General features: G+C 49.3%; 1 protein-coding gene across 2 annotated transcripts; it reads right to left on the bottom strand.

The window, feature by feature from the left end:
- Nucleotides 1–22699: 22699 nt before the first annotated feature.
- PTP4A3 (protein tyrosine phosphatase 4A3) lies at nt 22700–64606 on the bottom strand. Of its 2 annotated transcripts, none has more exons than XM_040071585.2 (6): nt 64530–64606; nt 32713–33517; nt 31335–31427; nt 28195–28325; nt 27799–27873; nt 22700–27346 (listed from the first exon to the last, which is right to left on the bottom strand). In XM_040071585.2, exons 2-6 carry the CDS (start codon nt 32815–32817, stop codon nt 27229–27231), a joined length of 522 nt encoding a protein of 173 aa, XP_039927519.1. In that variant the 5' UTR covers nt 32818–33517; nt 64530–64606; the 3' UTR covers nt 22700–27228. The 2 variants fall into 2 exon arrangements, with proteins under 2 accessions (XP_039927519.1, XP_058278325.1); XM_058422342.1 differs by lacking the exon at nt 64530–64606 and adding an exon at nt 60643–60662.
- Between the last annotated feature and the right edge of the window lie 6470 nt (nt 64607–71076).

Here is a 71076-nt window from a genome sequence, read left to right as displayed (position 1 = left end):
TACCATGGGACAGTGGTTGAACCCACAGGGATGATAGCATGCCATGGGGTGAAAGAATGGGCATGGAGCCCCCCAGGGTCACAGGCAGAGCCAGCAAACCTCTCTGCTGCTCTCTGTCTGCTACAAAGGGTCTTTCCTCTGATGATGAGCAAGATTGCTGCAGGGATTTGGGACTGGGGAGATGGTCTGGGCTGCAGAGAGGGGAGCAAACTGTGTTGCAGGGTCAGCAAAAGCAAATCAGGAAGAAAAAGCTGAGTTAGTTAAATGGGTAAAACAAGTGTATTGTTAATCTGGCCCAGGATTTTAGGGTTACTCTGAGCCTTTTGCAGGGTGTAAGGCTCAGGAGAAGCTGCTATTTTCTCCAGTTCTGCTTGGGGACAAGGAAGGGATCGAGAGCTGGGAGCAGAAGGAGAAGAAGAGATACCAGCCCAAAGGGAAGTGCTTTTTCACATACATCGAAGAGTGAACTGGGTGGCATTAGACAATAACCTCCTGGTGAGGTTTCTCTTGGTGCAATTCCTGGGAAATTGATGCTGGAAACAAAACTGAGTGTGAAGACATCTGAGATCTCTCTCTAGGCTTGACCCAGTGCCCTACTCTTCTATTTCAGAGGTGGGAGGGGGCTCCAAAGCACGCCTAGGAAAGAAGGTGCTCTCAGAGTGAACAGTGGTGCTGTCTTGAGATGTCAAAATGGGAGTGAGATCTTTCATAACCACACAGCACTGGACATTAGAGCTGGCACTGGGGGAAATGATAGTGATTCCTGGTATTAAGCATGGGATTTTGACTTGTGCTCCTGGCCTGTGCTGGATTGGAGATGCACCCATCCAGTGGGGACAGGGGAGAGAAGACTAATGAACACCAGAGAAGACCTTGAGGTGTATCTAGCCAGAAAAATGTAAAGAAAGGAAGGAAGCTAATTTTTTTTTTTTTTTTTTTTTCCCCTTTGGCAGCCCCTTCTGAACTGCAGGATGTTTAACTCTGAAATATGTCTCTGTTACATTCATATGGAGTAGCCTTGGCTGGGTGATGAGAGCATATGGGGGACAGGAGCTGTCTATGGCATTTTTGTCAGCATTTGGGCTCTGCAGGCTGGTGCAAGTGGCCAGGGGGGTGGGATTCGCTAGTCTGGAGGCAGAAAGAAAGCTGAAATGCAGCACAGTAAGGATCATGCCTCTGAGGCTGATGTTTCCTACTTTGCCTCATGTAGCTGCGGTGCTTTAGGGCCCCCTCCTGCAGCCATTACCCTGTAGTGTGGATGGGCCAGCTCAGGCTTAACCTTCCCCACGCACCCAGAGTGATGCCCACCATCACCTCCAGGCAGGCAAGACACCCAGAAGACGTCCTAGACATCAGAATCCTGACAAAAACAGATGTGATGAGTTCTGGGCATGCAGCAGGCCTTGATGCACCTCTGAGCCTGCCCCTGGGCCACAGCTCTGCTCTCTGTGTGAGCCTGGTCCATGCCCTGAACCCCACTGACTCACACAGGGAAGGCCACTGGCTCAGAGGTGGATGTTGCCTCTCATCCCAAAGAGTTTGGCATGTGATGTCTGTTCTGAGGGGATCTATGCTAATCAAACCAGCAGGGAAAGGTCTGAAATCTCCCGTTTTCCACAGGCTGCCACTACCCCAGACCGGGTCTGTATCAACCAGCAGGAGCCACAAAACTTGCCAGACAAATTGTTCTTGTCTGGAGGCAACCTTTCTCCCTAGTTGCCTCCAGAAACTGAGTCAGCTGGCATAAATCCTTCAGAGAAGGAGCAGATCTCCTCTCTATGTGGCATTTTCAGCTGCTAGGGTATCACAAGGGATGGGAAGTGAGGAAGGCAAAGTTCTGGAGTGTTACATCAGTATCTGATAATGATCTGTGACGGAGCCATCTGTCTTTGGAGAACCTGGGATCAGTTCATATTATGGATATTAGAAAAGTTTATTTAGGGAATGACAGGGAAAGAAACCTCAAGATGTTTTGAGATGGTGGCAAGTCCTGTAAGAAGAGATAAACCTGTCCTGTGGGAGGGGTTGGTTTTCTGCCTCTATTTCTGAGCACTGGCTTTTCTTACCATGGTTTGTTTACAGGAGTTTATTTATACTTTTCTCCAGCCTCTCAAAGTCCAAGTGGCTGGTGGATCCCAAGAGATGCATACTGCTTATTGTCAGGTGAAGTCCACACGGTATCAAAACCCTCCCAAAACAGCTCTTAGCTGCTCTTGGGGCACTTGTCCTTAAGAAATCCTCCCCTCCTTGCTGAAGTTCTGAAGGGAGAAAAAAAGGCTTAAGATCAAGGGAGAAGAGAGAAAGAGGCATGGCTTGGCACTGGAGAAAAGCTCCTTGGCTTTCTTCCCTGCATTTGGATGGTGCTGAGGTGCCTGAACTCCATCAGACACCTGCATGGGCTGTGTGGGCACAGAAATTCAGTCAGGGGTCTGTGAATGCCCAAAGATTGAAGGGACATGAGGAAAACTTCAGCAAGTTTCCAGAGCTTTTCCAGGAACCTTTGCAATGCTCTGGACATGCTGGAAATTGATGTCCTCTCAGTCAGGAAGAGACAAAAAGAACCAGATCCCTGGGAAAGGAAAATCTCCAGAGAGTCGTGGAAAACCAGACACACAAACGGATTTACAGCAGCTGAAAACCTGTTCTCCATATCCTATTAAATATAGAATTATGTCCTTAATCCCCAGTCTTTCCTCGTCACCCTGGTCAATAAAGAACTGCTAAACTCTGCCAGTGCATTCTGTCATCTGCCCCTTCAGTGGATCTGAAACACAGATGCCCAGACAAAGGCAGACCTTGCCTTTGTTTTTCAGCATTTTCGGGATTTCCTGACATAGAAGTTGCAGCCAGATCACTGTGTTAAATTATCCTGACAAAATCCTCCACAATTTTAAATATATCCTTTGTAATCTCATGCATAAAATTGGCCTTCATGACCTCCTTTGGTGATGAGTCCCACAAATTAATTACATGCGTTGTGTAGAAGGAAAGCCCTTTCCATTTGCTGGTGTCAAACCCTTTGCCTGCCTGACTCTGGATACTGGTTGGGTTCTAGCACGATCAGCAGTCAGAAAACTTTTTTTTTTTTGGTCCATATTTAGCCCTAATTGGTTCTCAGTTTAAGGAATTCCACTTCAAAAAGCACAAAGCACACAGGGCTTTACTTCCAAAAATCTGTAACCTTCATTCATGATAATGACTGGCTTCGTCTGCCATCTTGAGATGATTTAGGCTGGATGGCAGGAGCTGAGAAATAGTGTCCTAGAAATCAAGACATTTATTGGAGCATTCACAGGAGAATGATGTTTTAATCACTGAAGTTTTTAAGTCTACGAGTAATTTGTGTTTATTTTAGCTTATCTTTATCCAATGAATAAATAACACTGGGAGGAAGGAAGTCTTTATTAAGGATTCAGCCTCCTTTCCCTGTTCAGTGGAAGAATTTAGAAATTGCAATAAATATGCCCTTGAATCCAGAAAAGGCTTTTCAGCAGAACAAAGGCAGGCCAAAACTAACACTCGCAATCAAGGAAAGACGGACATATTAAAGTCATCAATCCAAAGCCTTTCATGCCTTGTTTCGACATCAGAAAGATTTCTGGGTATAACCTGAAAGCCCAAACATCTTGATAATGAGACACAAGTCTGCCATGAGTGTCTTTTTTGGGTAAATATTAGCAAATTTGTCTAGATCTAGATTGAAATATTTTCTGATTTTTTTTCCCTATAAGAAGTGCTGATATAATTGAAAATGAAACTTTCCATGGGAACATACCCATTTCAATGAAACCTCAGTCAAGAAAAATTTCTCAGTTTCCAGTCTGAATTCAGGACCAAAACCAGAGAGGCAGGGAGTTTGTGTGGCATTTTATCTGGGCCTGGAGGATGTGGAAATCCCACAGCACAGGGATCTCAGTGGTTGAAATCCCTGCTGCTGTGGTTGTCAACTTTTAGAAAGTGGAGTGACACAGACCTGACAGTAGAGAGTCTCTGCAGTGATGATTAACCATGGACTGGGTTCTGTTATCTTCACTGGACAAGGCTCTGAGTCCAGCTTTGGGAAAGGCTGGTAGCCTTCCAGACAATGGGGTTCTGGAATAACAGGGGTAAATATGGTTTCCCTTGTGGCAGTGGTTGGAAGTTGGGTAGCTGTGTTGGATGAGGGTGGAACAGAGATGTGAACTCTGGTAAGCGACCCGTCTGTGGGCTGGGCAAACCAAAGTAACCACATCTGTCCCATTCCCTCTGATTTTCTGGGGATAAAAATGATGATTTAACTTTTTTTTCTCAGTCAGAAATTCTGGGAATAAGGAAATCATGGTATTACCCGCTCTGTGGAACAGAGAGGAGTGACAACTCTGTGCAGTATCTACCTCCCAGCTGCCTTCATCCTGCTCTCTGTTCATCTCCCTTCTCTGAGCTCTTCCTGTGTTCAGATGTTGCTTATCCTGTCATGCAGGGGATTGACACCACCTGCAAACACATCTTCCTGACTGAAGAGATCAGCTGGGTCATGGCTGAATTCCTTGAGAACTTCCAGAAGAGAAAGGTGGATGAATTCCCAGCAAGCTCTGTCACCGATTTATGTAGCTTGGATCCACAGCTGCTAAACAATGGCTGATCAGGGTTTGTTTGACAGCTGTGGTCTAAACCTTTGCACATGTTAATGTTAGGACATATTTTGGTTCTGATGCAGAATTCTCCTGGGATCAGGCTCTGCTTGCAGGGGCAAATGGGGGATGGAAATTTTTACTAGCTGTGACCTGAGCTTTTAAACCATGGCAGTGTAGAGCAGGTAGTTATTATTGTAGTAGCAATGGCAAATATCATGTCCCACTGAAGCCAGATTGGTTTCCTCAACCCCTTCACCTCCTCCCTGTTTCCCCACAGAGCCTTCCTTCACCTCTGCACAGCAGGGAGACCAGGCTCCCATCTGAACAGGTAGATCACATTCATAGTGCTGTTCAAGTAGAAATAATCTGTAAAAAATGCTGGACAGAGATGGGCCAGGCTGGGAAGTTGCATCTTTCAACCAACTTTCAGCTTGTGCATCCCCAGTGTGATAATGAGGCCAGTTGCCTCTTGCTGGCTGTTGCTTTTCAGACCAGCATGTCAGAGGTCTGTGCAGAAACAGCTCAGTTTTACCAGAGAATGTCTTGACAGGTCTGGTTTGCGTCCAGCTCGGCTCACAACGCTGTTTTGTGTCTATGCAGGTGTTTTTCTGTACAGCCCACAGCCCTGCTCGTTCTGCATCCCAAACCAAGCCAAAGTATTGGCAGGAGATGAGTTACAGAGCTCGTGGCAGGAGTTTTTCCTCCCACCCTTTGTGTTGCAGGGCTGTGATCCCACCTGGACAGAGATAAGATGGCACGGGCAGGATCTGTCTTGTCACCCTGCCAGCACTTCCCATCCAAGAACAAGCTTTGTAAATCCAATTTCTCTTTACTGAGCAGATCCCTGACAGATTCTGGGAGCACTGGCACCGTGCATCAAGGTGGTGAAAGTGCTCATGGCCAGGCAGACTGGCATGGCTGCAATCTGCCTCTGAGGGTGAGCCCATGGGAGCTGCTGGAGGGGAGCCCCAAAAAACTCAAAGACTACAAAATCTGCTTAACATCACTGCAAAGTCAGTGCAGCATGATCAGCAGTCAGAGATGTGCATTTATCAGGGCTCCGTGCAAGTTGCTTTTGACCCACATATCTATCTGAGGTCAGGGTGGTCATGGCCTGACAAGAACTCAAGGAGCATTTGGACAACACTCTCAGGCACATGGTGGGATTCTTGGAGCTGTCCCCTGCAGGGCCAGGAGCTGGACTTGATGATCCTTGTGTGTTCCTTCCAGCTCAGGACATTCTATGATTCTGAGTCTACTGGGCCACTGGACAGGACACTTTCTTGATGGCTTGTGCTGCTCAGCCCTGACCTTGCTCTTGACAGCATCCATCCCCCTCTGCTGTGACCCCTTACATCCAGACATGCTTTAATCCCTGTAAATATTTCCTTGTCCTGAACACGGTGAAGGCTGTTTTCCCTCCTGCCTGTCTGTCCCTCACAGGATGATGGCAAGATACAGCAGCGAATTCCTATGGGAGCACATCTTAGCAGGAAACGCTGCAGTGGGACACCGCCTGGCTCAGGGATTTCAGCAGGCTGAAATGGGCTGTCATCGCCATCTGGTGCAAGTTCTCAGAATTAACCGAGCAGCTCCAGCATGGAGACACCTGCCTGGGATTGAAAAATTGACCAGAACAACAGTGGAGTTGCTGGTCCCAGACCAGCACTGCTGGACTGAATGGCTCGAGGAGAGATGACCTTCATCTTCAATATTTTCATCCTGATTCTCCCCTCAGAAATATTTCGGGCATCAAAGAGCAAGTTGATAAGTGCTGGGATAGCGGAAAAGAAAGAAAAGTAATGGGCAGTGGAAGCTGGACCCCGGTTTTTCATAAGGAACATCTGAGTCTATGGGCTTACTAAACATGTTCTAATTTATCGTTAAGATAGATGATTTTTCTATTTAAGATGGAGAGCTGAGATCACACCAGAAAAAAACAGTTTTATTTTCTAGTCATGGGGGCAAATAACTACAGAAGTTGCTATATAATATAACTCAGTAGCCAAATAGCCAAATTTTTATTTTCCTCAGCCTCAGTGTTTTCCTCTGCTCCTTTTCTCTCTAAGGAGAAAACAAAACTGTGTTCACAGGCACCACTAACACAGCTCAGCTGAAATAAGGATCTGGAGCTCTGTGTGTGTCGTGGCACAAAGTTAAAAGCAAATGTTTGTCATTAACCTTATTCAAAGGAAGATATTTTGAGTTCTCCGGGAAGAAAAACAAACAAACAAAAAAGGAATTATTTGAGCAAAACCACAGCTTTTTCTCACAGCAAAATTTGATTTTGCAAAACTTGCCATTCCTGCTGAGCAATTGTTCCTGCATAGAATTCCTAAGCCCTTTCAGAAAGGCAGGGGATCACCAGCTGGCATCTTCTGGACTGTATGCAATCAATTAGTTCAAACCAATTAGGCAATTATTGGGTGTTACTAAATCAGAGTTAATTTCAACAAACTGGAAACAGCTGAGGAATTCGGGGAAGAAAAGAAAAAAAAAGAAAAAAAAAAAAAAAAAAAAAAGAAGTTTCCCAGACCAGGTACTTCCTCTCTGCATTCCCTTCCAGAAAACTTACATGTGATGCCAGCCTTGGGTTGTGACAGTGAAAGAACATCATCACCTTCCTAGGCAGGGGATCACAGAGATGTCTGACTTCATGACAGAATGAGTCAGAAAAGCCTGCCCTGAATCCTCTCTGGAAGGGTGGATCAGCTGTCCAGATTGCTCCAGCACGGGTGCAAAACCAGCCAGATTATTTGGGGAGTAGATTGAGATCCTAATCATGGGCATCTGAATGTTGCTTTAAGAATATTTTCACTTTAAAAAGTTCCCTTCCCTCATGTGGCATTCTTTCCAAACAGGAGCTGGAGCAATAAAAACCAGAAATGAGACGTGGAAATGGGGCTATCCCTAGTTTTACGGTGCAAAGCACTAAATGGTGTAAGTTTTCTTCAAGTTTCTGGGGGTTTACAGAGAATTATGAAGTCATCTAAACATCTGGTACTGTTCAAAATACTCCAGGATACCCTACAGATACTTATGGAAGGCCACTAAACCCTTAAGATACCCATATCCTCATGTGGCAGCTTGAGGTTGATGGGAACGCCCCATCTGGTCTGAAAACCTGTGTTAGGGCAATAAATTGTACCCTGAGCATAAAGTAAAGGACATGTAGGCAATTCCACAGCCAGTCCTAGTATATCCTGAGTTGGAAGGGACCCACAAGGATTCTCGAGTCCAGCTCCTGGCCCTTCACAGGACAGTCCCAACAATCACACTGTGAATCCCCAGCCAAACCCTCTGTGTAGTCCTGGACATCTCATGTTGTGCTGGACTTGGTCTGGACTCCGGGAAGGTGCAGAGTTGTTCTGGTGGGACTGGAGAGGAAAGCACCCAAAAAGAAGCTTGTGTCCGATCACTGTAAGGAGTCCGATCTGAAATACAGGGAGGTTGAGCTGAAGCAGCACATTGGCTGTTTCCCAGCACTGGCTTTGCCCAGGGTCTTCAAATGACCAAATCCTAGGAGATCCCAAAGATCCTCATCTTCCTTCTGATCAGCTGAGAAGTAATTGCTGAGATTTATTTGAAGTTCTCAGTGGCAATGTTGGTGACTCTCTGTACTGAATATCCTGTTTCAGGAAAAAACCCCAATCCTGTTGGATCCAATAACCTGGTCTTGAGCAGGGTCCTTCACCATTCTATAATACACTGGGTGGCAAAATGTCTGTTTAATGCAGTGGCATGGATTTGAATGGGTTGTGAAGAGGGATTTTTGACAAGAGCATACAGAGAGAGTACAATGAGAGTGGCTTTAAGCTAAAGGAGGGTAGATTTAGAGAGGTATGAGGGAGAAATTCTTCCGTGTCAGGGTGATGAGGCACTGGAATTGGCTGTCCAGAGAAAGTGTGGGTACCTTATCCCTGGAAGTGTTCAAGGCCAGGTTGGATGGGGCTTGGAGCAACCTGGGATAGTGGAACGTGTCCCTGCCCATGGCAGAGGGGTTTGAACAAGATGATCTTTCACATATTTCCCAACCCAAAATATTCCATGAATCCATGAAGGATTTGATCAAGTCGATATGTGATTGAAGACAGAAACCTGTGTCTGGTCCCAATGTATTAATTTTCAAGGGGGAGTCACTAGGGAACAAACCATGAACTTTCATAGTGAAACAGGCCACTAAATATATTCCAGCACAAAGCTGACAACAGCTAGGGCCACATGTGATATGCCTCTGGAATCCTAGCAGGGTTGATTTATCTTGGTGTTAGGCCTAATACACTTAGAAGCCCTTTATAAATAACCCAGGACCTTTTGCACTTGCTGTTTTACAGACTTGCTTTGTTTATTTGACTGGTTGAGCTGGGCCTGTAATTTTTAATGAAAATAAACTCCTTGTCAAGGACCTTTTCCTTTTGGGACCTTCCAAAGGACACATAGAGCAATTCTGTGCTTCTTCCCTGCTTCCCAGCAGTCCCATTAATTTTTATCTCTTTTCATAAGGAAAGGCAAGGCCTGGGGAAAGGTTAACTGAGCCCTCGTGGGGTGTGTTTCTTCAGGCCCTCAAAGCGGAATCATAAAAATCACGGAATCACAGAAAGGTTTGGGTTGGAAGGGACCTTAAAGACCACCTTGTTCCCTGCCATGGGCAGAGACACCTTCCACTATCCCAGGCTGCTCCAAGTCACATCCAATCTGGCCTTGAATGCTTCCAGGGATGGGACAGCCACAGCTTTTCTGAGCAAGGAGTCTTCTAATTCTGGGTTTGTTTTTTCTGAGGGGTAGGCACTCCACTCTCAAGTTCACCTGAGAGGATGAGGAGGAATTTACAGAGGAGGGTGGGTGAGAGGCAGACAGGTGACCTGGGCCATGGTTTGGAAAGGGGGTGGGAGGGTAAATCCCATCTGCTCCTTTTCCTAGTATCCAGCCTAAACCTCTCCTGACACAGCTCCAGCCATTCCCTTGGGTCCTGTCACTGGTCACCAGAAGGAAGAAATCAGCTGGTCGGAGGAATTTTATTTGCTACTTCTTCGTTTATCATTCTGTTTTTTGTCTCTTCTGCCCTCTGAACTTCAGGTATTCTCCATCTGGGATGAGTTGGTTCATTTTTTTGCCGTGCAGCTGTTTTCCCCCTGTACTTTGCTTATCTCTGGCACCAGCGTTTTTCTTCCAGCAGATCCCTGGGATCAGCAGAGGGAGTGCAAGAGCAAGGAAAAGAGAAATGCACACACTGAATGTGAGCGGGTTTGATCTGAGGTGCTCCATGAGTCTGGCTCAGGGATGAATGAGTCCTCCGGAGAAGAAACCTGCCTGGCCACATGATGGGTGAGTCCTTCTGCATTTTCACACAAAAAAGGGACATCAGGCATTCTCAGTAACCTTTCTTCTCTTGGTGGATATGAGAAAATCTCCTGATTACATTACAGCAGCAGCACACGAAAGCAAATCAAGTAAGTGTGAACTTAGGATCCAGGTTAAAAGATTTTCATACAAGTAATTCAGAAATCAACAACATTCACACACAAACACACATAGGAAAAAAAAGTAGAAACTTGTGAAAATCACCTAGTCAGCTACTATTTCACCATTTCAGAGAGAACAAAGGAGATGAGGGGCTTTGTGCTAGGCAGCAATGTGACTTGGTGACCTTTGGTTTGGCAATGACAAATGTCATCTTTGTTATCCAAAAAATCCAAGGTCCTCACATCTAGCACGTTGCACAAGGTTGCATTTAAGCGCCACTGAGGCCAAGGAGATTTGAGCACACAGCTGAGAGTGCTCTGCCGAACCACAGCCCCAGCCTGTAAATATTTGTTAACTTAGCCCAAGAACACAGGGAACACAAATCTTATGGATCCAATGAGTAGCTGGTGTAGCAGTCAAGGCACTCAACCCTTTCCCTCATTTAACAAAACCAGAAAAAAAAAAAAAAAAAAAAAGTACTTAACTATTCAAATATCTGCCCTGCATTAATCTTTTCCAAGCAATTATTAGCCAAATAAGGAAGCACATCATATGGCTGCCTATAAGCACATCATTGCCCATTCCTTTTGCTTCGGAAAAAAAAGCAGAGAAAATCCCCCAGAAGCATTTAAACTGTGTAATTAAGATAAATCCCTCAAAAAATCAAAGGCCTTCTCTCACATCTATCTGCCTCACCATGTGATGGGACCATTTTTTCAGTGTCTGCTTCCAGAATAATGGCACAATAGTGATGAGCGCAAATGACCTAAAGGAGCAAAAAGGCCTGAGGCAACATTCACAAGGTATCACAGGGGTTTCAGCTCCCCTTGCCCAGTTCGATGGAGGCACCATGAACATCCAGCCCCACCTGTCAGCTGAAAGGGTGCTTAGATATTTTGCTGAATTTGGGGTGCACACAGCCTATGCTGTGTCTGATCCTGGGCTGGGGAAGCTGTTTTCTGTACATTACTACTGAGAAACACCCACCAGGAGACAGCTCCTAATTCCCCAGCCTCTGCACTCCTGAGGAATACTTAAACTGGGTACACCGAGTGTCCAAGGTGAGGTGTGTGGCTTTAGTTAAAGTAAGGTGTTCTCAAGTTGCTGTGGTTCTCCTCTTGGAAAGCTTCTGGAAGAGCACTCTCCCTGGTGCACCCACCTAGGACTGCTCTGGAGCCAGCTGGGCTTCTTAAAAGCCAGGATCCAGGAGCAATTCCTTGGGCTGGCCCTGACAGAATTCATTCAAGAAGAATTGGGTCCAGCTGCTCCAAGCAGTGAAGTTATTTCATGAACAATTTCCTGTAACAATTGTGACAGAAACATCCCTTGCTATGCACAGGGTCTGCCCACCAGCCCTAGGAAATCTGCTCCCCTCCAGGCTGCAAAAGACCTTTCTGCAGAGCAGAGCCCAGAGAACAGCAGACCTATGCCCACAGAAGCTTTCTACCCTCGTGCATGGCACCGTCTGGAACAGTGACATCCTGGGGCTGTTTTTCTGACACCAGTGGGTTTTCCTGCACCCTCACTCACAACTTGCTGTGAGTGGCTGCAATTCTCCCAGAGCCTGGAGCAGCAGGGGAGAAACACTAAAGAAAATTCATTTACAAACCTGCTGTGGGTGCTACAGCAGAAAGCTGAGAGCTCTGGAGTGTGAGGGGTTGGAAAAGGCCATGGCCATCCAGATGGGAGCCTGTGGAGGGCTCTTGGCTTCATTTTTATGGTTTTATATTTTTCTTCTCTTGTGTCCCAGAGCTGTGGTGCCAGGAGATTTGGTTAACCACTGGGGGCATCCATATGAGCCGGGAAGGCAGGAGATGTGGAGGAGCCTTGTGACATTCCAGTACCCAGGTGACCAACCATGGCCCATCCCTGGCATCCTCAAGCCACGAGAGTTGTTACTCCCACTCTGAGGTCCAGACCTGTTTTACTACTCTCAGATTTCCTGGCAGCACAAGGTGGTGGAGGTTATCAACAATGATTGTTTGATGTGTTTAACTGGCCTGCAGTTAATTATATAATATTTCTTTATAAAGAAACTCATGAAAGAGAGCTGCCTCCATGGCTGATGCACTTGTCATTCACATGGCCTGCCTGGAGGATGGCCAGGTTGGCCTTGTTCAAGTGTTTTAAGCTTGGCTCAGGAACAGTCCACTCCAGCTGGAGTTACAAAGACCTGCTCCTAGGTGTTCTATTTTGTTCTAGTTAATCTGTTTTATTCTATCTAGCCTTTTTTTTTTTTTCTTTTTCTTTTTCTTTTTTTTTTTTTTTTTATTTTTTCCCTGCATTTTTCTCCAGGGAGGTTAGTGGGAAGGAAGTAAGGAAAAGTGAGTTTGCCTTGTCCTGAATTACATCCCTTCTTCCTCCTTCTCTCCTCTAAGACCACGGATTTTGCCTTTGGACACTTCCCTGGTTGTTCCATGTGAAGAAGCTCACGGTGTGATGGTGCTGCAGGGTTCCTGGAGAGGTCATTGATACCCCACATGTGGTTGGGTGTGGGTTTTTTCTTCTTTTCTTCTGTTAAAGCCGGGATTAAATAATCAAGAGACGGATTTTCGTGTTCAGACTCAGACGTTTATTAATTCTTATCTATAGTACGGTCTCACAAGTTGTGAATTCTAGCTAACAAGGTGAAAAATGGCTCTATCTCTTTCCAAGGTCTTTTAAGCACAAATTGTACAATTAAGAAAGGACACCTGAATTATTTTTACTTTTAGCCCAATAACCAAACACCGTCGTCTGCAATGTGGATTATTCTATCCAATTACAGTACACCACCCAAACCCATGAAGAAGAAGGTGAAAGAAGAACTTAGCTTACGCCCTAAAACCTCCATCTTTCTTTATATATATTACCATATACTAAAACCTTAAAATCTAAGTTTTTCCATCCTGTGATATTACACACTTCTATTCAACTACACACCCATAATCCCAGTGCTATCAGTCAATTTTGGAAGACTGTTCCACAGCCTCAGGTCAAATGTAGTGTTCTCTTGGGGGTCATTGCCTGTTAGCAGAGAAAGCCTAAAATTCTCAGCTTCCAGGGTTCCAACAGCTGGGCCAATGCTGGGCTGGGCTGAGAGCATCTGGGACTGCAGCTCTCCCACCCCAGCCACATGTCCCAGCCAACCCCACTGTTCCACCACTCCCCACAGCCAAGTGAAACTGTGCTCCAAAAAGGAGTCAGGCTTCTCCAAAAGAGGAGAATTGATTTACCAGCAGATCAGTGGCTGTTTGTGGCTGCACTTCAAGCCTCCTGACCTCTCTGTCTCTGCATCCATGCCCTTATCTGCTGCCTCGTCCTCCAAACTACAGCAGTGTTTTCCTCCCCAGCCTGGTTGGCAGGGTCTGAGATGCCTCCAGAAGGAACTAGATGATCCCAGATGTAACTGACCATCCTCATGAAGCCACATGCTACAGCTCCTCCTTCCCAATACAGCATGTATCCCACCCTGACTTAACCCCAGATCTGAGGCTTCCATCTTCCTACATCCTCTCTCACTTTTTTTACAAACTGTCTGGTTCAATGGGAAATGCACCATAAACCAAAGCACAGCTCTACAACTCCAGAAGAAAGTCCACAGAAACTCCACAGTGAGGTGCCCCCTTTCTTTTCAGGGGTCAGAGCTGAGAAATGGTAATGAACCCTTTTCTTCCTCAGAAGGGGATGAATCCACAGCTTGTCCATCACAGCAGGGCTGGGCTCAGAGCAGTTTGTGTAGGTCTGCAGAGAGGACATTGTTCTCCATCACCCCTGGGGCTGGCAGTCCCCAAAACCATGACAGGCCAGTGATGGTTTATGGTCTCCCCAAAGTGCCAGTGACAAAGAGGGGTTGCAAGACCCGAGGGAAGGCTTTGCAAACCCAGCAGGGATACTCTTGGCACAGCAAAGTGCTTTGACACCACAGCCCAGCTTTTTTCCCTTGTTTTCCTAAAGAAGCAAGATTTATATGAGTAATCCAGTCAGTTTCAACCCAAATGATGGTGAGTAAAAGAGCCCTCAAGATTCTTTTCCCTCCAGATTTGCAGGGAAAAAGCAGCCCCTGCCCTTGGGATGGTGGCACTGAGGGCCCCTCCCTGTGCTTGGATGGAGGACAGAGAATCACTGGTGCAAAAATGGGCTGAGCTGTGCCTCTCCAGCCTGAAGGATGTGCCTGAGGGACATGGAGCCATCCTGAGGGACCTGGACAAGCTTGGGAAGTTGGCCATGGGAATCTCATGAGGTTCAACAAAGCCAGGTGCTGGTGCTGCACCTGGGTTGGGGCAATGCCTTTTATCAATGCAGGTACAAGACAGACATGGACCTGTTGAAGTGGGTCTGGAGGAGGCCATGAAAAAGAGCAGAGGGCTGATCCTCTGCTCTGGAGGCAGCCTAGGACAGCTAGGGCTGTTCAGCCTGCAGATGTTCAGCCTTCTCAGGCTCCAGGAAGACCTTTCAGTGCCTAAAAGGGGCATATATGAAAGATGAGAACAGACTTTTTAACAGGGTCTGTAGTGATTGTTCAAGGGGCAATGGCTTTAAACTGAAAGATGGTCAATTTAGATTGGGAATTAGAAAGAAGTTTTTTTACAGTGAGGGTGGTAAAACACCAGCACAGGTTACCCAGAGAGTTGGTGGATGCTCCATTCTTGTAAATATTCAAGACCAGGTTGGATGGGCCTCTGATCAACCTGGTTTAGTGGGGTCTGGACTAGATGACCTTTTAAGGTCCCTTTCAACCCAAACCATTTTGGGATTCAGTGATCTATGGAAGCCCCTCTACCACCTGCCTCAACCCACCCTCTGTGCAGGCATCCTCATCCTCGGGCACACTGGCTTTTAAAGCGCCTCCCAGTCTCCTGTGCCGAGCTGGATCAAGGCTTGTGGAGGGGTGAATGCTGGGCACCACCTCTCTTGGTTGTTCACAGCAAAACAGACTTCCATGAATTCTGTTTGCACAAAGCCTATTTTTCAAGAGGGGACAGTGACATTGGAGTAAACCATGAGACAAGGTGTTTTTTCCCCCAAGCTGTCTCTCAAATCAAATTGGTGTTCCAGGCCAGCGGGAACTGCAGGTCTGTGCTGGACAGTGTGGCTGAGCCTCTCCGTGGTCTAACAGGGGAGACTTCATGGCATCTTCTTTCACCTTCAGCAGGACAGGGAGGCCGGGACAACCTCTGCTTCCCAACAGGAGAGCACAAAGGAAAAGCTCCCTTCATTAGGGTTCATTCCCCATCTGGGGACAATGGCTCACAGCCATCAGTAGATGATGGGACCAGGCAAGCCCGGCCATGTGTGAAGGGAGGAGGAGAACTGAAATGGTAGGACGCTTGGATTCATCCCGCTGGGCTGTCATCTCCCCCCTGGATTTATCACCCAGCGCTAATGAGAGGCAGCCGGCGCTGTGTGATGTGGACAAGCCCCGGCTCCGCGCTCGCAGGCAGGGAGGGCAGGGTTTGCCACGTCCTGACGAGGGGCTCTCGGCTGCTCCAGCTCAGCTCGTGTCCTCAGGAGATCTCGGGCTGAGCCGGGGGTGGTGGGGAAATGTGAAGGGCAGCAAAAGCGAGATAGGCTCTGCTGGGGCAAGCACAGCTCTGAGCCAAGCTTTTCCTCTGGCAGCCGGTACCAGGCATTCACAGGGGGATTATCTTTTTTTTTTTTCTTTTTTTTTTTTTTTCCGTAGTGAAGTGTCTTCCCTAGGCCCTGTAGGCGAGAAGACTGTTTAAACCTGACGTGTCCCCTCCGGTCCTTCTAATGTTGCCAACCCCGCAAGGCTGCGGATGCTTTCCCACCTTCACTCAGGGTTCCATCTGCCAGGAGCTGCGGATCCCACCCTCCACTGAGCCAACCCCCAGGCCTTCCTCGGATGGAGAAAGAGGAAGCCGCCCACACCACCCCGAGAATTCCCCCATTGTCTTCCTCACTCCTGGAAAGTCCCACTGACACAGCCAGGGCTGCGACTGAGCCTCAGCAGGGAGGGAAGGAATCTCGGACAGGATGCAAGGAGCGGGAAGGACCCGCAGCGCGGGTTTGGTTTGGCAGCCCCGTTCAGACAATAAAAGGTCAGGCTGCAGAGAAGCTTTTTTTTATTATTATTATTTTTAATTTCCCTGGCTTTTGTTCAAGGCTGTGTCCTTAAGGACGGGGATTCTCTACGCCGGTGGCAGGCTGAGAGCACGGGTGGGCGGCTGGGGCTTTGTCTGGCGGGGTTTTTAGTGTGCAAATGATTTTGCTGGAGCACAGGCTGCGAGAGGAGGAGGCTGGGCTGCGTGTGAGCTCAGGGCGAGGAGGTGAAACTCCGCACCAGGATTTGGTTTGGTGCAGTATCTGAAGTATTTTCTTTTTCACACTGAAGTTTTAGAGGTTTCCAGAGGACCCGGAAGATCAGGAATTGAAGCATATGCTATGGAGGAAACTGCATATGTGGAATAAAATGAGACCAAACAGCCCTAAGCAGAGCCTGAGATGAGGAAACAGGAGGATCTGCATGGAAATGATCATGCGGGATTTGACAGTATGCTTCAGTGGTCTCAGCAGATCAGCTGCTTCACCTTTGATTTTGGGTAGGATTTGAAATACCCAAAAACTTTGGGTAGTCTTTGAAATGGTGCTGCTGCTTCCTAATCTTTTTGGGGCCGGGAGAGTTTCCTAAAGCTGTGCACCCTCCACTGAATCACCATCCCTGGAAGTGTTCAAAAGACATTTAGATGTGGCCCATGGGTGCATGGTTTAGTGATGAGCACAGTGGTGCTGGGTTAAGGGTTGGACTCAGTGATCTTACAGGTTTTTTCCAACCATAATAATTCTATGATTCTATAATCACACCCAGCCTGATCCCTGCTGTCCCACAGCCTGAGGGTCAAAGACCACAGCACTGTGCTGTCATACACAAGGAGGTTTGCAGGGTCACGGCGGCTGTGCCCTCCTCCAGCTCGGGGAGGTGAGTTCAGGTCTCACCTGGTGTATCCTGCCAGGCTCCCCAAAAACATCTCCTCTCCTTGGCTAGTGTGCAAAGAGACACAACAAACCCTCATGAGCTTAGAGGCTGCCATAATATGTCTTCTATTTGACTTTCATACAAACTTCAGGACAAAGTAAGGAAACTGGTTTTTGGATATAGAACTGCTGCCTCAGGCTCAACCCAAGCAAGCCTGGAGCTCAGATCCTTGTAAGATGCAAAGGCCTTGATGCATGGGCCAACATCTTCTCCTGGTCTCTGCTACCAGTGCTAACGTGGTGCTAAGCCTCAGGAGCCTGCTGAGCAGCAAAACTGCCCATTTGGGCCAGACGTATCTAGGGGTGATGTCAGGCTAGTAATAACAACAGGCTGATTGTTAATAAAAACAGTCTGATCTAGAATATGATTCACGAAAGCATAAACAACAGAAATATAAAAAGCGCCCATCAACGTGTTTTTTTGGAATAGGGGTCTTGTTGTGCCAGCTTGATGTAATTATTTTAGATCATAAGGCTGGCCCATAAACATAACTGGGTATGCAACATGCTTGTAAAATATTAGACTTGTACAGTGTGGTGTTCCAGGGGGGGAAAAAGCACCACACATCAGTAGAGCACGTATTGAATGAGCTAAGATTTGGCCATCTGACAGATCTCAAAAAGTAGTGATCAGTGGACAATCACAGAGCCTGAATCTCTTTCTTCAGTGGAAAATCCTTGGCCCAAAGCTGTGCAACCATTTCCTCCAGTGAGCTGGAAATAAATGTGAAATTGCTCCTGAAGAAGCTGTGAGGGGAGAAAAATGGAGTGGAAAAGGACAAAGGACAAACATTCAAGAGGAGTGGTCAGTCCTTCTTAGTATGAAACCATTTCACAGAATCATAGAATCGATAAGCTTGGAAAAGTCCTCTAAGTGCACCAAGTCCAACTATTAACCCAGAACCACCATGTTCACCACTAAACTGTGTACCCAAGTGCCACCTCTACACGCCTTTTAAATACCTCCATGTGACTCCTCAGCTTCCCTGGCTAGCCTGTTCCATTGCTTGATCACCCTTTCTGCAAAGAAAATTTTCCTGATATCCAATCAAAACATCCCCAGGTACAACTTGAGGCCATTTCCTCTTGTCCTACCATTTATGACTTGGGAGAAGAGACCAACCCCCACCTGGCTCCGACTTCCTCCTTTCCTCCAGGCCTCTTCTCCCTCAGCTATTTCTCATCAGAGTTGTTCTCCAGACACTCCCTCAGCTCCGCTGCCCTTCTCTGGACACATTTTGGCACCTTCATTTCCATGCAGACTGCAGTCCATCCAGCTGGAAAGGACCCCAATAGTGGATTGAGGGATGAGAATGTGAGGGGCCCCAGCTCAGCCTCTTCAGGACATGATGGATCATGTAGCGACAGCTGATGGAGCCAGAGACATCTCTTTGCAGGGCTTTGAGCTTGGTAAATCTGTATCTCATGATAGAAACACTCTCAAAACAGAAGGCAGGTTGAGTTATGGATGCATGGGGGAAAGTGATTTAACTGCTTTAGATGAGTCTGAAATCCACATCTGATGAGTTGTGGATGTTGAAATCCTCCGACAAACTGTGGATGCCCCATCCCTGGGAGTGTTCAAGGTCAGGTTGGAGCAACCTGGGATAGTGGAAGGTGTCCTTGTCCATGGCGGGGAGTTGGAATTGGATGATCTTTGAGACCCCTTCCAACTCAAATCATTCTCTGATCCCAGGATTCGATGAAACTGGGTACAGTCACACTTCAGAGAGGATACTGAGCTGTCTGTGGGGGGAACAGGCAGCCTGGACATAATGCCCTCTGTAGCCATGGACATTTTAACCATAATAGACGGAGCTGGAGGAGACAGGTGCGGTGTCAGGAGAAGTTACGCGCCCCAAGGGGAGTATCTCTCTGGAATCTCCTTCAGTGACCCAGTTTTGAACTCTGTGAGCTATAAGATACACTTTCCTTCTCTGGGATCTTCATAGGACTACAGGATGATTCAGGCTGGAAGGAGGTCTCCTGCTCAAAGCAGGGCAGTTATGGGGGTCAGCCCAGTTCCTTACAGCTTTACCCCAAATTATTCCCAGAATGGAGACTGGATAGAACAAATTGAGACGCTGCCAACAGAAGGAGTAGGCTTCTCTTCCCAGATGTGTCACTTGGCTGCAGCTGGGGTATTCACAGCCCTGCCTCTCTGTGTTACCCAGCTGCGTTGTCTCACTCAGCCTGGCAGATTTGCAATGCAGACAGACACAAGATTGTATTCGGCAGCTCCAGGTGAGTTTTCGTGATAAGCCCTTTATCACAGCCCTTGTTTTGAGTGCTGAGAACCCATCCATGAAAACCGAGTACCTTGAACTGGGCCCCCTGAAACCAGCCTGGCCGTCCTTGCCTGTCACCCACGGCTGCCTTGAGTGCTGCAAAACAAGGCGGCGTTGTTTGCTTTAAAGATCAAAGCTCATTTAAATGCGTTGCTTCTCCCTGTCTCCACCTGATATCCAGACAAGATGCCCTGGCTTAGGTGAGTCAGCCCCCGGCTGAAGTCAGCCGCAGTTATCTCTGCGAGGCGGAGGCAGCTCTTGCGTCGTCCCTCTGCCAGCGCCAGGTCTCTCTAATCACCTCCGCCCCCGGTCCTTGGACCGAGCCCCGGCTTGGCCGTGACACATCCCTGGAGGCTGCCCGGGTGCTGTGGGAGAGCAGCGCTGCCTCCTCTGCTCTGCGAGCCCCAAGGGAGATGTTGCAACAGAAACCAGCACCTGCAGCCAGGGAAGGGCATTTTTCACAGCCACTGCTTCTGCACCGAACTCCGGCTGCGTGCGGCACATTCAGCTCTCCAGTGGGATGCGGGTGAGGCTGTCAGTTGAGGTGTGGTTTTTTTTTTTTTTTTTTTTTTTTTTTTTTTTTTTTTTTTTTTTTTTTTTGACGATGAGCTGACAAAGCTCCAGGTGGCTGTTTGGCAGTCACGCTTTTCTCCTTAGTTGCTGACGCCGACAGCGAGTGACTCAGCCCCTTCCAAGCTCCCTGCAAGCCTCCTCTCCTGCCGCCACTCAAGTGTTCTTTCTCTCCGATGGTTGAAACAAATTCTGCCTCGAGGTCCTGCCCAGCGAGCGGCTCAGACAGGGCAGCACGGCTCCTTCCTGTGATCATGGCATGGAGCAGGGATTTGCAGGATTCCCTTTCCGAACCGTGGGGGCTGTTGTGTGAGCCTGGGCAAAGAGTTTCTTCTTGCCCTCCTTGTTCTCTTTCCCAGGGAAAGCTCCCAGGGCAAAACCCACCCCTGGTGATCCGCATTCCTGTACCTTTGCCAAGCAGTGCCTAATTCCCCACTTGACTTTTCAGCTATATTTGTTGCAAACATTATAATTTCCTTTCCAACCCAAGAGCTGCCCTACATTTTCATCCCTACGAGCATGGGAGTTTCCAGATGCTGCTGTGCAAGCAGGGCAGCACCTCCCACCTTCCAGTACCATGTGCCCAGACCCACAGGGTCTGCCAGGTCCTGGGGGAATGTGAGACCTTTACCCCCGCACAACTGATGGTTCAAGACTCCCTGGGCACAGAGGGAAGTGGGGAGACCCTTTCAGGCAGCAGGATGTCCTCAGGTGGAGGTGTTGCAAAAGGGCTGATCCCAAGCAGGTAGATGGGATCAGTGATGAGAGTTGTGCCTGGGAAGAGCCAGTGCTGGCCATGGCAGCCAGCAGCAGTCAAAAATAATCAAAGGAAGGTTTCATTATGCTTCAGAATGTACCAAGGCAGCCCTCAGAAAACCTTTTTTAATCCAGTCTTGTGAGGCTGGTCTGTGGCTGGCCTAGACTTTACTGAAGACCCTGCAACCTTTGCCTCCTTGCTCTGTGGAGACCTGGCTTGCTGAGGTGGGTTAGGAACAAGGACAGGGAAAGCTGTGAGCCATGGATCATGTCCCAAGGCTTTGGGATCTCCAGTATGAATGTGTCTGTGTGAGCTGAGAGTTCTGGGGATCTCTCTGTGGTGGTGGAGCTCTGAAAGGAATTTCCATGACAGTCTGAGATCAGTCCCTCCTGAATCAACAGTGTTGTCCCTTGATCTGATGACTGGAAGGGGAGTCAGGGATGGACCCAAGAAGTGATGTCCACCTTGAGGTGGAGGGTCACTGGTCTTTGTTGTTGGCAGAGCACTGCAACATGGGGCTGTGATGGGCCTAGCAGGTACCAACATCTGCTGAGGACGGTTTAAGGCACTGCGAACCATGGCGCCAGTTGAGAATCATAGAACAAGAATAGTTTGAGTTGGGAGGGATCTTACAGATCATTCAGTTCTATCCTTGCCTCCACCATGGGCAGGGACACCATCCACCAGACCAGGTTGCTCCAAACCCCTTCAAACCTGGCCTTGAGCACTTCCAGGGATGGGAACATCCCCGGCTTCTCTGGGCTGATCCCCGTGAGTGACCAAATGAGCCTTTTCCAGAACCCCCAAATTTAATAAACTTTCATATTAATCCTCTTAGGGAGGGCAAGGACTTGTGCATGGAGTGGCAGCAGCCTAACACACAGAGCTGGGATCTGGCCTGCAAAGGGGTGCACGTTTTTGGGTGACGGAGAGCAAGGAGGAATGCAGCAGGTAGGAGACAGCATGTACAGGCAGGAGCACGGGTGGGTGTTTCTCCAGCACACACGCCGTGTTCAGCAGTCCCCCTGGCCCTCCTGCTTCAGAGGAGAGGCAGCAATTAGGCTGATTGAAGGCCCAGTTGCTTCTTGCACAAGGAGGAGGCAGTGCCCCTTGCAGCTGCGGTTCAAAGCCTGAGGGAGATAAGGATCTGCCTGCTGAGCACTTGGGAGGTGCTGGGGGAATCCAAGGACAGCTCTGGCCACGCCACTCCACTCCGCTTCACCTCTATCTTCTTCTCAGCTGGCATCTGGCTTAAAAGCCTTCCTGAGCCTAGAGCAGCACAAGGGGAGTTTCCTCCTCACTCTTCCATGCAACTCCATGTAATTACTCAGGAGCTCACACAATTTTGTCAGCTTTCCTTGCTTACCAGCCTGTTTATGCAAGCTCCAATTCCTCAGCCTCCACGGAGACCCTTGTCTTTGCTTTCCTTTTAAGCAGAGTTAAAAACCCAACTGATTTCACCAACAGATTAGGTGGGGCATGTGCAGTGTCTCCTCAGGTGTATTTCAGGGTGTCCAATCAAGGTTAGGCCATGCTCTACTGGATGTAAAATCATTGAATGTTTGGGGCTGGAAGGGGCCCTCGAGATCAGAGTTCCAACTGCCCCACCATGGCCAGGGAAACCTTTCCCTAGATCAGGCTGTTCCAAACCCCATCCAACCTGGCCTTAAACACTTCCAGGGATGGGGCAGTCACAGCTTCTCTGGGCAAGCTGTGCCAGGGCCTCAGCACCCTCATGGGGAGGAATTTCCTCTTTGTACCTCATCTAAACCCACCCTTTGTCAGTTTGAATCCATTCCCTGTTGCCCTGTCCGAGCCCTTGCAAATTCTCTCTCCAGTTCTCTTGTAGCACTGGAAGGTGCTCTAAGGTTTTCCTGAAACCCTCTCTTCTCCAGCTGGAAAAAACTCCCCGTACACTTCCACCCTTGGCCAGAGTTCAGCTCTGCCTTTACCTCCCACATCCTGGTAATTCCCATTAGCAGCACCAGGCACACAGGGATGTACAAAACAGTGAACGCTTTTTATTTTGCTGCTGGAGTGTAACCACTGTAATTTCATAAAACTCAAAAACAAAAAAAAAGTGATTACCGAAGGCATACATTTTTTTTTGTCCTTTTTACACAAGACGTTAAGTAAACAGACAAGTTTCTTTTTAAAAAGGTTATAAAGTGTCAAGATCCTATACCTCATCTGCATATTCAAAGTGATGCCGTCTGATACAAAAAGCATTGGGTACAATAATTTAGCTATGGCTCAGACCAAAAAAAAAAAAAAAAAAACAACAAACCAACCAAACAAAACAAAACAAACCTCCCCCCCAACAAAAAAAAAAGTCATCTGGGCTTAATCTACACACTACTATTGTCACCCAGGGGGTTAAAAAGGAAAATATGCAGTTCTTTGTTGCACAGAAAGGAACAGCAGGGAAGTGGAGAGTTCATTGGGAGATCATCGTCTGAAGGGAAGTGGCGGAACGCCCCCTCCCTGGGAATGTCTGCAAGAGCCCGGCCCAGGGCCCCCCCTCTGTACCAAGAAACCAGCCACATTTGTCTCCCACCAGACAGAATCCCATCCAAACCCACCCGCCAAGCTGCACCTACCCAGCGTGCTGGCAGCAAATAAGATACAAGTCCTTGGAAACTGCATGGAAGTCACGAATCTCCCTGTGCGCTTTCCCACTGGGACTAATAAAAACCAAACAAACCCAATGAAAAAAACAAAAAAGGAAACGACTCCTTCTATTGTGGGTAGAGCCAGACTCTGCTTTCTCGGGAAATCTGTTCCTCATAAAACTCTGAAGCTCCCAGCCCAAGCACCACAGTGTCACCCTTACTGCAAGACTCATAATAGGAATTTACAAATGCTTAAGTCTTTAAATGTGTGTCACCAGAACTTTCTTAAATGAAGAGCTGGACATTTGTGATTGCCATATTTCCTGCCTTCCCAACATCCCACCTCCTTCACGTGCTCCATCTGACTGGAAAACAAACAACAGAAGGGATACTTGAGGGCATACGTGTGCCACGTGTTACGGGTGAGAGGACACAGCTACAAGTTCCTGCTCTGATTTATTCCCTCACTCGAGGCTCAGCCATGACTGACTCGTGGCTAAAGGCTACAGGCCCTTGGTTTGATGGCTGGGGCAGCTCTGCTTTGACATCTCTTGGGTATCCAAGGTTCTTGCACCGATTTGGAGCCTCGTCCCTGTGAATTGTGGTGGCTTTCCATGGAGGGTGAGGGGGTGGATAGGGGTGAGGAATTACAAAACCCAGTTTGAGCCTTTGCTTCTGGAGAAAAGGGCAGGATTAAGTGGCTGGTTTGTAGCCAAAGCCATGGGGGTGTCTGTTCCCTGTGACATCTTCTAGGACTCAAAGGAAACAATCAGAGCTGCGACAACATTGGCAAATATATCAGATTTTTAAGGCTCTCCTTTCAGCACCTTGGCATTTGAGGTGAAATGAGGACAAGAAGAGAGGCCAAGACCAGCCCAAACCATGAGCCCTTGGCTGCTCAGGCTTCAGTCTGGTGTTGTGTTACTGAGCTTCTACCTTCTCCTGTCTGTCTCAATACTTTTGAGCTCTTTGAGATTTCTAACCCAAATCCCCCTTGAAAGACCCCTCAGTTTCCCCAGCCTATTAATTCTGTAACCCTCTCTAGGCTGAAACATCAAGGAGCTGGTATCTCAGAGGAAGGAGCCCAAGTCTATATAAAAAAAAACCCCAAATATTTGGAAGTCCAACCCAGAGTAACTTTAATTCAGCCCTTCATGCAGAAGAGCAGCTCCTGGGCTGCCAAGGTGTCCTTTCCATGGAAGCAGCACATTTCAGGGTTAAGGGTGAGATATCAATGGGAAAAAAACCCCAAAAAACAAAAAACAAATCTAGGACAATTAAATCAGCATGATTTTTTTTTTTTTTTTTTTCCCCAGTGACTCATAAACTGAGGAGGATCAAGATGTCACTGCCAGCCAGATGCCCTCAGGATTTGGCCACATGGCTAGGTCAAGGACTGCTTTTATATCAGAAGCTCTCTAATTTTAAGGTGAGTGGTTTGATGCTACATAAAGCAAAGCCTGTCCCCCTCATGTTTCCCCCAAGACAGCCCCCCATGCTGAGGCCTGAGTGAAGTCTCATTCAAGTGTGACCAAAGGAGGCTGGATTCAAATCCCTCTGTCCCAGCCTGACTCCAACTCAAAGACATCATGGCTGAATCTCAGGACCTCTTGCCCTGGGCAACGTTCCAGGTGATGCTGCCATGAGCATGGGCGAGGAAAACTCATCTTGCCAGGACAGAAACATCTCCAAACCCATAAAAAAACAGTTCCCACAAGGAAGGGCATGGGATCGGGATGGGATGGGATCCCCTGGCTAGCAGGGACTGGGGCTCTCACCACAATACCAAACCACCTCCTATGTCCCTGGGGATGAAGCAGCACCTATTTTAGCAGCAGGAGGAAAGACCCAAGCAGGAAGGGGATGGTGACCCACCAAGCAGGGTGCTCTAACACAGGGTGAGGCCTTTTTATCAGCCCAATCCACACTATTCCCAATCAATACAGACCCTTTGACTATTGCTGCCTTCTCCACGAGTCATGGGAACCAACAGCCTGGGATAGAGCAGAAGAAACTCCAGGGACTGAGGGCTGTCCCACAATGTTGGACAGGCCCAAGGTGTGTGGTATGACAACTCTAGGGCCATGTGTGGAGGGTCCCCACCTCCCTCAGCACCACAGCTTATCCCAAAGGACAGCCTTCACTGCCCTGCAGTGGGGTCGGCCCCCATCAGGACAGGGGAAGTGGTGCTGGAAACAGCTCCAAACACCTCTACTGCCCACCCACGTGGTGGTAAAAAGCAGTCCCCAACCTTCTCCAGGTACTGAAGGTGCCTAACCAGCCTTCCTCACCAGCTGCTCCAAGGGATGAATGCCCTGAAGAGAATGTCTCTGGATATCTACGTTTTGGAAGGCACACAAACCTTTGGAGAGGCCCAGCACAGGATACTGAGGGCATCTCAAGGTGGTCAGCCTAAAACTCCAAGAGGTGGATGATCAGCCCTCCTTGTCCCACAACTGTGATCCTCTGCAGCTGAGGAGTGAGCAGCAGTGAGCCCAAAGGACACCTGGAACATCCCCCGGGTCACATGCATGTCCTGCTGATAGTGGATGGCAGCCAGCTGTGACACAGTGCTGGGGATCAGTCTGAGGGACCGTGGGTTGCCTCCCAGGCTCTACTGGGCAGTGATGGGAGAAAGAAAGGCCCAAGGATGTGCGGAAGACAAACAGGGTATTTTTTTTAAAGTTTTTTTTTTTCCTTTAATTAGCAAATTTCTTTTTATCATTAAAAGAAAAAAAAAACCTCCCCACACCCGCTACGTGCCCACTGCTCCAGCTGCTGCAAGCGTTCAAAGGCAGAAAGTTGAGAGATGTTTGATGTCCCAGCTCAGGGGCAGCTCTGAGCCCACCCCACCTGGGTGTGTGCCAGGGGTGCCAGGTGCCTCGGTGCAGATATGGGAAAGGCAGGTGCAAAATTAGGTGATGTGCTCTTGCCAGGAACACCCAAAATCCCCTAGGAAAGCTGCAGCCCAGCCCCTCAGCCAGCAAATGCAGTGGTGGTGGTGGACATGGATGTGCCTTGAGAGGCACACTGTGTCCTCAGAGCACTGCAGCCAGAACTGAGGTTTCTGCCACTGCTCAGGGATGGGGACATGGCAGCAGAGAGCCCAACACCCTGGGCACTGAATTTGGAAGCCATAAATAAGAGCACCCCACACTCTGAGGGACCTGGTGCTGATCCAGCATCCCAGCGAAGCTGAGTGCCTCAAAGCCCTGCTGTGATCCCCGAGGTTCCCAGTGGCTCTGCCTTCACTGGAGCAAGTCCCCAGTGAGCCCCATCTGCAGCATCCTGGCTGGCACTGAGGCAACAGGGAAGTGGTGAGGCGACAGAGGGGCCAGGAGAAAGGGAATGGTACTGGGGGTCTTAGCTCAGCCCTTCCCCTGGTCACAAGGGTCACTGAGCTAAGAGCCCCTGTGACCTCTCCCTGCTATCACCAGCTTCCCCTCCAAGGCCACTGTGCCATCCCCACCTCCAAACCTGCTGCTGCAGCCCTTATTTATGGAGAAGAGGTGGGGAAAGGTTTTTCTGGGGGTGCTCTGGCCCTTCTGCACCCCATCCCTCCTCAGCTGGCACAGCCCTGCCTGCATCACCCCAAACCAAGCACCCTTTGCCCACCCCTCTCAGTGCAACGGGGTGGGGAGAAAGGAGGGAGGAGGATGGTGATGAAGAACGGTCACAGGAGCTCATTGCCTGCTAACACCAAGAGTCAAAGGGCAGTGCTGCCTTCCCTCCTCGGGGCTGCAGCTGGAGACAGCAGCATTTTTTGGGGAACCAGCAATACAAGTGTGCTGTGAGTGCTGGAACACACTGGAGATGCTCCATGTCCCCAGCCCAGCCCTGGCAGAGGGGCGGCACGTGGGGAGCGCAGGGCTGGGCGAGGAGGTGAGGGGGTGGGATGTGTGCGAGTGCCCGGGGGTCTGTGCACTGATTTTGGCAAGAGGTCATTGAGGTTACATGATGCAGCATTTGTTCTTGTGGTTATGAGGGTCCTTAAATCGGAGTCTCTGCTTTGGTCGGTATTTTTCCAAGTACGTCAGCTGCTTGCTGTTGATGGCTCCTCTGCGCTTCCTGTGGGGACAGAGAAATGCCAGAACAGTCAGAGAAGTGGCATGAGACGCCCCCCACCCAAACCACCCCTGTTGGCGTGCTGAGTCCCCCAGCCTGGAGCAGAAGGGATTTTGGAGCCTGAAGCCAGGTGCATCCTCCAAGGATGGAGACAGGCACTGACCCCAGCAGCTTTCCTCACTCATCCACCCTTTGAGTCCCAGGACATGGAGAACTGGGGAGGAAATGTGGGGGCAGAGGTGGGGTGACTGCCAAAAGCCCCTCAGGGACACTGCCGGCTGCTGCCCCAGCCTCCTGCAAAGGGACTGGGTGCTCCATGCCAACACCTTGTTTTCCCACTCCCAAAGGAGAGAAAAGCAATCCTGGGAGAAAACCAAACCCTAGGACATGTCAGATCTCTCTATTCCCTGAGAGAGGGACTTTCTGCCCCAACACCACAACACTGCTCCACTTACTGTCGGATGAACTGGATGGCATCTTCATACTTCATCCCACTCTCGATCAAGGCCAGCGCGACAAGGACAGGAGCGCTGAAAGGCAAAAGCAGCAGCTGTCACTCCCCAGTCTGATATCCATCATTTAAAGTTCAAGGAGAAGCTCAGGTAGCAGATCTTCCCCATCAACTGACCTATTCCCACTACGTTTTCACAAAACCCTGCTCAAAGAGGGACTGGGAAAAGGGAGAAGGAGTACTGGCACGGTTGTCCCTCTCCTGCCTTCATTGGGAGGTGGCACCTGGGACAAAACCCTGCTCAAAGAGGGGCTGGAGAAGGGAGGGAGGAGAGCTGGCATGGTTTTCCCTTTCCTGCAGGCATGAAGGGTGGTAGTTGGGGTGCTGGGCTAGGACTCACCGCCCCAGGCCGGCCACACAGTGCACGGCCACGCAGCAGCCAGGGTCCTCGCAGAACTTGGTCTTCAACAAGTTGAGCCAATCTTCCACAATCTTGCTGGGAGGAGGTGCTCCATCATCAAATGGCCAATCCTACAAGGTTGGGAAGAGAAATGCTGTCAAGTCTCTGGGGAAAACCTTTCAGGGGTTGTTTTTCACTCAGGGTGATGGTATTTGGGGTCTCAGCTGCAGGGAGGTAAAGGAGTGCCAGAACTGGGCTCACAGCATAGCTCTGTGATACAAGTGGTTTTGTGGCATCATCTGGCATACAGGAATTCCCTGGCTGCTAATTCCATCACTTGGGAGCACATTGTAGGGGATTTGAGCAAAGGTGGCTTGAAGATGGTTGAAATTTCAGAAGTTGATGTGGTGCTGAAATTCAGCTTCCTGCAACACATGGAGGGGAAGACCAAAAGAATGGTCTGGGGACCCACTAACACAGACCTAGAGAGAGAGTCAAAGGGAAGGAGATCACTCCAATGGAGCCATTTAAATACCATCCTTCAGGAAAGGCTATTAAGGGACAAAGAAAAAAAAAAATCCTATCTTCTGAGCTTCACCCTCAAGTTGCAGGGGTTCAAAATTGGAGCATGGTGAGGAAGTTGGTAAAGGGGTTCTGCATTTGATACCCCTCACCCCTGGGCTCAGTTATGAGGGGTAAGTGTCACAAAATGGGGATTTCTTTCCCTAAACAGATTTGTCAGGAAGAGCGTGACCACTGGCTATGGAGCACAGAAAGGAAGAGACAGGAAGGGCAGCATCACTTGGTGAAGGTGTGGCTTGGTGAGCCCTGAAGGGTGGAGGGCACTGGGTCCTAATCCTAGATTTTGTGGAGTGAGTCACTAAGCTGCTGTGCTGGAGTCATCCTTGGTGTGAGAGGGCAAAATAAGCTGCTTCACTTCAGTGTTTGAACAGGTGGTGTGATTTCTGCTGGGATTTGATAGCAAAGGAACACACTGGACTTCGGGGTATTTGTAGTGCTTGAGCCAGCCCTGCCAGCCAGCCTATGCCTGTCCTGCAAGGCCATCTCCTCCTGCAAGGCCATCTCCTCCCGGCAGCCATGAGTGCAGGTCAGGGGCTCACACCAGGGGTGTGCACAACACAGAATCATCCTGTGACAGAATGGCTTGGGATGGAAGGTACCTTCAAATATCAACCCTCTGCCATGGCAGGGACATCTTCCACTATCCCAGGTTGCTGCCACCTGGCCATGAACACTTCCAGAGGTGGGGCAGCCATAGCTTCTCTGGGCAACCTGTGCCAGTGTCTCACCACTCTCATGATAAAAACCTTCCTCCTTATGGCTGATCTAAATCTGCCCTCTGTCAGTTTAAAGACACACCCCCTTGTTCTACTATATGGCTGTGAAAATAGTCCAGCTCTCCTGCAGCCCCTTTAGGGACTGAAAGGGGCTTTAAGGTCTCCCCAGAGCCTTCTGTTCTCCATATACAGACCTATATATGGTCTATATATAGAAGCATAGAATTGTTTAGGTTGGAAAAGCCCTCTATGATCGTCAAGTCCAACTGTTAACCCAGCACTGCCAAGGCCATCACTAAACCAAGTGCCACATCCACAGCTTTCAAACCCCTCCAGGGATGGTGACTCCACTACTTCCATGGGCAGACTGCTTCACAATGCTTGACAACCCTTTCAGTGAAGAATTTTTTCCTAATATCCAATCCAAACCTTCCCTGGAGCAACTGGAGGTCATTCCCTCCTGTCCTGTCACTTGTTACTGGTGAGAAGAGACCAACCTCTACCCGGCTTCAACCTCCTTTAATTGTAGAGAAGATAAGATCTTCCCCAAGCCTCTTCTTCTCCATGCTAAACACCCTCAGCTGCTCATCAGACTTGTGCACCAAGATATATTTATATGGCAAATACAGGTATCGGGATAGAGATAAAAATATACGAAACTGAGTATACTAAAGAAAAATATATACCATGATATATATATCTTAAAAATATATAGATATTTGATATAAATATAGAGATATTTCTGTATCTGCAGAGATACATCTATATAGAAAACCATGTTATTGATATAGCTTGATTTACCTTATATAGTTTCTATATGGTTACAGAAACTTTGATACAGAAGCTATTTAGTTTCTGTATAGTGTCTTGTATTGTTTCTCTAACTCTCTATATAAAACATAATCCTAGATATGTATCTCTCCACATAAGAGAGATGTAAGAGATGTAAAGAGATATGTATATCTTAGATACAGAAACTCAGACTGGAGGCTCATTAGAAATGGGGTAAAATGCAGAATTTGGTGGGTAAGTGAGCAGATATGATCTCCAACACACGGATTCTATGTAGGTTACACCAACTTTTGCAAGATACCTCCTGCAGAGACTCAGATTGCATCTATATCCAGAGACATCTGCATCTGGAGGATCTGTATCTAGAGAGCCACGAGATTATCCACCTACATCCCTGAGGATCTAAGAGCCTCCTCTCTCTCTAGGATATACATTACACAGACAGAGCTGTACAAAGAGGTCCTAAACACAGAGGACCACCCCGACAGACACGAGGCACTTCCAAACCCTTCCCTAAATAATGAGCAGAGCCTCACTTCCCAGCTGGAGCTGAACTCCCTGGCAGGGCTATCATGCCTGACATCATCTCCAATTACTTATCAGCCAAGATACAGCCCAGGCAGCTGCCTGCTTTGCCTTCCCCAGCTTGCTGCCTGCTCCCTTTCATCCCCCCCAGCTGCACCAGCCAGCTGCTGGAAGAGCAAAAAAACCCTCACACCACCCCCCAGGATAAGATAACACTGGGTGTAATGGGAACCACGCGCATCTTCCACGTGGGATCAGGCGCTCTCATCCCTGGATGTTTCAGAGCCTGAGCAACAGGCAGGGAAGGCAGCTGCCGACTCAGCCGGGTGAGTCACAGTTTCGGCTGCGTGGGCAGTGCTTCTCTTTTTAAAGCACCAGCCTCAGCTCAGCTCAGCTCAGCTGGGCTTCCAGCTCTGCTCCTGCCTCAGCGTGATGCTGTGCTGGGTTTAACAGCCCCAAGGGATGAGATATCTAAGGATGGTGTTGAGGCAGCCCCCCCCGGTGCCCATCCTGCTGCCCACCTACCATGACAGTGATGCCGTCCTTCTCCAGGGGGGTCTTGTCATAGGTCACTTCACACACTCGCACGACCGTGGTGGCACCGTATTTCTTCAGGTCCTGGGGAGGGAAGGAGAAAGAGGGGTCTGAACAGACCTTGCCAGATGCACCCCAGTTAACCCCAACGCATCCAAGCCCTGCTATGACCCTGTAGAGCAGTATGGACCCTGAAACAGTGCTGTGCCCCTTCTCTGAACCCTTGACCCGTAGTCCATCCAGCCTGGCAGGCATAAAGAAATATGAAATCCCAGGACACCAAAGCCACGTGGCCTTGTAGGATTTTTATCCAGCATCTTCATGACTCCTCAGAGTCATGAGTACCAAGGGGGCCATTTATATTCAAGCCGTGACAGCCACATCAGCAGGCATTTTATACCCCAGGCAAAGAAACATCCCTGACATGAGTGCAAGTCCTCTGAAGGAGAAATTGTTTGTGCCAGGTGAGGTCACACTCCTGACGCAGAAATGTATGGAGGCAGCTGGGGGAGAGTCCTAGCATGCCCCACCAGCCGAGCTCAGCATCTCACAGATGGCTCAGGGGCTCCTTCTCCACCTCGCTGCCGTATCCCATCATCACTCCAACACGTTGCAGGCTCAGGCGTGGGACTTGGGATGCTTCCAGCATGGCTCATTGCCCGGCGAGAGGATTGCCCCCAGACTACGTGCCCAGTGCGCTGGCCTCGCCGGGCACCATGAGATCATTCCTGCCAATGATCCACCTCCTTTGTTCCCCATGTGCGCTCACCAGACCGTGGTGAGCCCCACAGGCTCAGCAGCCTGTCTAAGAGACTGCAGGAAAGGGGAATTTTTCTCCATTCCCACTAGTGTGGTCCCCATCTCCTTGTGCGCAGCGTGCAGAGTTTGGGGCGGCTGTCCCCAAATCACACTTCCCGTCATCATGAGGCAGTGGCACTCACATAGCTGCTACCAGTGCTGGCTCTTCAACACCAAGCTCTTCAGCACTACCCAACACACTCTGGGCATTGGAAATACACCACTGGGATATCTGGGATGAAAAGCTGTTATTGAGGTGCTGGGAGGAACTGGGCAGCTTGTTTGCACCCATGTGCATCACTCCAAAACCCTGTGACATGAAGTGCTAGGGGAACTGGATGCAATGGGAATGGGGAGACTCTGCTCCATCTCTACTGTGTCCAAATATCACACCTGGGGTCCTGAAAAACATCTCATCCCAAAAAGCTGGCAATGATTGGACCCACTGCCCCAGGATGCCACCAGGGGCTGTGGTACCAAAGGGGATGTGCTGCCCTCCCATCAACATCAGCTTTTAGCCCCAAAAGATGGAACTGGACCCTGGTCTCCCCTTCCAGTCTCCCCTCCTTACCTCCAAGAAGGTGCTGAGTGTGGCATTGGTGGGGTTGTGGGTGATGAGGAACCTCATGTTTTTGTAGCAGACCTCCACGGGCGCAGGGCGGTTCATCCGGGCCATGGTGGGGACAGTGGGAAGGTGAGGAGGTGCTGACAGTGGCAGGGCAAAAACCCAAGAAAGCGGTGTGGAGGGACAAAAAAAAAAACCCAAACGAAAACCCAACAACCCCTCTGCACTTCAAAAATAAAAATAAAAATGGATCAAGAACTCAATATACAGACGTTGTGCAAATAATCCCAGCTCCTGGGAGTGTGCTGGCTTCCTTGACACACCACAAGCCCCCAGGGGGGAGAAAAAGCCAGAAGGGGGAAAAAAAAATAATATTAATGATAATAATAATAATAATTAAAAAAAAAAAATCCCTTTGCTGTAGTGTTGGCGTCCTCTGCGTGTGTGCGACGGCGAGCGGCTGCTGCCTCCGGTGCCGCGCGCTCCCGGGCGCTCTAGAAAGGCCTCTGCATATGGGGGGTGGTGGTGGCGGGAGGGTGACCCCCGTCACGTTACCCCATCGGGGTATGTGGAGTACTTGGGGGCGGCACGGGGGGCCGGGAGCCTACGGGGCGGCGTCGGCGGCGTCCGGCAGCGGTGCCTCGCTGGGCCGATCCATGCACGGGAGCCTTGAATGGTTGAGTCGGAGGGTCGGGATGCTGGGCGAGACGAGGAGAGGCGGCCGGGGGCTGCTTCACAGGGCGGGCTGCCGGGGGCTGCGGGGCTCACAGCTGCTCCTCAGCACCTCCATAAATCCCGGCGGAGAGCGAGGCTGCAGGGGAGAGAAAGGGAAATGCGGTGGTGAGAGTGTCCTCCTCCCCAAGGAAGCTCCTGCCTGGTGTGGGTGCCCCTGAAGGCACCATCACTTTCTACATCCCGTACGAGCATCCCCGACCGTCCTCATCTTCACAGGAGACCACAGATTAGAAAGCGAGGTGGTATTTAAAGCTAAAGCTGAAATGTCATCTGGAGAGCTGAAAAGACACTGGAAAGCCAGAGGGGGTAACTCACATTTCACCCGCAAAACAGACAAGCACATGGCAGGGAAAGCCTTGCTCCTATATGCCACCCAACACCTGCACCTGCTGGTGCTGGAGCACCCAATCCACACCAGCTGACCCCCCAACACCCATTCAGACCCCCAAAACCTCACCTTTGTGTCCCCAAAAATCACGCTGAATATCTCCACCCCAAATGCACGCTGCACCCGAAACCAGCTGCCGCTGCCGCTAATCGGCCACATGCTCCTGGCGCTGGGCTCATGTCCACCAAATGCACCTCTAATGCTCTTAGGAGAATTAAGCTGCCTGCAAATGAGCTATCTTGGGGGGGGGGTCGAGGAGGGGGTTGCGTGTGTGTGGTTTTGCCAGGGTTAGTGATGGATGTGTCTCCCTGCCTGCTCATCCACATTCCCACACCTCTGGCACATCGCTCCCAGTAACGGAGCCCAGCCCTGAACCCGTGGCATCTTTGCTCTCAAGGATGGCAGTGGGAAGAATTAAAAAGAAAATCAATCCCCACTGTGGAAATACCCAAATCCATGAGATGATGGGCCCAGCGGGGAGGCAAGGGCTCTGCCAGCTCCACTCAGAGCTGAAGGAAACTCAGCCCGAGCCTCCCCACATTGTTCCCAACTGGACTCTTGTTTTGAAGCTGGTCCTTCCCCCGGGTCAGTGGCTGCTTAGTGCCATGTGGCCAGAGCCTCAAAATAGACCATAAGCACATAAGTAACCCGAGCCAGACCAGCAGGCACCTCCTTGCCTCTCCTCACAGCAGCCAGAAAGTTCCCCCTCTGGATTGTTTCACCCTTATGCAATGAGACAAGGTGGGAGTAGGGAGATGAGCTGAGCCCTGACCAGCTCATCACAGCACCTGGGTTCGTCCAGGCCTGAGCATCATTTACATGTTTAACAGCTCCTCCAGTGGTACCCAGGAATGGAAAAGTTAAACAACAGGAAAAAAGGCAGGTGAGGTGCCAGGGGAAGCAGAGCTGCTCTGCTGAATGTGCCCAGTTTGGCTGCTAAAATCATGGACTCTTCCCAACAACCATGTCCCATCACACCTGAATAATTTTTTTTTTGCCCATTAAAAAGGGGATAATGCTATCCCAGAGCCCTGCAAGGATGTTCTGCAAAGTTCAAACCCTGTCTGGGCTGCAGGGGATGAGTGGGACATTTGGGGGGAAGACTTTCCAGTCCCCATTGAGAAATCAGATTTTAGCAGCTACTGGAGGTTGGGAGCTTGGCTGAGGCATGGGCATGAGGTGGGAGCTGGCTTCCCGCAGCATTTTAGGTGTGATTCAGAGCAGCTCAGCCCACAGATGATGCTGAATCCCTCAGGATAGATGAACCTCCCCACCTGGACCACAGCAGCTGGAATTTTTGCTCAAAGTTTGCAATGATCCTGCAAGATAGGCTGGGAAACCTGCTCTCCCCACAGCGTTCACCATGCTTTTTCAGTGATGATCCCACCCATCACTTTGTTTGTGGGGTCTGATTCTCCTCAAGACGACCTCACCATGGCTGGGTAAGAACCAATTTGGTATTTCTGGAGAGTAATTTTGGGCTGGTTTTGGCTGTGTGGCTCCTACATGTCCAGCTGCCAATCTGCTGGCCAGCACAACCACAATAAGAGCCAGCGACCCAGTGAGTGAATGTTTCCCAGGAGAAATGATTCCCTGCTGGCAACCCCCTCAGCAAGGTTCATCTTCTTCATTTTAAGGAAAAGAGAGCTTAAAACCCTACAAAGGGACGGGAGGTGGGAGAGATGGGCAGCCACAGTTGCCTGATCAAAGAGAAGAGCTGATGCAAAGTAGGAATTGCCCCAAACCATCACCCTGAAAGCTCAGTTTCTCGGAAACAAACGAGGATCTTTTGCTTTTACATTTTATACCTTTGCTCTTCAGGCTTCCAGTATGTTTAATGCCATTTGATCCCAATGATCGATCTGATTTGATGCACCAGCACCAGAGGTGCACAAGGGAAAGCATCAAAACCCAACTTTTCTCCCTCCAAACAACCTCATACCTCATTTTAACCGGCTGCCAGGGACATGGATACAAACTGTGCCCATGTTTACCCATGTCCTGGGTTAAATTCCACCCACTGAGTAACCCCGTGGGACTGGGAGCTGCTGCCAGCACCAATGCCTGCGCTGCCCCCTGTCATCATCCGAGTTCATGCTCCATCGGCACTCCGGATCCCGGACAATTTTTTATTGGCTTGGGTGTGCTGGCTGCCAGCAACGGAGGCTCAGTGGGAACCGCCTGCCTATGAGAACAGCAAGTGCTCCTTTCCCACAAGGTCTCCTCTCCAGTGGAAGCGTTTCAAGTATTTTGGCAATCGCACGTCCCAGCAATTCAGCCCCGAAGCCCATAAATCCCTAATGGATATTCAATCACAAAGCATCCCTGGCGTTTCAGGCCGCGATGCTGATCTCCATATTAAGCATGGCAGAACAATGTGGAAAAGGGAATTTCAGCTAATACTAATAACCTGCCAAGTGGAATATAAATCCTTCTGATTTGAGCACTCCGGGGGACCTAGAGGAAGCACGTGAGGACACAGTGAACAAGCCCTGGATGAGGATGTTCAGAATCCAGTGCTGGCCTGTCAGGCTCAAACCCGTCTTGGGGAAGCCCGATGCAAGGAGATGTAGCCAGGTGGGGGTCGGTCTCTTTTTCCACGTAACAAAGTGACAGGACAAGATGAAACAGCCTCCCCAGGGCAGGTTTAGATTTGGCATAAAGCAAAGTTTCTTCACTAAAAGGGTGCTCAGACATTGGAGCAGGCTGCCCAGGGATGGATGTGGCACATGGTTTAGTGGTGGACCTGGCAGTGCTAGGTTAACAGTTGATCTCAGAGATCTTTTCCAACTTTAATGATTCTATGATTTTCTTTTCACCATGACTGTGGAAATTTCTGCTTCTTACACAAGAATTTCGCAGCCAAGAGGCCATTGAGGATCCAATACGAACACACACCAGTGTGGCAAGAGAGCAGTGAAGGAAGCTGCTCTGGGGGATGGGGACCACGAGCCATCACCTCCTTGTTTTACGTGCCCAAAGTTGAGGGGATCACAGGGCTCTCCAAAATATTCCTTCGCAGTGTGGCAAGACCATTACAAATGTCTTGGCCTCATCCCAGATGTCCAGGGACTGAGCCTGCAACAGAGGGATGAGACTGATCTTCCTCACGGCAACTTGATGGAAAATAAAGGTCAGATCTTCACCCAGTTAATGGAGCGGTGAGCAGATGCCTGACCCGAGGGCTGTGCTGCTGGTACTCAGCTAGTGGGACACAGATGGTGGAGTCAAGTTTTCCTAAACACAGCACATCCCTAAGCGAAGGAAAAGGAAGCATTGCAGAGCCAAAGTGTCGCTCCACATGGGCTTTAGCAGCGGGGCTCGGAACAAAGGCTCTTACTCACCCAAACAATGCGTATCTCACTCGTATATAAATATAGCGATCGTGGAGTGAGCACATCTCCTGTTTAAAGTTCACCTTCAGAGAAACCCAACAAAACACCCAGCTGTGTCACACTTTCTTGACCTCTCTCCTGCTTTCAGCTCATGTAGCAAGACACTGACCAGCCCTTTCCCCTTTAAGGCTGATTAAGTCCTGTTCTCCCTGCTCCCAACAAGCACTTCTATCGCCCCAAAAACTGAATCCAAGCTTCTGAGTATTTCCAGTTATTACCATGCAGAAGTTTCTGCACACATCCATTGCCACTGACACGAGTGACCATGGGGAGCAGGTCTGTGAGGCTCAGCTGCACACATGAGATCTGTACCAGCATTACCACTGACACCACTGCTATCAGCATGAGCAGCACCACCAGCATCACCAGACACCATTGCCACCACTGCCACCACCATCACTGCAACCAGAATCAGCAGCACCACCACTGTCACCATTGCCACGACAACCACAATGACCACTGCCACGAGCACCACCACGGCCATCAGTGTCACCACTGCTATCAGCAGGAGGAGCACCACTGCCATCACTACCACTGCCACCAGCATGAGCAGCACCACTGTCAACATCACATCACCGCTGCCACCAGCACCACCATTGCCACCAGCATCAGCAGCACCACCACCACTACTGCAACCATTGCCACAGCGTCACCACTGCCAGGGAGCACAGGTCCCAGTACACAAGAGAGCCACAGCGCTGTCCCCAGCCTGTGACTGCAGCTGGGACACAGCCAACGAGCTGAGATTTCCTCCAGTTGCATCCGCACGGAAGGAAACAGGAAAGGTCCGGGAGGAGAGCGACGGAAACGAAACACCCGGCAAGAGCCGGCAGCTGTGGGGAGAGGTGTAAGCAACCACCAGCACGTCCTGCTCCAGGTGCAGAGCTGGACAGAGCAGATGGGATGTCCTGGAAAAGCCATGCTGGGTACTGTGGTGGCTGTGGGGTACCTGCTGCCAGGAGCGAAGCAGCGCCAGGCACTATCTGCCAGGGAAGCATTGTGGGATTTTTCCTCCAAGGGATTTTTTTTAGGTTGCTTCTCTTGCTGCATGTGATGTTTTCTGAGTGGAACGCGATTAAGGAGGATTAAAAATGCACAGGTGCAGAAGGAGAGAGATGGGAGCTTTTGGCAGCCCGTGAAAACACACCTGCAAGATAAACCAGGTCATCCATCTTTCCCCACATCCTTTTTGGTGTGCAGTAAATACTGGCTAACATGAAATTTTGCCAATGAGCTGTGCAGCCCTTACAGCTCCAGTTGGACTTAAAGAGTTTTAGAGCAGGGAAAGATGCCAGCATGATGTTGGCATGTACACTTGCAAGCAGGAGGCACTCAGGACACCAGGAAAGAGGGAGGAATGGGGAAGCTGAGGCAGTGAGCCAGCCAGCCAGATAAAAAGAAGAGCACAGCCTTCCCAGCACTGTGCAAGCTGGGAATGTACCGGAGGCACCGGTAACATGATCAACCCTTTCTTATCTTGTATTTGCACCTTTTGTCTTTGAAGAGAGGCTGAGGCACAGTGTGGAAAGTGTCTACAAAGGTCCTTTGGGAGTTGTTTTTCCCTCTCACCCAGATTCAGAACCCCTGGGTACGGACCCAGTACCCACACTGGGATTCCTCTGATGCCACCAGAGCTCACGGGGCAATGCCCTGTAGGAAACGTGATGCTTCAAGCACCCCTTCAACAGCCCTTTAACTGGAATTTCAGCTTTCCCCTTCACATGCAACCCCCAAGCAACTAGAATTTGAGACCTACATGGACAGCTTTATAACCTAGTTCCTTCTTGTACCAGAAGAAATTCAGCCATCAGAGAGGATCATAAAAACCATAAAAAGGCACACAACCTTCCACACTGTGAGGAAAAGGAACCCCCCTCAGATGAACACAGTCCCCCAACCATCCCTCCCACTCTGTCCCCAGCAGTGGACAACTCACAGGCAGTCACCAGTGGCCCTGCTCACAGCGAGATCCTGGTTTTATGATCTGGGATATCCCCTCCACTGCCTTCTCCCAGCAGCCACGAGGAGCTCGCAGCCGTGGTGCCGATGTCAGAGGCTTTTCCTGGCATGGATTTGAAGGGAAAGGAAGAAAAAAAAGAAAAAGACAGGGGAGGAAGAGAGGCCAACTCCACTGGGAAAAGTAATAACAGGCTTGAGGCTGGCTACCTCCCAAATCTGCAGAGGGTGTGCCCTAGAGGGTTTTTTTGGGGGAGGGGTGAAAGGCTCAGTTGTCTGGGGACAGATGGTCCCCACGCTCCGGTGCCCAATGCACAGTGAAGTCAGGCACTCCAAATACTGGGGGCCACCTCCCCATATCCTTCAGGGATTTCTTTTGGCCAGAAGAATCGGTAAAAAAAAGGCAATTCTGTATGTGATTGGGCATTTCCAGGCTTCAAGCCTTATCCAACAATATCTCTGGAAAGAAAAGAATCCCAAAGCAGCATCCTTGCCCCAAAACACACACTGGGGGCAAACTGACCCCAGGGGTCCCCCCCAAGAAGTGCCACACGTCTCTCCCACCCTGAAACTCTGGTGCAGCTGAACATCTGCCCAGCTTTTTTCTTGTGGTTTCCCACAGTATTTTGAGTGAATTTAATACTTATGGCAGGTGGCAAAGTTTGGGGGTGCAGAATGACGCATTTTTTTAACAACAGCAGCACACTCGCGGGAAGGGCAGGGAGGAACTGCCATGACCTCCTTTTTGAGGTACAGTTTGAGCCTGAGCCTGTGTCCCACCAGACCTAACTTTTGCTACTTGCCATGTCCCTCCTCAGTGGTGGGATTCTGATGGGAAGTTGTCCCTACGTTACCTGGTCTTACCTCGTCAGGCCACCAGCAGCCCTGACCCAAGGCCATCAGAGCCCTGTCTGCGTCACTGGCGCCTCTTGCACAACCCCCAGCCCAGACTGGCTGCGGTGGCTTTGATGGAAGTTTGCTGATGATGAAGGGGGCTCCAGGGGACTCAAATCTACCCAAAGGCTGGATTTTGACCTGCAGAAAATGTTGAAATAGTGCTCTGTGACATGCTGGGGATGCAATACAGGACAGGACAGAACATGCTCTGCCTGTGATGTGTCCTGTGCAAAGATCTCTGGTGGCATCAAGCTATGGTCAGGATTGTCCAGAGAAAGCCAAGCTCTGGAGAAAGGCAGCTCTCCCAAGTCAATGGCACCAGGTTTAGATGGTGTTTGTGGGTCTCTGAGCTTCCTCCACCATCCAGACCCTGTGCTGCCTGGGGATGTCCTCCCAAACCATCTCGCTCTTGCTCTGCGCTATTTGGTTTACACATTTCACCCCATGGAGACAGGGTCACACACATCATGACAGGCTGCTGGGAGGCGGCAGCACCACCAGCCCTCTCCTTTGTGCTGGACATCAAAGCACTTCTGAAGGCAGCCTCCAAGCCCATGGGGACAGTGCTGCACGGAAACCTCGGGCTGTCTCCTCCTCATCCTCCCCTGCCATGACCATTGTCACTTTAACAGCAGAAACTGCCCCTTGAAATAACCCCTCCAGGGATGTCCCTTTTCCAGCAGGATGGGACAGAGATGCTGCATGTAGGTGAGAAGTGTCCCCTCAGGACTATCAACAATACAGAGAGATCCTGGGGGAAACACAATTGGGTGTCAGCTGGGATAATTAAGAGCCATGGAGGAAGTGAAGGGAGATGGGAGAATAGGCTGCTCCTAGTTAGGATGCGGCAAGGTCTGGCAGTGTTCTCAAGACTCCCCGGTATGTCACGATCCTGGCTCCTCCCATTAAACCTAGGTCCTGCAGAGATGGTTTTCCCTAAAATCCTCCTCCAGAAAACTCCTTAGCTCCAACAAAAAGCCACAGCAGAGCTCTGTGGTTGCCATAGGAAAAGTGCTCTGCAAAAGCAACATGTCGACAAAAATCTAGGAACAAAGGTGGGTACTTCCAAGCTGCTGGGTTTGGATGCATGGCCACAGCATGGCCTCATCCTGCACCCTCTCCTCTTCCTCTGCACCCTCTCCTACCCTCCTGGATGCAGCCATCCTCAGCAACAGGGACAAAATCCTTCAGTCCTGCCGCCCTTGTGCAAAACCCCAGAGCTGTGCCAAGAGCTGTCCCCCACCCGTGGGAGCTCGCAGAGCAAATGAAGGTGGTTTTCTTTCAAATAAAAGATCAAAGGGTATGAAATGCTGAAAGTCACAGCTGTTCTTGCTGGAGGGACATCAATGTCTCCACTCACTCTGCAGAGCCCGCCTGGTGTGTAAAGCACTGCCTCATCCTCAGCCTGATTTGCCCCTTGTCCCCATGGGAGATGGGGGACTAAACTAGAAGGAGGAGGAGGGAGGATCAAGGCTCACTTTGGAAGAAGGAGATTAAGGCAGTGCAGAGCTCTGATTGCTCAGGGTCTGCAAACCAGAATCACAGAACTGTAGGATCATTCATGTTGGAAAGGATCTCCAAGCTCATCAAGTCCATCCTTCAACCAAGTACCATCCTGCCTACCAAACCGCATTCCTGAGTACCATGTCTACCCATTTTTGAACACTTTAGGGATGGTTTCCACCACTTCCCTGAGTAGATCATTCCAATGCTGAGTAACTCCTTCAGTGAAGAAACACTTCCTGATATCCAACCTGAACCTCTCCTGGTGCAACTTGAGGCCTTTTCCCAACAACAGAACTTCTGAAACTCAAAGCCTCTTGGAAATACACCTTGCAGCTGGGCTCAGATGGTCATAAAAAGGTGAGGATGTGGCTGTGGCTCTTTCTCCAGCTCAGGAATTGGTGGCCAGGAAGGCCTCATTGCAGGCTTTCAATATATTAGAGAGAGGTTGAAAAAAAAATATGGAAAAAGACTTTTACACAGGCCTGTAGTGGTAGTACAAAAAGCAACAGCCTTAAATTGAAAGACAGCAGGTTCATATTGAACATAAGAAGAAAAATTGTTATGATGGGAGTGGTGACACACTGAAACAGGATGCCCCCAGAAGCTGTGGGTGCCCCATCCCTGGAAGAATTCAAGGTCAGGCTGGATGAGGCCTTGAGCAACCTGGTTGCAATGAAAGGTGTCCCTGCCCATGGCAGCATGGTTGAAACTAGATATTCTTTAAAGGTCCTTTCCATCTCAAACCACTCCACGATTTTCTGAGTGCCTGATGGCCAGGATGGCTGGGTGTGACCATGACCCTTGCCCTGGGTTCTCCACATCAGCTCCCACCCAGCTCCCCACTTGCCTCTTCATCAAGTGAGGTTCAAATTGGATTCCAGTTTAACCAAGGTATTAAAAGAAACCTTGCTGGAACAGGACACTCTAAGAATTAGGAAAATGGGATGAAAAATACTTTGGGATTTTTGGCCCTGCAATGCTGCAGCTTGGAACGTGGTCTTGGACTGCAAAAATGGGCTCCCCAATTACCATCAAGCCTGTCCCTTTCTGGGCTGCACACCAGAAGCAGAGAGCAGCTGCTGCAGCCCCAATGAGCACATTTTAAATCACATCCTCACTTGTCACAGAGATGCTCTGGCATGCCAAGGCTGCTCCCAGCCACTGTTGGAGGCGAAACCAGCTAAAAAAAGATGGCAAACTATATAGATCCTGGCACATCTTGAACTTAAATGAACCGTCTTTCGATACAGAAGATGAACAGTCATCCAATCCTGTTCCTGTCATTCACTGGAAAGATTTCCAGCAGTGGCTTTGTAAAAGCCAGCAAATGCCCTGGTATCTCAGGAAAGGAGATTGCAATGATTTGCATGAGCAAAAAGCTCATGTCAGAGCCACTGTGAGATGATGATACTTGGTGCTCTTCCCATCCTGTCAGGAAAAGCAAGGAGAAGGTCATGCAGCACATCCAGCTGGCTTTGATGGACCGTGCCCAGGTGATTTTGCAGAAGGACCATATCCTTAGGGGAATGGCAGGATGAGGAAGAAATCCATCCTGTCTAGAGTGGCAACATCACCTGAACACCACAAGAAGAGGGGATGTCACATCTCAAGGAATGGTGTACCCAGGAAAAAACAAATTCAACAGCGGGATCTCACAACCTCAAAGTACCTTTCCAGACTGATACCACTCTTGGGACAACATGGAGATGAACTGGTCATCACCAAGCATTTCTGGGGCTGGGGGAACTTGCAGTGAGCATCTCTTCTCCCCCAAATGCCAAAGGGTTGGAAGGAGAGCGTCTGACTGTTCAGGAAGTGCCCAGGAAAGCTTACTCATGAGCATGCTTTGCCTTTGACTTTCTTTCATCTAGATTTTTGCATAAATCCGGTGCTACCTTTAGGGAAATGCAAATTCCCTGAAGAAATGGGAGCGTTTGAAGGCGCTGGCTCCTCTGACGCGCCAGGCAAGGAAGCGACGCTTTTATCACCTGAAAATTAAATAAAGGCTGAGATGTGAAGCCTCCCCACCCTGCTAAGCAGGAAAACTTCCTCAGCTCCTACGGCCGGATCCAGCAGGAATGGGACAGGCAGGATGCGGCGTTTCATCCGTGCTCTGCACATCCTCCCCAGCCCCAGGGGTGATCTTTAATGGCCTGGAGACACGCAAGCTGCTCTGACTCCACTTGGTTTCCCGGCTCCGCTTGGCTCCCGGATGGTTTCTGAGGCATTTTGACACCCCAGTGTGGGTGGCATTTCCCAGCCACCCTTGCTGCGCTGGAGCAGGCTCTAATCAAGCTGAAAGCAAATGAGCAAAGGAAGCTGCAAGCCCAAATTCATCATTTATGATGAAGCCGACTGATGATAGTAAATGTTTCTAGGGATGCACATGCACATGTTCTGCCTCTCAGCAGGGAAAAGGGGAAAGGAGGTGAATTAAAAAGCAACACCAGTAAAAAGCTGTCTGGATTAAATACTGGCTTTGAGATCCATCCAGAATGATCCTTGTCCCTCTGCTCCGAGGGGCACCTAAGAGGGTTTCATCCTGGGGAGGAGGGAGACAGACATTCCCTATTCTGCTGGCCATGGGGGTATCCTGGGAGGGTTTTTCTCCATCTCTTTCAGGCTGCTAACTAAAGAGCCAGGCTGCAACAAACAGAAAACAAAACATTGAGGAATATCTACGGAGACTTTGTAGAATGTCTAGTGCTGACTTATGGCTCAGTTAGTTCCCTCATTGTAAGCTCCTTTGGTACAGAGAAAAAGCAAAATGAGGGCATTCCTATTAATATACCTGGCTCCATGCTGAAATCCACACTATTTCAACTATCCTAGAAGAAATACCCTATAGGCACAGATATGTACAGAGTACTCCAGCAGCCAGCACAAAGGATCTTTTGCTACTTCACAAATAATTTAAATTTGGCATTGCACATGACAGCCAACAGCAAAACCAGCCTGGCGTGGGCTGGATCACAGTGGGACAGAGGGAGCAGAGACAAGGGACACAGAAGATGTCCCCTCCAGCCACAGGACATGGGGCTCATCTGCTCCAGTGCAAAGTCAGCAGGTACTGGTTTGGCTCAGTTCTACCAGCACAAGGCCATTGTCACATTGACAGCCATCTTGGCAAAGGTACCATGGAGCTGATCTTGCCTTGGGGGAAGTTAAAAAATAAAAAAAAAAGTTTATTTTCAGCTTGATCTGTTCCCAGCTCATTGCTCTACAAACAGGCAGCTGTACTGGCAGGGCACTGTGGGCAGCACTGGGACAGGCAGCCAAGGGTTGCTAAATGAGCAGTGTAATTCAATGCCGAGGCATGGGGTGAAATTCTGCCGTGTGTTCCCACATGGGAATTCCTCTGGCATTTTCTTTTATCAGCTGGTCGATAAAACAGCCCCATCCTGTTTCCAAATCTCCCGTAAGTGTCATTCCTCACGCAGATGGAGCACATCCTCTCCGCTGTCATTAGCACGTCCCGGCATTTACTAGAAACGCAGCACAGGGACTTCCCTCAAGCTCCACCAGATAGTGGCACCTCAAAGATTGTGGGGACCTCACCAAGAGACTTCCCTGCGAGGTTTGGAAATGCCAACCAACTTCTCCCATGTAGCTGGACCCAGTCTCTCCATCTGAGCCTTGCAAGCCAGCACGACTATGGGGATCTGCATCTGGATGGGTGCATCCATGGAGCCATCACCTAACTGAGGCACAGAGGAACACCTGCCCCAAATCTGCTCCCAGGAGACTGGCACAGTGTAGGAATAGAAGATTTTAGTTAATACTAATGAATAACTCCGAGCTCACTCACTTCTCCAGCACAACCGCAGGCAGGAGCATCACTGCGGCATTGATGCCTCCAAAGCTCGTGACAACATCACCAGCTGCTCACCAGGAGCACAACTCAGCCACCCTTCCAGTTTACAGCCACAGCATCAAAGATGAGGAAGATTCACAGCATCCAGGACCAGTAGTACATCCTTCCGATGCCAGGGCATTGGTAAAACTCTGGTCCTTGATTTGTCCACTTCAATAAAACAAATAACAGCTCCATGAAATCTTCCCTAACTTTAGAGGACACCAATTTTAGCCCAGCTGCCTGCATGACGCCTCTGCTGCATTTTTATGCCTAGCTTCAGGCAGATATTCTGATTTTTGTAATGCCTGAAGACAGTTGTGGGGAATACACAGCCATTTTTAAAGCAACAGCAAAAATAAATCAGTGTTTTAAAGGGAATCAGAGGGGGGGAAAATAGCCTTGTCCTGGAAAAATGCTACTAAGATTTGCTGACAAAACCCACCAATATGTGAGACACTCCTATTCTGCCCCCCATCTCTGGGCCATGAAATCACAAAGCTGGACCATGGGCTGCCCCACTTGTCCACAGTTCACTGTCACTCTGTGCTTGTGGGAATGGAATAAGGTTGCATGGCCTTCCTGTGCAAAATCTTTTTGCACATTTGTCATCATTCAGATGAGTTTAAAATCTGGTTAGGTTTTTTCAGCTTTCATTTTTGCAAGTGATTTATCATGTCTTTACATTTCAGCAGAGAGCACTAAATGGATGGAGGACACTCAAGAGCAGCTCTGGGATATATAGAAGATATCTCCATGTCACATTACAATACAAGCCTTGTACAATATGAGAATTTGAGACAAACTTTGTTTCCAAATCATGCCTTTTTCAATGAGTTCATTTTCAGGAAGCTGTCCCATCCACTAACCTCAAAAAATGTCTCTGGCTCACATCCATTAAACCAGATAAATGAGAGTTTGTAAGTTCATAACTCGAACTGAAGTCAGAAAGTTTCGTTTTTCGTTTTCTAGAGCTGATTCACGGCCAGCCTGACCCAAAATGTGGGCTTGCTTCAAGTTTTTTGTCATTTCAGGGTTTGTTTGCAGTTTAAAGTGATGCTCTCCTCCTGCCTTAAGTCTCCTGTGCTCCCATCCCAGCTCAGTGCTGGCACAGCTTCTCTGCACTCCTCAAAGCCTGTGTGGACATACTTTTCAAACTTGATCAAAGGAAATGCCCCTGGATTTGCTTCTTTGCCAGAAATTCATAGGGATGTCAAGTGAAGATTTTGGTCCTGGGGCTGTCCAAGCAATCATCCCTGATGCTGAGCAAAGGCACAGTGCACCACCTTGGACTTATTTTTATCTCTAGAAAGCCATTTGAGCTTTTCCCCTCTCTGATACACCAGTGCAAGAATTGTGAGCTTCCTTATTTCACTGAACTTGGCTGTATTTCTGGTCTGCAGAGTCAACAAGAGGAGAAGCCAGCTTTTTGGCTCCCTTGGAAACTCTGCAGTCCAAGAAAACCAGATGAAACTTTTGAATGCGCTCAAGCTTGTTTGTCAACAGTCCCGCAATTTCTGAGGGAGCTGACCCACCCAGGCCGGCCAATGCTGCACCAACAGCAATATTTTTGGGTCCTGTGTGGAATACTCCTGCAACAGTCCTGCTGCCAAGTCTTGCAAAAGTTCCCAGGCTGAGGAGCTGGATGTGAGGAGCATCCACTTCAGGGTTCATGTGAGTTGATGAAACATCTCAGCTCACGGGGGAAGTGTCAGAAGTGGGGAAGAATGTGCACCATGTTGACTACAACTCAATAAAAGCAACAAAATACCTACAGAGGACTGTGTGCCATCTCACACTGACTGTCACAGGAGGGCTGAGGTTGGAAGGGACCACCTCCAACCTCCCCAAGGGGTGGAGCATCACTATGGGCAGCTCACCACTGATGCCTTGGCACCTTCATGGACATCCAGCAGATCAGATGGTCACTGCAGTCACACATTACCACCATGCCTTGATTGATGGATGAGATTCCTGTTCCTGGCTACTTGAACTGTGCTCCTCTGAGATTCAGCATCTAAAGCACACTCCTAGAGTTAAAGGATATAATTTCCTCCCTTTGCCCTGCCCAAAGTTACTGAAGGACATGGACCTGTAAGAAAACACGATCTCCCTTCCCAAATGCCCCCTCTCAGCTCCAAACAGCACCAAAGTCTTTTACTAGGGCCTTTCAGAGACAGGAAATGCATCCTCAATTCCCAAACGTGGTGATCACTCTGGAACCTCTAAAGAGGCTCATCCACAAAGCCCATCCGAGGCACAGTGCCCAGTCATGGCCCAGGATGAGGCATCTGGCTGAGCCACAGGGTGGAAAGTTCAAGTGGCTGCTATTTATTTGGCTTTGCAGAGAGCAGTCGCCCAGGCTGAACGTGGGCCAAGCATCTTCCCATGGCAGGAAGCAAGGAGTCTTTAAATAACCACCAGTGGTCAGGGCTTTGGTTTACAGCTTCTCTGGATGGAAAACCATCCCCCACTCTGTGTTTGCTCCAGCTCTCTCCTGGGCATAAATATCAACACTTGTCTCACTACCTCCAAGGTCTTCATGTCCATATCCACCAGCCCCACATGGAAGCTTGACAGAAGCAGGAAAAGTTCTCCAAGCACAGACATAAAAACACACGTGGGCTTCTCATCCCTTTTGAAAGATGAATTTTATGTCCTACAGTCAAAGCTTCTCCTTGCCTTCGTGTAAATTTGTGGTTCCCTGGGGCTCTCCTCACTCTTCCCATCCTGCTTTAAGGTCCACACACATCTCCTCACACTCCAACACTGAATTGCACCACCATAACTGCTCCTCACCTTCCTGCAGCCAGACTGGTGCATTACCAGTTCATAGGATTAAAATCAAGAATAAAATCTTTCCTCCAGGACAAGTAGAAAATGCCAAGATCCCTCCACAAAGGCTTTTCTCAAGTATTTCCCTGGGGTACTTGAAATCAGAAATCTTGCCAAAAACCTGGGTAGAATGGGTCACTTAGTAAATCCTGCTTTACTGATGGAAAGTTCACAAAAGCTGCTTCACTGGGAAGCCCGGCTACTTTGGGATTTTGGCTTGCCAAGACTCTGGGGAACATAAATGACTTTTTTTTTTTTTTTTTTTTTTTTACCTATAGCTGTCATTAACATATTAACCTAAAATTATGGCTAGTGAGAGGAAGCTCTGTAAATAAGCAAAATAACATTTTACAGTTGGAAAACAAGACCTTGTCCTGACCTCCTCTCTTGGGCAGATTCACTGGCTCACAGCAAACCAGTATTTTATTTTAAACTGTGCTTGTAAAAAGTTAAAAAAAGCTGCTTCCTTGACACTTAAGTCAGGTAAGGACACAGCAGGCCAATCTGCCATATAAATAAGCCTGCACTTGTATACACATGTGTTTTAAAATAAGCTTATGAAATGTAAACACATGGGCTTTAATAAAAAATAATTCAGCCTCACTGAAACCATTTAAGTGGGACTGAGCCAGGCTTCAGAGATCGGCACAGGGCACGCTAACTTTGACCCAAAAACCCCTTAGAGACAAATAAAATACTCTCATAAACATGCAAAAAGGAGCAAAATTCAGTATATTTCTGAAGGATCATCCCTAGAGCTGCATTTCTGTCTTGGCTACAGGAAGAAGAGATTTGGGGGGAGTGGGGGAAGAGTTTCTTCCAACCCATGTGAGTATGTTCCACACTGTCCACCCTCTTTGTAGCACCGAGATGGGCAATTTTTCTATTTGTTCCTGGCCTGTACACCCCAGGAGAGGAGCCAGCCACCAAGAAACCTAGGCTTTAAAAATAAAACATAATCTTGGCTTCAGAGAGGCAGGTGCAAGGGGAAGAAATAATTTTAAGCCTCATTCTGCAAGAGGAGAATGCTGGGACCCCTCTGAGTGGTGCTTGTCTGAGTTTAGAAGATTTATTTGGAGTCGATGGAGACATCTGACTGGTGGTTAATCCTGCTGCTGGGCACTGGGGCTGGGGAAGTGGACATCAAAGCATTCCTGCATCTGCTGGGGAAATGGGAGAGGCGGCAGACAGGGCTCTGCCTCCTCCTGGCGTGGCTGCTGGGGTGACAGGCAGCACAGACCTGAGCTTGGAGCCCCACAGGACCCAGAAAAGCCATCTAGATGTCTGAACAACCCCGAGGATGGATCTTCCCACTCGATTTGCTGCGTTTCCATCCTGCTGCAAACACAAACATGAGGAGATATTCCAGCCCTCTGATTTTGGTGGTCTCCTCTGGACCCACTCTGACAGGTCGATGTCTTTCTTGTGCTGAGGACCCCAGACCTGGGGACAGTTCTCCAGGTGGGGTCTCACAAGGGCAATTCTATGATTCTACACAGATGAGCTCCCAGCAAGCTCACAAGACCAGTGGCTGGTGTCCTAGGTCCATCCATCCTGGGATCCATGGTGGAAGCTTTTTCCTACCACTGACAGAGGATGGTTCAAACCTCTTGTGAGCTGGTTCAGCAGCAATCCAAGAGTTAGCATCTGGCCTGGAGATGAAGAGCACATTAAGGATTTAGTAGGACCTGACAGCTCATAAAGGGTGGCTAAGATAACTTTGTCAAAGGCTGGCATTCAGAACCTCTCCATCCAAGGAGCCAAACAGCCTCAGGCAAGCTGTCTCAGGGGAGTTCTGGGTACACTGCATAAATCTCCAACCTTATTAAAGCTCCAAAGACCACAGAATCCAGCTCCTGACCTTCTCTGGAGCAGAAAACGACAAAACATTTCCTGTTATTTATAGCAGCTGGAGAGCCTGATGGGAAAACCCCACTTGTGAAACGTGGGCTGCTTGCCATGGCTGCTCTCAGGGAACGGTCAAGCTGCTCTGAACTCCAGCCTGGATGGACCGTTTCATCCCTGGGGCCACTTCAGCCTGGGCAAGACCACATCCAGAGGCTGCACAAGAGGAACAGACAAATGGATCTTGCTCCCGTTGGCTCCTTCAGGTCATGTTTGCATGGCCCAACTTGAATTAGACAAGGCTGAGCATCCCAGAGAGGCGGCTTCACCTGTGGGCTACAGGCATGTGGCCACCTTTGAGGAGCACAGTTAATCTGTATGAGGCTCCACCTGGATGTGGCTGACCTCACCTAGGAGGCAACTGTCAGCTTTTCAGGGAAACTGAGGAAAGGGCACAGCCCCTTTGCCCACCTCCACTAGGCGCCACTCCCCTCCTCAAAGCATGGCAGGCACTGGCGTGTTTATCTTCTGGCAGCTGGATTTCCACCACTCTGGCACACGTGGAAGGTGCTTTCCAGCATGTTCAGTCACGCAGGTGCGGGAAACCTTGCAGCCCAAGGCGAACTCTTCCTGCACCGGGACAGGCTTTGCTGCTGGAAGCCTCTCAGCACTGGCCCAGCTAGAGAGGAGCATTTGTTGTCATGCTGTCGAGGAGGATTCCCAAAGCTTCTGTCTTGGGCCGGTGCCAGCACGGGTGTTCTGCTCGGTCCCAGGCTGAGGGAAGCAAGCTGTTCGTCATGCAGGGCTGTGAGATGCTGTGAAGGAACTCGCCAGCAACGAGAGGAGCAGCGAGCTCTGGAGCTGCCATGATGGCGGCTGAAAGGCTGCGATGGCACCCAGGGACATGCGCTGACCACTGCCACAGTCAAAAATAAATCACCGGGCTGAGGGCAGGGTGACAGTGAGTGTCAACACACCAGTGAACAGCTGATGGGATTCAGGACCACACTGGGAACAGCACAGGTCACGCGCCGGAACTTCACCTTCATCATGAAGCTTCTGCTCCTGTCCAGGTAATGATGCCTCATGTAGGATTCAGCTTGAGAGCAGAAATCTGAATTTAGGGACCCAGGAGCCTAATTAGAGTCATCACAAAAATCACAGAATGGTTTGGGTTGGAAAGGAACTTCAAACGTTGTCTAACCCAACAATATGTAGTCCTGCAATGAGCAAGGAGACCTTCCAGTAGATCAGGAGACCATTTCAGTCACCTGGTCCCAGGCTTCTTGGCAGGCTCCTCCTGTCCTTCTCTGCTGTTGGTGAATCTGTGTGGCCCCATGGCCAGTGTGGGAGACAGACGTTATCTTATCCTCAGCAACAAAACCCCAAACCAGAGCGATGGCCAAGGCCTAGGCGCACCTCCAAAGAGCCCAGACAGATCTTCTCCCAGGGAGATCTCGGCCCTTGCGATAGACAAGTTCTTTCTAAACATCCCCAGGCAGTTTGCCTGCAAGCCCAATTAGTAACACTGTATTTTGTCAACAAAGTCGGGTCAGGAGCAATTCATAGACTTCACGCTGGTTAACCTTTTCCCACCAAACAAGCCCAGGGATATTTTGATTCTCTGCCCTTGAGAAGTTTATTTGTGTAGGATCCATCCACTTACCAGCTTCCGGCAATGAAAAGACACACAAGGAGTGTAACTGCTTTCTAATAGTTGGGGAAAGATGTGATGGCTGCGGCCAGGACTCACCAGCACCAGCACTAGGAAAGCAGAGAATTTGCCAAAGCCACCTGAGAGAGTCCAAGAGGCTTGTAATTAGCCTGGGAGAGAAATCATAATGAGTCCAACAGCCAGACCACCGCCCCCAGATGCAACAAGACCTTCTGTGGAGAACCTGGGGGTGTTCTACTTACTGGAGGCAAAACGTGTGGACTGGGATTGTGGAATACTGAAAGAAGACTCAACAGAGAAGAAACGTCAGAGAAAGCCATTCCTGCTTTCAGCCTAGTCCACGTGCCATCACCCAGGAGATGACAACACCAAACCAGTTCAAGCTTCTCCAGTGCTTTTCACTGCCCAGGACCACATCCCATCATCTGACACTCACAGGATTTTGAAGCAAAAGCAGATGAGTAGTATCAAGGAAAAGGACAACCTTAGCCTTGGCCTGGTGAGGATTTTAGGCCTCTTAGAAGAAGGACCAAGGAGAAAGATTTCTCACCTTCCTCCTGGGATGTGTGGGATGCATCTCTCAGCCCAGGATCACAGGCTGCTGCAGCTCACAGCTTGCTTCAGCTCCAGGTAGCCCAGAAACCTTCAGTGTGATTCAAAAGGATTGGCCAAAAGGGATACAACCTGAGACTCCCTCACCGCCTGGGCTCTCCTGGCAAATGATTAACACAGGCTGCACTAGCTGGCAAGCTCTTCACCCAGACAGAACAGCATCTGGCAGGCCCATTACTGCCTTGTGTGGTGGGTGTGCCCTGGAGAGCCTGGAGATTTATTGCCCAGATATAAGGTGACTGAGCTCTGTCACTGGAGCACTGCAGAGAAAAGCAGAATTTCTTCATAAAAGAGCCTGCTTATCACAATTTCAATTATTTGCACATGAAGAGGAGGCCAGGAGGGCAAAGCCACCCCAGGGTGATATGGGGAGGTGACACAGTGCTGGCTCTAGTGGGTGCTGCCAGCTGGAGAAGTGTCTGATTCAATAAAGGAACAGCCATCCCAGAAAGGGACAGGGAAAGCTATGCCTTTTAACAGCAATTGGGATATTTTCTTCAGCACATTCTTCTCCCTCCAGTAATCTGGTGGGAGCCTGGAAAGACGGGTTGTGAAATGTAATTTCTCCCTGCCAGCAGCTCTGTGGGGATACCAGGAGCCAGAGCAGCCTTGCACGGAGGCGGGACCAGTGTCCATCATGCTACAAACAGGAGACACTGATAATTAAACTGGAAGGTGAGGAGAAAGCCTTTCCCACCATAAAACTCTTCCCTGACCTGGCTTGTCCTTGCATCAGGATGGACTCAAGAGTCTCTCACATTGAGGCAAAGGATATGGGGCTTGCTCATGATGCAGTATTTACCTCTTGAGATCTGGGCCAGGTCACGCATTTGCATCACTTTGGGCTGTATTTGCTCACGGGCAGAGTAAAGTCCTCCAGCTTTCAGAGTAAATCCCAGTTTGGAGCAGAAACTGGGAGAAGAGCACAGTGGGATGTACTGGCTCCTGGGTGGCCACTCCAGGCCACATAGGTCCTTAGGTGGTGCCTGAAATCTCAGTACGTCCCATGGATAGGAAGAACATTGGGCTGTATCTGGCAGCAGTTTGAGAGGACACTGGTCACAGCCACGTGCTGGGCTGAGCCGTGCATGCCGTGGTGCGTCTGTGCGACATGCCTTCATCCATCTCTGCTTCCAATTATAGCCACTAATGATTTTAGCAAGAAAAGACTAAACCGAGTGCATCCCTGGCAGGCTCACTGACGCTGGCCAGATGTGTTGCTCCTGGCAGGTGCCACAAGTGGTTGCAAGTGTGCAGGTGGCTTTGCAGGGGGAAAGTAAGGAAAAAAAAGTAAAAAGAAAAAGCTATGGGTCATTGCCATGAAACCAAACCTTCCAGACTCAGAAAAACTGAACGGAGCCGGTCCTGGATGCTTTGCGGTCTGGGCTTGGGTGAGGCCCCAGGGCTGTAATGGTTTTATTTAGGGCATGCAGTAACCTTTGGCTCCTATTGTATTTGGGTTTGCCAGAAAGGCAGTTGGTCTGGCTGAATTAAAGCCGGCAGTAATTACATGCCAATGCCTCCTCTGTAGTGAGGAAGGGCAAAACCTAAAAAGAAAACCACGTGTGCATCCCTCTATTCACCACTTCATGTAGAGACATTCCTTAACCTCCCAGGAGCAGAAATCCAGCTCATGCCCAGCATTAACGCTTTGGAAAGTTATTGACAACACAGTCCAAAAAGGAGGAGAGATGTGGGAAAGTTCCTGGTGTCAAAATGCATTTCGTAAGCAACCAGACTCATCCCCTGAAGGACACCCTCTGCCTTACCCAGCCACCAACCCACCCAGCAGCCTTCCAGCCTTCCCGGCTTCCCCCGGTGAACGTGCCAAATACAAACCAGATGCTCCAAAACGCCTGCTTGAAGACATTCCCTTTCATCTGGTAACTGCTGCTTCCGAGGGAAAAGATCTTAAGCGGTGCTCAAACCCTCTTGAATGACCCAGACACCTATTTTTGTCCCTTCTGGACTTCTGAGCATTTTTGGCTTTGGAATCTGAGCCACCCTGCTGCTCCTCGTCCCCTTTTCCCGGCAGCTGATGGCCAGTTCCAGCCTCCTGGGCAGCATTTGCACCCTTAGGACTGGTTTATTGCCACCCACTTGCTATTAGCCATATGCAATCCAATCCCACTGCGTGGGGTGCCATGATGCATCTGCAATGGGCATCACTGCTCCCCCAGCACCAGAGGGGCATGGTGCAGGAAAATCAGGCTGGGTGTACAAAAACAAGGTGGAGAAGGCAAAACTAAGATGCTGTTTGCAGTAATGGCAGTGATAACAGCTCCATCTAAAACTGCAGCAAGAGAAAATCCACCCCCCCACAACATCTGACCTACACAAGCGTAAACTTAAATTGAGGTACATCTGCACTGAAGACTTTCTCTTGTCCTCTTCAGTCACTGCCTTTCTAGCTTTGACAAATAAACAGCCAGTCCTCAAACCTTAGGCTCTTTATTGCTGGTGGTTCCTTCCCCTTCGTTTCTAAGTAATTAATAACAGGAGGAGAAGGTTGCAAAACACACACTGACCTCTCCTTTAAATACAGTGAGAAATCAAATAAAGAGGGAGAGAGGAACAAGGAAGATCAACTACAGGCAGAAAATGCCCAGCTGTACCCACTCAGAGTGCTGGAGGCTGTGGATGCTGATTTAGACAGCGGGAAAACGAGATGCATAAAGCAAACGCAGCGATGAGAGCAGGATGTGATGCACTCCCATGCTGCAGCTGCAGCTGTGAAGGAGCCCATGGGCTGCTCAGAAAAGATTCAGGAGGGGAAGTTAATGTCCAACGTGATGTGCTAAACAACCATGGCCTGGAGGAGAGGAGCTGGGGGTCAAAAATCACTTAATGTGGAAAGATGCGAAAGGGTCTGCTGGTTTCCTCCTGGTATCTGCTGCTGATGCTCAGTGCCCCATCAGCATCACTCTCCCTGACAGTGCAGATGAGCATTAGTGGGAATTGTGTTACACCAGCCCAGCAGCTTCACTGGGAACTGGGAGATGAGAATAATCCTGCTAATAACTGCAACGGCCAGCTCCTCCTTGATGATGCCAATTTATGCGTGGTTTAACGAGGGAACAGAATGATGGAAGGACACTGCAAGAGAATATAAAATATAAAACCCTGCCTCAAATGGACACATGCTGGTGCAGTTTGGATTAGGCAGAATGAAAAAAGAAAAAAAAGATTCTTAACTAACGGAAAACTTCAGAGGAAATAAGGAGCTGGTGAGTGATGGAACCTGGAGCATCCTTCCTTCCATCAAAGGTACCAGTCAAGTTCTGCCTGTCAAGGAGAAGGCAGGGGTCTTAATTGGGATGGATAAGCCAACATCTCAGCATCACCAGGAATAAGGACAGAGCTCCCAAAGAAAGCACATAAAAGGCAAAGAAAACCCACGGCAAAGATGCAGCAGTGAAAAGTACGGTGAAAAATTATCACCCTGGGGGGAAAGCAAACACCTTGGAGCTCTTCCCATACCATCCTGGATGGTCCAACACCTCCAAAAGGGGACCAGTGGTAAGGGGCCATGTGTGTGTTTTGACCTGATGCACTTTCACATTCTAAATCCACTTCAGCCTTCGAGCAAAATGCCTGGCACAGCTGTGCATGGGAAATGTCTGCTCCACAACACCAGGACTGAGATTAGCATGGGCAAGAACACAAGCCCCGGAACTACCAGAAAGGAGAGGGAAAGGTGCTACTGAAAGCTGCACCAGGAAAAAAAAAAAAATCTCATCTTCTGCCAAAATGGTGTTTGCATTGCAAAAGAGAAGTGTGCTAATGAAATTAGATAATGGTTTCATACTGGAGAGCCTTTGTCAGTGGTAAGGACGGTTGAGGCTGTCCCGCAGGCTGGGACCATTCCCAGTGAGGATGTCAAGAGGCTGCATGGTAGATTGTCCTTTTCAATGGGTGAGCTGCAAATCAAGTCGCTGGGGCTGTCTCCACTGCAGAAATGAGGAAGCCTAGATGCCCTTACACCCCCTCCAGCCATGCTCCACCAGAAGCTCTGGGTTATTTAGGTTGGCAGACCCACAGCACTTGCTAGAGCCTGCCAGAGGATAAATACCAGGGCAGGGAAAAGAGCCATCCAAGCTAAAAGCCAGTGCTGGTACAAGAACAAGGCCAAATGGGTACGAGTCATCCACAAATAAATTTCAGCTGGAAATGAGAGCAGTTTGTATCCGTGCGAGCAGCAAGGCTCTGGCAACAGCTTTCCCAGAGGACTTGCCAGGGTCAAACAGCTCATTAGTTCTAAGAAGGAAGCTGGCAGGGGGTTTGTGTCACGGCTGCCTGTAATGGCAGGGAGGAGGGTGAGACCCGCCAAAGACTGATGGTGGCCCTGGGGCTGCCTTCAGCAGGACATGGGTCTGCAGCCACAGCCCACATCCCACCTGCACTGGTAGGACACCGAGGGACGCAACTGCATCTGCTTGCTCTCAGGGAGAGAGGGAAGCTGCATGGGGAGGAAAATAAAAATGCAGAGCTCCGTTTTTCCAGCTGACAGGAGCTTAAATACGTACTGGGAATTGGGCTCAGGGCCCTGTGTGAAATTCAGCTTGGCTTGTCTTGAGACAGCAGCTCTACTCCCTGAGCACCCTACGAGAATTTCAGTAATAGCAGGGGGAATCAGACCTACTTGTCAAGCGTGTTGCTATTTGTGCAAATGCTCTGTACCGGAGGGAAGCTTGAAGAACAAGTCCCCTTTTTATAGCACATTGGATGCTGGCAGTGAGCCTGCAAATTAGAAGGAATTCAGAGAGGAGCAACAACAACAACAACAACAACAAGAAGCCTAAGGGGTTGGAGGGATTAGTTTGTGAGGGGAAAGAAAAAAAAAAAAAAAAAAAAAGGGAGCTAAGTGTGTGGTCCAGTGGATGTGACTTCAGGTTGGGACTGTACCCAGTGTCCCATCCACAGCAAACCTTCCTGTGCCATGTGCCAATTTCCCTACTTGTCCCTAAGAGGCAAGATGCGTTTTCTGCCACCTCAGGATACAGTTCTGTCATGTCCACACAGAAAAAAAAAAAAAAATTAAAATTTACATACATGATAGAAAGTTGAGTAAGAAGCAGTCAGAGTAAAGGTCAGCCCATGAACAAAATCAGTTTGAGCTGGGAGCAGCTTAAGCCATGGCAATGAATGGTGAGTGGAGAAGAACCCCCTGCTGCAATGTTTATTTTAGGATGGTTTTACCCCAAATTAGCTCAGTTCATCCCCAAACCCGCTGAACTGCTCAGAGAGGTGCAATATCCCCAACTGGATAGAGTCTGGCTGTCAGCATCCTTATTTTTTGGGGCACTGAGAGGGGCAGGAGTGATCTGGATCATGGGTGTAATCATCAGCCTTCAGCCTGGCTGCACTTGCACTGGTGCCAGGGCCCTGGAGAGGGGACTTGGGCAAGAGCTCAGCACTGTGCAGGGAAAAGCTTTGCTGTCCTCAGCTCGGGGTACTCAGCCCCATGGGGACATTACTGTGACCAAAAAGTTGCACGAGCCAGGATGCAGCAATACATCACCCCGGGGAGCATCAGCACGAGGACATCCAGAGCCTTTCAGGGATGAAACCAGCTTTCCAGCTTGTTGACCAAACCTCCTCCTTTTAGTGCCTGTCACACAAGCACGGATGAAGCTGTAATTTGCCATGACGGAAGGTAGGAGAGGAGGGGACGCAGAGGCTGGGACAAGCCTTCCCTTAAATGCCCCCTAATGCCACCTTAAAAAATAATGAACCGGGGGCAGTGGAGGTTACTGGTTTGGTATGAGAATTTTCATGAGCATGAGAAAAAGAAAGACCACATTGCTCCAAAGTTTTTGGTTTTTTTTTTTTTTTTTTTTTTCTTTTTTTTTCTAAGCAAGCTTTAGGGCTCTGGGAGAACAAAGCTTGCTGCAAAGTTTGTTTTCTGTTGTGCCCATGTTACCAAGCAGAGCTGGCCGTGGAATGTGCAGTGAGGGGCACCCGGCTGCGCTGCACCCCTGTGTAAGCACTGGTGGCCAGGTAGGATGGCACGGTGAGGGTCACTGAGCCTTGGGCACTGCCTCCAGCCCAGCACATTGCCCAGCCACCCATTTTCCCAATTTAGCACAACTTTGCTTCCAGCAGTGTCCCATTTCCAACAGTTATGCTGCACATGCTGCTAATACATAAACATCATACAGACATCAAAAAAGTATTTTTTAGATGTTGGGATAATCAGGGCAATTGCCCTGGCGCCTTTCCCCGACGTGCCAGGGTGCAGTGCGGTAGCTGGCAGCTCCCAAACCCTTCTCCGGAAAAGTTCAAACCCTCAAATACTTGGAATTGCTCTTTGAGGGAATTTATTTTAAAGCCGCTTTAACGGCAGCTGGGAATTACCAGGGAGGCACTTTGCTCTGCTATTTCCCAGCTGCTGACCCCATTTGCATGAAGGGGGCCCTGGGCAGCCGCCCAGCTGGGACGCTTGGGGACATGAGCCCAGCCAGCACTGACTGGAGTTGCACCCCAAATTCCCCTTGTTTCAGCTTGAAGCAAAAGCACAGAGAAGGGCTGTTGTGCATGGCAGGAGCAAGAAAAATTAACTCCCACATTCAGAAGTGAGGGTGTGAGCTGGGATGTGGTAGGATTGTCTTCTAAGACCCTGTTCCCATGAGGGCTGAAAATTGCACCCAACCATGTTGCTTCCTCCTGAGAGCAAAAGCAGAACTGGAGGCTGTGAGCCTCCCAAAAACCAAATCAACATCCCAACGTGTTGGTGGTATGTTGGTTTTTAAAGCAGCATTTTAGTCTTAAAAAGAAAAGGGTTATTGAGCAAAATCAGTGACACCAAGTCAGCAGCTAAATGTCATCAGGACTGCAAGTGACAGGTCCTGATAGAAGGCTGGAAAATGCCAGCACCAGAGCTGTGGTTGTTCCTCCTGCAAACTCTTCATGCCCCCATTTCCCTGTGAGGGTTACGGAGCCCTTCCCTCCTCCATGCCTACATAGGGACACCATGGCCACTCCACCTGACTCAAGCCCTGGGGATGAGCTAGGAGCCTTGGAATAGGTGCAGGTGGCTGGGTTGGGTCTGGTGGCAGACAGAGGCAACTCCAAGCCCAACAGCTGCCGGATGTGAACCCACCTGCAGCTACCAAGTCAACGAAGTGAAGGGGCCCCCAAAGCCACAGGCAAGGGTTGGCCTGATAGGCATCAGTCCCCTGCAGCACTCGTGGCTTTATTCTCCCTGCTGTCACGCTTGAAAAACATTTGTGGAAAAACACAGCAGAATGAAGAGGGTTTGAGTGGCAAGTCAGAGAAGGAGCTGGGGGAAGAAAACAACTTGGCAAGGAAGAAGGAGCTGAAGGACACAAGTGTTCCCATTTTGGTTCAGAACTCCCTAGGGTGCCTCTTGGAGCCTTTATTGACCAACTCGCCTGCCCTCCACGAGCTGGCCTTGCAAACTGCGGCAGGAGGGAGGCTATTCCTGGTCAAGGCATGTACAACAGCAACACTTTCTTAACTCTATAATCAACTAGTGACACACAAAACACACAGTCAAGGACTTTACTGGAGAGGGCTCCAGCTCTGCAGATAGTGCACCTGCAACATCACCACAAAAAGCCATCAGGTACTCTTGTGAAAAGCTTCAGTGGTCCCCCAAAAAAGAGGGAAAAAAAGAGCTTAAGTCCAGCCAGGCAGACACAATCTGCTTACAAAAATCAAGGAGCACCTTTGACTCCAGCAATGCAGCAGATGGAGAGGACTGAGTTGCCTCTCTCAGTATTAGAAGGAAAATAATCGTCATGATAAAAAAAATGGGATGCAGCCAGGTCAGGTTCATTACGGGTGAAAGGCAATGGTTTGACTCCAAACCCAGCTGTTCTCCCCAGCATTGATACGATCTTCCCAGCACAAGTCTGTGCAGGAACTCATCAACCCCCCACTCCTTGCAACATGATAACACAGCACATCGCCCCCAGCTCCCAAGTTAAACATCTTATTAACTGCAGTGACGTAAAAGAGGAAATCTCCAAGAACTATCACAGAGATGAGAGGGAACACATTTACCATCAATAGGCAATGATACTGCTGCAGAGAGATTTGCACATAAAGCAGCACCCAGCCCCTCCTTCCCCTCCCTCCTCTAATCACTCCATGTCATGGGAAACTAAACCTGACATCCAAACAGCCCTGATACAAGACACTCACTGTAAAAATATTTTCAAGATCGAAAAACAACAAAAAAACTTGCCTTCCAGGAAACCATTTGGATACAAACCCTGCGCAGCTGCAGCCACCCTCGGTGTCGTATTCATCCCTCCTGCTTCGGCTCAGAAATCAGGCAGGGTGGGGAAAGGGAAAGGCAATAAAAAAAAAAGGGGGAAAAGAAGAAGCGATATTGCAGCTGATGAGCTGTGAGAGGCTGTTGGCAAAGTGGTCCAGCAATCATCTGAAATTCAGACGGTCACGTGTGGGTTCTGTCTGCAGCTCCCGCGCAGCCCAGGCTCAGCACTTCGCCCAAGTGCACACGCAGCAATTCCCCACGCCGAGCTCTCCCATCCCACTCCCACACACTTCCCAGCCCGTGCCCCATCCCAACCATACCCAGCAGGTTTTGGCACTGCAAGGTGACCCAGCTGCTCTGGCCACAAAGGTGGATTTCTGCCATGCAAGCGCAGGGCACACCGAAAAGCATCACTAAGCTGCAAAACCACCCTCCCTTGGAGCTTCTACACCTAAATCCAAGCCCTGCAGGCAGTGCTGTCTTCTCCACCAGGATGTGCCAGTGGCCATCACCCCACTACATCATCTGGGGCTGGTGGGGGGTCCCACTGGCCTGGAGGAGTGCCCAGAACATGCTGTACCCACTCCCGAGGCCAGCCTGTCCCTGGGCAACCCTGGGCATGTCCAGAACCAGCCTCCGAGCTCCCTGAGCTGCTATGGTTGCGTCAGAGAGCAGTGGGTGAGCCCAGACACCTCTGGGGTGAGGTGGCAGCCAGCTTTTTTCTTTCCTTTCCTTCCCTATAATTTTCATCTGGGACATTGCTTTAGAGCCAAGGGACGCTTCAGGCTCCATCCTGCACTGCCCTGCAGTGCAGCGGCCCCTGGGAACTCACCAGGACCAAGCAATCACCAAAGGTCCCTCTGCAAAAGGCCATGATGTGGCTGCAGAGATCCAGCCCCACTGTCCCATCCCCAAAAATTTTCAGGACAACTAAAATTTTTTTTTTTTTCCTCTGCTTGCACCCATTCTTCACAAAAATTAAGCAAGAGGAATCAGGAGACTTAATGTTCCTCACCGCCTGTGCCTCACCACCCGGCTGGAGATGCATCGCATGGCACTAAAGTCAGGCAGATACAGTGGGACTAAAAAAAGAGCATGGTTGTTTTTTTTTTCTTTTAAAGCCGGATTGCCTTTCAGGGTGACTATATTTATAGGTAGAGCTGTTGAAATTTTAAGGGCTCCTTGCCACAGGAATCCGGTCGTGTCTCGTGTTCGCAAAGTGGCGTAACTTGGCAAAAATGAACATTTAATAGTCCAATGGGTGCTGCTTTCCTTCCTTAATTTTGGGTTAAATCAGAAAGGGAAAAGGACAAGATGTAAAATTAGTCATGCACGCTGCTGCCATGTGCCACAGTCTGTATTTTCCAGATTAGGAGCGTAACGAACACGGGACTTCACACCCACCCCTAGACCGGCACTTTCCTTTTCGGTCAATGACCAAAAAAACCCAGCTTTTGCGGGTGTTTATTTTTGCTTTTGGTTTGGCTATCTGTGACACACAAAAAGCCTCCTCTGCACTTCGTTCTGTGGTTGAAAAATCCCGTCAGGGTTCAGCTGCAGAGTGGTAAAACCCGCTCTCCCCGTCCAAAGCCGCTCGGGAACACCACCCGCCAACACGTCGCAGCACACGATGCCCAGAAACCACGCAGTCTCAGCCCAAAAGCTGAGAGGTTTCTTAGACAAGAGCATGCTACGCTGCTAAACCCCTTTTTTATTTTAAATTATGCTATAAAAGCATGTTACACCCTGTCCAAAGACGCTACCACCCCACTGAGCACGTCTGGATGCTAAACTGTGATTCCCTCTGACAATGTGTGTCTATTTAAGACAAAACCCATACAGTAATTAAAGTTATTGATAGGAGACGATGTTTACTGTTTGCTATTTTGACATCAAATGTTGTTGGATTTCAAGACACTGATTTCCATGGATTGCAGGGGATGATGAAGCTGGAAACATGCCTTAATGCTGGGGTTTTTGATGCTTCTCTGGGCACTTCTGCTGTCAAATCAAAGAAATGCACTTAACAGGCCAATCCCAGCGGATGCTTCTCACCCAGGATTGCCTTGACTGGAAGTCAAGCGATTTTTGAGCTATCAAGGCACACATAAAAATAAAATAGCTTTGACAAAAGCTTTTTGCTTCTGCAAGTAGTCCGCTCCCTAAGCAGAGCCAACGGGCGATGGCTCATGGTACACACCTTTGACAAAAGTTAACCAAAGTTAAAGTTTTAACATTCCCAAAAGGAACAAATTTCAGGTTGGAGCACTTACCAAAGGTTAAAAGTCTCTTCACTTGCCCAGCTGGCAAATTTGGTGGCCTCTGAGACCCCCAGAAAGTGGCTGTCAGGCATTGTGCTGCATCAGCCCCTGGCAGCCAGCATCTGGGCAGTTAACTCTGAAGCCAAGTGACAACACACAGTTAAGTCCCTGGATGTATACAGATATTGGTGCAGAACACTGGTGAGCCCACAAGGCCCACAGCTTTAAATCCACCTGCAGCATTTTTAATGTACGCCACTAGCAACAATGTGATAAAAAAAATCAGTGATCCTTGTAACAGTGGAATTTAAATCCAGCTCACAACCTGGTAGGGAGATTCATGACATTTTGTACACAAACAAGCCACTAGCCCCATTTATCCACATTACTCTTTTCCCACTGCTGTCAATAAATACAGGACTTCATTAAGGCGCAGTTTTCTTGCTGATCCTCCTTTGGCCAGAAGGATGCATATAAACCCAACCCAGCAGCTCCAGACACTCGGTTGCCCCGTTTACATCTCAGTTCCTTTGAGCAGAAAGATGAAGCTGTAAACAAATCAACTGGAGAAATTGGCAGCAGCACAAACTTGACAGATTCCAGCTAATTGCTTAGATTAGTAGCTCCAGTCGCATGCAAAAATCCACACTACCTATGGCAGAGAAAGGCATGGCATGGGGTGTCCTCCTGCTATGTGACCTGCCTGCCCAGGGAGTGGGAACTACTGGCATTTCCAAGCCCCCACGCCATGGCAATGCCAGAAATGGCTTGCTAGCCTAATGAGACATGCTCAAATACGGAATCACTGAATCATCCACGTTGGGAAAGACCACCAAGATCATCAATGCACCACCACCACCATGTTCACCACCGAACCATGTCACCAAGTGCCATAACCACGTTTTCTGAACACTTCCAGGGATGGTGATTCCACCACTTCCCTCGGCAGCCTGCTCCAAACGCGACCCAGGAGAGGCCATCCCTGCCGCAGCTACCGATGCAGAGCAGCCCCATTCCTTTTGACGAAGAGGGAAATATCCTCAGGGATGGCGAGACCGGACAGCGTGGAGCACGGCGCTTCCCCCCTTGGGCCCCTTGTGACACCGATCGCTGTGTCCGGCCCCGGACGGGGGTGGAGAGGCCCCGTGGAGCCCTGACAGTGCCACGCTGCATCCCACCCACGGAGCGCGGCGGGACGGGCGCCGTGTGCGGGATGCTCCGTGTCCGCACCATGGGGTGGGGGACTGCGGCATCGCGCGTGGGCTCCCAGCGGGGCTATGGCGGGGAGGAAGCAGCGCGCGTGATCCTGGCACACGGGGGCTATAGCTCCTCTCAATTAATTTTGGGTTCAATCTGAAGGTGCTGGAGCCTCGCTAGGGCCGGGGGGGGGGGGGGCACGCACGCCGCTGCCCCCCCATCAGAGCCCCAGGATGGCTGCAGCGGAGCCATCACCCCGCTCCGGGAAGACATCGCACCGCGCAGCCTCCTCCGCACGCCGCGGGGGCCCCGCAGCCGGCGGCACACGGACCCCTCCCGCCCGCATTGTTGCGCGGGCGGACCCACGTGCGGCCACCGCCGCCGTTTCGCGTCGCCCGCCCGCCTCCGCGCCCGTGCACTGACCTGCCCGCCGGCTCCGCTCGGCTCCTCTGGGCTGCGCTCGCCCCGCGCCCGGCCCCGCTCGCCGCCCGGCCAGCCCCGTTCGCCGCCCCCCGCCCGCACATGCAGCCGCCGCCGCCGCCCCGAGCGCGCCCGCGCACCCGGCCCCGCCCCCGCGCGCGCCGCCGCCGCGTCACGTGGCGCGAGGAGGAGCCAATGGGAAGGGAACCGACGGAGGAGGGGCGTGGTCTATGGGCTGTGTGGGCGGGGCCGGGGCCGGGGCGGGGCCTATGGGAGTGGGCGGGTCAAGGGGTAAGGGGAGTGTGAGGGAAGGGGCAAAAAGGGGAAGAGAAAGAAATGGAACGAGAGGTGCTGCAGCAGTTCTGCTGTGGAAACAGGCTGGGAGAGCTGGGCTTGTTCAGCCTGGAGAAGAGAAAGCTCCGCGGAGAACTTAAGAGTCCTTTCCAATGCCTAAAACCTCTCCAAGAGAGCTGGAGAGGGAGTTTGAAACAAAGGGCTGGAGTGACAGGGGAAGCAAGAATTGCTTTAAGCTGCAGAGGGCAGATTTAGATGGGATATTAGGAAAAATCTCTTCTCTGTGAGGGTGGTGAGGCACAGGGACAGGTTTCCCAAAGAAGCTGTGGTTGCCCCATCCCTGAAGTGTTCAAGGCCAGATTGGATGGGGCTTGGAACAACCTGGGATAGTGGAAGGTGTCCCTGTCCATGGCAGGGGGTTGGAACTGGATGACCTTTAAAGTTGCTTCCAACCCAAAATACTCTATGATTCTAAGAAGAAGAAAATGAAGATGATGAGGAGGAAGAAGATGAAGAAGAAAGAAGATGGTGATGACTAGTAGGAAGAGGAGGAGGAAAAGAAGAAATAAGGAAGAAAAGGAGGAAGAAAGAAGATAAAGATGAAAAAAAGTGATGAGGAAGAGGAGAAGGAAGAAGATGAAGAGGAGAAAGAAGAAGAAGAAGGAAGAGAGAGAAGAAAGAAGGAGAAAACAAAGATGACAAAGAGGAAGCTGAGGAAGACAAAGAAGAGCCTGGGGGCAGAGTCAAGGGGAGACAGCGCAGGCCTAGGCTCAGTGCAGCAGTGTCCCCTGTCCTTTGTGCCCTTAGTTCCCTGACCAAGGATGGGAGGAGGCTGCCCATTCCTGAGGCTATACAGGATACATTTAACATCTTCCATTAGTGGTTCTGAGTACGTGTGAAGCATAGGGGTCACCCAGTGTGTCACAGACTCAAGCTGATACATTTCAGGAGCTGCTGTCACTTTATAGCCAAGGCCCTCACCTTAGGTTGTCAAACTTTGTGTCTACAACCCATGTCTAGATCTTGTGGTGTAAAGAACCACCATAAATTCAAAGGAACAGGAGCACAGCACCTGACGTCGTATCAAGTTTTCATTTATTTCTAACTTGTCAAGTACTCTCTTAGCCGAAGTCACCTCAGAGGCAGCCAAGGGCTTCAAAAAATGAAAAGAATAATAGGGGGCTTAGTGCCACAGGCAGAGTGGGATTCCGTGATTCCTCAGGAGACACAAACATGTAGAGTTGAATATCAGGAGATCCTCAGATGTTACTGCATTTTAGGGATATTTTTACCTCTTCCCTGAAAGGCACTAAACTGGTGTCCTCTAAACCAGAATGGTCTGAGAGTGCTTTATGTTTCTGAGAACACTGTTCAAAGTATGAAGTCCTCCTCTCTGGTTAAGGGATGACCTAGAACCATAGATCATAGAACATCCTCAGTTGGGAGTGATCCCCAAGGATCATCAAGTTCAACTCCTGGCCCTGCAAGACAAAAATCAGCCCTGATTTTTGTTTTACAGGGCCAGGAGTTGAACTTGATCCTTGTGGATCATCAACCCCAAAAATCACACCTGAGAGTGTTATCCAAATGCTTCTTGAACTCTGTCAGGCTTGGTGCTGTGACCACTTTCCTGGGATCCGCTTCTAGTGCTCAGCCAATGGTTTTGCATTGATTGACATTTAGTGAGCAGGGAAGAAATCTTCTCTCAAGCCTATCATGCAGCAGAAAAGGAGTAAGTAATTCTACTGGGTGCATTGGTGTTTAGCCAGTGCTCAACCCACTACAGTCATACTCTGAGTGAAGAACCTTTCCCTAATATCCAGCCCAAGCCTTCTCTGACACAGCTTCAGGGTGTTAAACAACACAGCCTTGACGTCCCAACCCATTAGGACCTACAGCAAGTCCTCCAGCAGGATTTGAGAAGGGCTTATTTGGCATATGACTGTTTCAAAAGAGTAAAGGAAATAAGTAAAATTTACCAAACTTTCTTAACACTATGAATCTTATGCAACTACAGTGTAATATGTGTAAATGTATAAAATGGATCCTTGGATAAAAGCTTTGGAATCTGTTGATTGATTTCAAAGGATATTCAAGACATTTGGTGTCTGCAAGTTTGAAATGTGCCACTGGATGAAAAGGATTTTCATTCTCTCCTTCCCCTTCACCTCTCAACACAGAGCATAAGCTTAACCTTGGTTAGGCATCAGCAAATTCACACCTTGCAAAGAAATCTGCTGAGAACAGAAAAAAACCCTGTGATTTCCTTTGCTACTGACATTTAGGTTCTGCTGTCTGACTCCCTGCTACTTTTTTGAAGTGAGAAAATTATCTGGTTTTCACATCAACGTTTTTTTAATGAAAACTCAGAGTGTGACTTTTGTGATGCTAAAATCAGTCTGACAAAGCCCAGGGAAAGCTCTGAAGGTCAGAGGTTCCACTGCTAACACCGGTGATGGTGGGACCCATGGAGAGGTCTGCCTGTGACTGCTTTCTTTAAAAGCCAAAAAACCTGAAAACTGAAACAAAAACATCCAAAGAAAAATGTCGCAGTTGCTGCATTTGGTTGGGTATTTTTGGTCAGATCTTTTCCTGTTAGAACAGCATTAGGCCTTTCCTTTCCATGGGGATTCCCAGGCACGATGGGGAACTGCACTTGGCTCTGAGGGAATATGTTTGTTTTTCTGCATCCTTTACTGTTTGTAAAAATGACAGACCCGCCTTTCTCTCAGACACAGTGAATGTCAGTAATCTGTTTTTTATTTAGCGGAGAACCTGAGAGTGGTGGTTGGCAAAGCCGTTCTTTTGCTTCCCATCTGAAATATCACATGGCAAATTGTAGTGCTCAAGCACAGCCTCAGCTTGACAGCTCTGGCAGAAGAAAAAGGGCCAACAGCATGAGGCTCCACCACATTCCCTCAGAAGTACAGTCAAACCCAGCTTGATCCCTCTTGCATGGGTGAGGCTGAAGGGTTGCTGTGCCTGGGAGTGTTGCTTCTTGGCCAGGGATGTAAATTCATACCAGTTTGGCCGATGCTCTTGGGCACCGCAGAATCAGAGAATATCCTGACTAGGGGAGCTTTTGTCCACTGTGAGCTGGAGGGGAAAAAGAGGCATTAAAAATTGATGGGCAATGCAACTGGGGAACACCTTCAGGTTTGCTGGTGAGCCTGAATCCGTCTTCAGTTAAGCCTCTGCCTTGCTTCTCTGTATTTTGGAAAAACAAGCAAAGAGAAATGTTTCCACAATCAGGTCACAGCCTTAAGAGGATCAAGTAGGCTTCACGTTAGCTGTAGTTTCTGAATTTGAATGGATTTTCAGTACAAATATCGACAATCTTCTGTGCATGTGAGCGTCCTTGAGTATGTTTTTCAGCCTAATGCACTGAAAAGCAATGTGGAAGGATTGTAACCTCTGCACAGATGCTAATCCCAGTGGGCTGTGTTTGCCTTAATGTTAGTGGAAAGCCTGGCTATGTTTTAATGTGTGCTTGTCAAAATGCTTGTATTACAGCTGGGACACTTTCCTGGATCTAGCCCATGAAGCCTCCATGTTTGCAGAAAGGATAGAAATGCAGTCCATACACCTGCTTTGTCTAAATTTCTGTAATCTTTTTTTTCCTGCCCCTTCTGTCATTTCGATTTCAGCCAAACTCAACTTTCTTCAAGCCAAGATACCATTAACAGTGAACTGATGGAAAAAACATCTCTGCTTTTAGCCACCTGCAGACAGCACTTCTCACAGCCACTGTGTTAGAGGGGGAAGCAGCAGAAAAGTGATAATTCTGGGTTGGAAAGGTTGCAAGAGGAACTACTCCTCCAGGGTAGGAAGTGAAACATGAATTCTTGAGATGTCAGTGTTGATGTTCCAGCACTGCTACCTCCTTCCCATCCACTGAATGTTCAAATTGAGCAGGTCCTCCACTGAATTTCTCAGCCACTGGAGCTTGTGTCTTGACCCTGTACACCAGGTACTTCTGGTCCTTTGGTGAGGCAATTATCACTTCATGTTCCTCTGGGGCTGCAACGTCTCAGTGAGGTTTCCTGATTCAGACATCACATTCATGAGCATGACTAGCGACCTGGATTTCTCCAGCTTGCAGCAGTCCCAGAAACTGCTGTGTGTTGACTACTGGTTACTTTTTATTTCTAGGAGAGATAAAAAAGTTGAAAAATGTGAAAAAAACACCCCAAAACAACACATCAAAAAAAAAAAAAAAACCAAAAAAAACCCACAAAAAAACAACCCAAACAAAACCGAACCCCGAAGCCTTTGCAACAGTTCTGATTCAAATATTATTTTTTAAATTTAGCTTTTCCTCCAGTAGAGGCTAAAAATGGAGCAGTTAGCTCTTCAAGAAGAGTAATTTAATAGCTGGACCAGCACTTGGAATTCACTTGAAGGCACTGACTAATTCAGCACATGAGCGAAACTGAAGTTCACTCATACGTGGTAACGCCTTTCTTTTTCCCACACTCATCAAAACCTTGTTTGCCTACTTCACAGATTCCCCAGGTATTAATAGCCAGCGAAGGCTTCAGAACAGGAAGAGCTCAGTCCAGAGACTCCGAGGTTGCACTTGCACGTAAAAGAGATGGGTAGGTTATGAAGGGAATTCTACCACCGCTGCAGATATCCTGATTTCTTACAGCTGTCTTCCTACACAGCTGAAGCTCAGTCCTGCTTTCTCAGGCACAGGGTAGTCCAGGGCTCTCCTTGGGCTGAGAACATTGTTAAACCCTTGCAGGCACCACAATCTGGAATGGCATTTTAACCACATCAGGGAAGATCGGTTGGGTCTCCCAGGGCAGGGCTTCTTCACATGCTGTCCCTGCACTACTGGTGGTCCCCAGCATGCCTGAAGATGGTCTGCAGGATGATTGCAATTAAAAAAATGAAACCATACACATTGCATTCCCATGCATGCAAGCCAGCAATCAGAAATGGGGATGAAGTAACAGATAAAGATTTTGAGTTTTAGGTCCTGGTGGTGGTTCCTTCATTGATGTTATCCTCAAGATCTGTTGTCTTTTTTTTTTTTTTTTTTTTTTTTGGTGAAAGAAGCTGAATTGATCATTTGGTTTAGAGAGGTTGGTGTGGAGCAGCTGTTTGCCCCACTTCATCTGGCACTGGGAACCAGGGCTGGTCCATGCTGTAAAAGCCCTACTGCTGCCAGAAGTTACCTGCAGCCAACCCCACATACCTATTCAAAGCACCTGTGTTTTCCTCATTACAGGACATTCTTGCATAATCTTTCTTGTATGATAAGGAGCAGTGCCTACTTTCTGTCTCACTCCCAGGCCTCCAGACTTAGCCAGGCCTAAGGAAAGGACTATTCTGCATAACCAGCTCCACCTGGGAGTGTAGACACATCCTAAGGACATGATGCTATCTGGGTGGTGGGAGAGGGTGCTGCCCCAGGCATCCAGCACTGGGGCTCACACGCTGGTGTGGAGACAGCAATTGGAAAAGTGAGAAGTGCTGTGAGAAGCACAGCACTCAGAAATTCAGCTGTGCCTCAGAGGAATTTCCTCTTTAGTCTTGTTAGAGAAAAAAAACCCCACAATGCTTCATTTCTTTTGTTTGGAGTGACGTTGCTGTTTACTCTGGGGAGGATTTTCCAATGGTGCTGCTGAAAATTGACTGAGGAAAGGGTGCTTGCCCACCTTCACTTCAATAACAAAGTGTCTGGATTACCAACTGAACCTCAAATAAATTGACCTGACACCATTCAAACCAGTAGAGTCCCGAGGCTGTAGATGGGATAGATCTCTGGCCCCAGCCATTTTTTCTCCTTTGAGATTCATAGGATCCCACTTGGCTAGTCCTGTATTCACCCCTCTGTAGATGCTCTCAGTATTGATGAAAGCATCTTTGATAGGGTTTAGCACAGACTACTTCAATGATGTCTAACACTTTGATAAAATCGAGCACCTGGAGCACAATCTGCCCTTTCCCAGGAGGTTTGGTTGCATTTAGTGATGAATGTGAAAGAAACCCATGATTCCTGGGATGGCCAAGGAAGGGGGTGAATGAATCAATTTGCAGTTGGGAGCTTGGTGGGGGGGTGGGGGGAGGTGGTAACTGGGCTGTTTTTTCCTTGCAGAAGTGCTTCAGATGATCCAACATAGATCTGCACTGTTCAGGAGAAAATAGCAACTTGTTTTTAAGCTTAAACTGGAAAGAACTCTACTTTCAGTCCTCATAGGCTGTGGTTTAGTACTGGTGGTGGCAGCAGAGTGAGTGAAGCCTTCTG

Source organism: Hirundo rustica, chromosome 1, assembly GCF_015227805.2.
Source record: "Hirundo rustica isolate bHirRus1 chromosome 1, bHirRus1.pri.v3, whole genome shotgun sequence".
NCBI classification, from domain to species: Eukaryota; Metazoa; Chordata; class Aves; order Passeriformes; family Hirundinidae; genus Hirundo; species Hirundo rustica.
Note: the sequence above shows the minus strand (reverse complement) of the source record. Positions and strands in the feature narration are given on the sequence as shown.

Bases quoted from the DNA above. Each gene is read 5' to 3' on its own strand.
- PTP4A3 (XM_040071585.2), bottom strand. From the start codon at position 32,817: ATGGCCCGGATGAACCGCCCTGCGCCCGTGGAGGTCTGCTACAAAAAC. The intron at 31,428-32,712 runs GTAAGGAGGGGA...TTCCCTCCCCAG, and splicing joins CACTCAGCACCTTCTTGGAG to GACCTGAAGAAATACGGTGC. The intron at 27,874-28,194 runs GTGAGTCCTAGC...TTTGCCTTTCAG, and splicing joins TGTGTGGCCGGCCTGGGGCG to CGCTCCTGTCCTTGTCGCGC.